Source organism: Dreissena polymorpha, chromosome 8, assembly GCF_020536995.1.
Source record: "Dreissena polymorpha isolate Duluth1 chromosome 8, UMN_Dpol_1.0, whole genome shotgun sequence".
NCBI classification, from domain to species: Eukaryota; Metazoa; Mollusca; class Bivalvia; order Myida; family Dreissenidae; genus Dreissena; species Dreissena polymorpha.
Window position 1 is genome coordinate 42,891,537 of NC_068362.1, and position 71,813 is coordinate 42,963,349.

The 71,813-nt window shown below is 37.7% G+C and overlaps 2 long non-coding RNA genes across 4 annotated transcripts; one reads left to right on the forward strand and one right to left on the reverse strand.

The window, feature by feature from the left end:
* Window positions 1-16,151: 16,151 nt before the first annotated feature.
* LOC127841709 (uncharacterized) lies at window positions 16,152-43,371 on the forward strand. Of its 3 annotated transcripts, none has more exons than XR_008031270.1 (11): window positions 16,152-16,275; window positions 16,886-16,951; window positions 22,503-23,392; window positions 28,358-28,506; window positions 31,409-31,624; window positions 32,033-34,111; window positions 35,547-36,083; window positions 36,669-36,879; window positions 37,906-37,973; window positions 39,263-39,392; window positions 39,949-43,371. It is a non-coding gene; the product is annotated as an uncharacterized LOC127841709 (long non-coding RNA). The 3 variants fall into 3 exon arrangements; XR_008031271.1 differs by having other exon boundaries at window positions 35,547-35,843; XR_008031272.1 differs by lacking the exons at window positions 22,503-23,392; window positions 28,358-28,506.
* On the reverse strand, window positions 24,074-26,953 carry LOC127841718 (uncharacterized). Its single transcript, XR_008031281.1, has 3 exons — window positions 26,327-26,953; window positions 25,251-25,351; window positions 24,074-24,910 (listed from the first exon to the last, which is right to left on the reverse strand). It is a non-coding gene; the product is annotated as an uncharacterized LOC127841718 (long non-coding RNA).
* Window positions 43,372-71,813: the final 28,442 nt, after the last annotated feature.

Below are 71,813 nucleotides of genomic sequence, written 5' to 3' on the forward strand. Positions count from 1 at the left end.
AGCTAGCTAAACAGCAAGGCTGTTGGAAATTGCTTAATTTAAGTACAATATAAGATATATATTTTACAACACTTTATTTCACTCCTATACTAATTTCATCATTGTTGACGGTTAAAGTGTATCTCGAAAGTGAATGAAAATATGACCAAAAAAAATTACCGGTACATGCACATTGGTATATACTCATTCCAAATCACAGGTGGCGTGTGAATTAATGATATTAATTAGTGAAAACATCATTTTGAAAAAACAAAAATCAATTAATAACGAAATGTCAACTTCTCTGAAAATAATATGTCACTATCAAATATATATATTGTTATAATTTTGTTATTTTTCATTCAAACTGTGTTCCAAACCAGATGCTTATTTGTTGAAATCATAATTGTATGTCCCAATTTGTGTTATAATTCATCATGATCTAAGACAAACAATGTTTTAAAGTTCTGGATGGGGTTGTAGAAATTAAAGCTGATTTGTTCATGCTGTAGTAAAACTCTTTGTTGAGGTAAATTCTCATTTTGAAGATTCTTTAGGTCGACAAAGTTTGGCATGATACCGTCTGGGAAGTGGTCTGAGAAAACCTGTCTATAAAACATTGGAATATAATTCTTCTGGCTATTTGCTCTTTCCCAGTCTGTTTTTGTATAATTAGTATATTAGTCCTTTGGTAATTTTTTCAGAAAATGTACTGACTCTGCTTATAAAATTGTGGCATTCAAAGATGCAGCAGTAGTACTTTCCTAGTGTTTATATTGAAACCAGAAGTAGGTATACTGTCCCGCACGAACGACAACTCTGTTAAGACGGAATTATGAAAATCCGGAATTACTCAATTGCAACAAATTCAGCAACTTAATTCATTGAAATTTAGAAACCTTATATTATGATCCTGCTTATAAATTCATGTTGGGTTGGTGGCTGAATTCATGGTAAATTTAAAGAGTATTACTCTTAATACGCAAATGATTTTCTTTCTATAAATTTAGATCGATGTATGCTTTTATAGTGGCACTGTGGATTGCACTTGGTGTTGGTCTGGTCAAAGCTCAAGTAAATTTTACTGATGTAGAAATATTTGTTCCTCTAAATAACTTAAATCATGTGCAATCTGTACAATCCATTTAAGATCAACATTTTGGTAATGGCGTCATAGTGGTAATAATAGCTTTTGAACTAATTGCACGTTTACAGATAGTTAAATAATTTCAATATTACTAATAGATTTTTACTTGCATATAACTGAAGTGGGGGCCAGAGTAATATTGGTGTGAAATAGTGATTTTATTGAATATGCAAGTTCAAATGAAGTGTCATAATTTCAATATTGAGGAACACTTAAGTTATTTAAAAAGTGTTTGGCAAAGAGTTGGTCAAACGTGGTCCATCTTTGATAATAATGAGGTTCTCAAGTACATGTTTAGCTCACCTGAGCACAAGCTCACCTTGTGATTGCCTTGTCTGTTGTGTGTTTGGCGTCGTGCGGCGTAAATATTTGCCTTGTTTACACTCTAGAGGTTACATTTATTGTCCGATCTCCATGAAATTTGGTAAGAAGATTTGTCCTAATGATAACTTGGGCGAATTCGATAATGTGTCTGGTTGGTTGAAAAACATGGCAGCCATTGGGCTGGGCATTTTACCTTAAATGGCTATATTAAAACCTTGGTAACACTCTGGAGGCCATATTTATTGTCCTATCTTTATGAACCTTGGTCAGAAGAATAGTCCCAGTGATATCTTGGACGAGTTCGAAAATGGTTCTGGTTGGTTGAAAAACATGGCCACCAGGGTTGGGGCATTTTTCATAATACATGTATGGCTGTAGTAAAAACTTGTTAACACTCCAAACGTCACATTTATTGTCCAATCTTCATGAAACTTATCAGAATATTTGATATCCTGGATGAGTAAGAAAGATGGTTTTGGTTGGCATTTTTCCTAATGTGGCTATATATTTCTTTCGTAAAACCTTGTTAACAATGTAAAGGCCACATTTATTGTCTGATCTTCATGAAACTTTGTCAGAATTTTTTTCGCAATGATATCTTGGTCAAGTTCCAAAATGGTTCCGGTTTGTTAAAAAAAATGGCTGCCAGTGGGCAGGAAATTTTTCCTTATAATTACGGTTTTGGTAAAAACTTGTTTACACTCTTAAAGTCACATTTATTGTCCAATCTTCATGAAACTTGGTCAGATTTGTTTTAATGATATCTTGGATGAGTTTGAAAATGGTTCTGGTCTGTTGAAAAACATGGCCACAAAGGGGGCTTGCAATTTATCCTTATATGGCTATATTAAAATCTTGTTAGCACTATTAAAGTTACATTAATAGTTCACTCTTCATGAAACTTGGGCTGGACAGAACATGTCAGTTCCTTTGTATCTGAGGTGAGCGAATTTGGGCTTTTCAGACCATCTTGTTTGTTATAATCTGTGGATTTTCAATATGTTTGAGTATTTTAAATAAGAAGTATGTGACCGATAATGATTAATTTTTATAATTATTTTGATAACATGAACTATTAATCCATTATTGGTCTTAAATTGTTATCGTAATTAGTGTAACTAAACTAACTATTGTTTTACTAAGTTGCTTTACAAATTAATTGAATTTTTATCACTTTCAAATGGCTTTGCAACTTTAAATTGAAATTTATTATATCATACAAAAAGCAGCCATTAGTGTTTAAGTGAATGTATAGTTCTTCAATAGGTCTTTCATACAAAGCTATGGGTGCTTCTTTGATCCTGTCATTAAGAAACAAAGAAACGTACTTGGTGAGAGCCGTTACGCCTTGAATATATTAAACATGATATCTCTCCCCAGTGAATTCCGTTCAGATAAATGGCCATGCAAGCTCAATATAAGATACATTATACCTATTAAAAGGTTACTAAATTGAAAATAACTTTCAAATTAAAAATAATTGACCAGTCGCCAAATACGCGATTGCACCGCCCACTGAGTTGTGTTTTCATAAAACGCTTTATCCATTACTCCGACAGTCTTTGTTTGTCGTACAATGTGGCTGCAATAAACGAAATCTGATTGAGTATTGCTTGAGTTTGATTGACAGCTGGTGAATGGTCAATTGTGTGTATATGCCCCCAATAGAGTGGCATATGGCAGTCTCACTGTTCACCGTCAGTTCGTTAGTCTGTCTGTCTGGAATCGGTTTTAAACTATTTCAGACACTGACCTACGTTTTGGTGTAAGAGTGTACCTACATTACCATGGAGTTTTCTAGCCGTTTTTGCAAAAGAAATCTGGTTAAATAGAGTTTTGTTTTTATCGAGAAAAGTGGCAAATTTGGGAATTGTTTGTATCAACAAAAAGGACCATTTCGGGATTTTTTCATCATCAAATATTGACACAACATTTATTTTCCTGGCCATTTTATAGATTTTATTTATATATCATGTAGGATGTTTAAAAAATTAAATTGAGATATAGAGTCTAATAATCATAAGACACTTATTTCTAAGTGTCTAAGGGGGGGAATGGGGAATTGGGATTTTTTTTATAATTTCGGGTTTGGATTGGGTCCGTTTGCTTTGGGATCGGGTCTGTTTTACGGCCTATTTTACATAGCAGGAAAACCCCTAATTGACTTTGAGTTTTGTTCTTGATGAAGTAACATGACTTGGACTTGAAACTTTTCTCTATAATAGATCTAGCTGCTGTGTAGTTTCAAAGTGCAGTAGAAGGCATTGTGTTTCACAAACGTAGTTCGTGTTTTTAAAATTTACTGATTGATAATTTGAACGGGCAAAAAAATTCAGCAAATCCATATTGTAATATATTTGAATACTGTTAACCGGTATTGCGATAGGTATTTGATACACTGAGAGCAATTTGAAACAAGCAAATTTGTTGATTTGATATCCTCCACCATAACTAAAAAGTGTTTGACCGGCTGACAGATGGGCTGACAGCAGACGGACGGACTGATGGATGGACAAACAATGCCAAAATTATATCCTTCTGCCTTTGGCGGGGAATAACAAGTGAATTTGTTGAATTGATATCCACGGCTATAACTAAAAGGTTTGTGACACACGGATGGAGGGACTGACAGACTGACAACGTCAAAACTATATCCCTCTGCCATTGGTGGGGGATAAAATTTGTATAAAAAAATAGAACACTGATGGTAAACATCTTGAACATAATATATCATAATATCAGTTGTTGTCTAACGGTAACGTTTTTTTTAATGTATAATTTGCTGTACAAACTGAATTATTAAATGTATGAAAGTCAATTTGCTTATTTAAAAGTAATTTATACTATTTTTAGTTTGATATGTACTGTAAACTTCACATTTGCATATCGATGGTCCCCATTTCAAATGTCGAACTTACAAAAACACAACTTTCCAGGAGGGCTATTTTTTCATTTTCATAACTATATGCAAAAAGCAGCAGTTAAAAATTATTCGGCTTCGCATTTTACAATAATATTCAGCTTTCCATTTTTGAGTATCAGCTTCAAATGTTTGCATAATTTTATTTCCACAATCACAGTTCAGCATTTTATCATATGGCCAGTTTGGGGTGTTTTGATTGGTTAGGTGGTTCACCATTTTCTGGGCATGTGCGCACTGATTTCCTGCCCTACACAGTGCAAAAATCACGATATGTCAAAAAAATGTAGGTTCAGCATTTTGAATGGGGATCATCGATATACCACCTAAATAACTGTTTATGAAATGGAATACTCTTATCAGATAATAATATCCGTTCACAAGCTATAGCTTCAATGGATTTTGATGTCTATTTAAAATCAAGTTCAAATAATAATGATTTATTAGTATTACTGCTATATAGGATTTCATAACGAGGCTGAATGCAAATTTTGGAGAATACTATAGTTACCCATTATCTTAACATCGATAATTGCTCAAAACAAAGATATATAATAGCCGTATAATACTAATTACATAAGTGTACCTAAGTACAATTATCAAAAGTATCGAATCAATTTGACAAGAATAAGGTGTTGAGAGTGGGATTTAAATCACTTTGGTCAAAACAATAGACACTATGTAGACGGGGACGTTTTTTACTAGCTCACCGCATTCCGGAGGATTTCGGATATAGTCGCTGTATCACGGTTGATATCAGAGGTCTTATTTTGATGTTAAGAGTGATCACCCATCAATAGTAATTTGTATTGGAATTTTGGGGTTTTAATACTGGTTCCCTTTTTTGTAACGTGAAATATATTATAATGACTGTGTATGCAGAAAGGAAGACTGATTCTGAATCAGAGACGCAATAGCAATCGACTTAAGAAGTACTATGGATCCACAAAGATGTTAACAGATAGTTAAATTCAGTAGCAGCATAGCCAAATGCACATAGTAAAACAAAGAACAAAGAACATCTTTAGAAATAGCATTAATACAAATTTCGAAAGTTTAACTTCAGTTGTCAATAACACACACAAAGTAAAGATAGATAAATTATGAAGTGATTATAAACTTATCAATATGTGGCAAAGAAGATTGAATGTTTGCACATCAAATGTAACTAGAAATGGCGCGGCAGAGGCCGACGCGTAACTCCACGCCACATGTTTGACTCAGGGACGCCCCAGGGTTACTGGTAATAGGGCCATGCATAGTTGAGATTGGCCGTATTGTTATAAGAGAAGTTCAGTATCAATTAGAAGTGAATCAGTGTAGAAATGAAGAAATTTTAGTAAAATCAATTATGGGTGGTTGTGGTCTAAGTGGGCGGGGTGCCCCAGGGTGGATAATGAGGCCATGCATAGTTGAGATTGACCGTATTGTCATAAGAGAGGTTCAGTATCAATTAGAAGTGAATCAGTGTAGAAATGAAGAAGTTTAGTAAAAGGCAATTTTGGGTGGGCGTGGCCTATGTGGGAGGGGCGCCCCCGGGTTGGTTATGGGGCCATGCATAGTTGAGATTGACTGTATTGTCATAAGAGAGGTTCAGTATCAATTAGAAGTGAATCAGTGTAGAAATGAAGAAGTTTTAGTAAAAGGCAATTTTGGGTGAGTGTGGCATAATGTGGGAGGGGCGCGCCAGGGTTGGTAATGGGCCATGCATAGTTGAGATTGACCGTATTGTCATAAGAGAACTTCAGTATCAATTTGAAGTGAATCGGTGTAGAAATGAAGAAGTTATAGTAAAAGGCAATTTTGGGTGGGTGTAGTCTATGTGGGCGGTGAGCCCCATGGTTGGTAATGGGGCCGTGTATAGTTGAGATTGACCGTATTGTCATAAGAGAGGTTCAGTATCAATTTGAAGTGAATCAGTGTAGAGATGAAGAAATTTTAATAAAAGGCAATTTTGGGTGGGTGTGGTCTAAGTGGGCGGGGTGCCCCAGGGTGGATAATGGGGCAATGCATAGTTGAGATTGACTGTATTGTCATTAGAGTGGTTCAGTATCAATTTGAAGAAAATCCGTGTAGAAAAGAAGAAGTTATAGTAAAAGGCAATTTTGGGTGGGTGTGGTCTATGTTGGCGGAGCGCCGCACAGTTGGTAATGGGCCATGCATAGTTGAGATTGACCGTATTGTCATAAGAGAGGTTCAGTATCAATTTGAAGTGAATCGGTGTAGAAATGAAGAAGTTATAGTAAAAGGCAATTTTGGGTGAGTCCGGTCTATGTGGGTGGGGCGCTCCAGGGTTGGTAATGGGGGCCATGCATAGTTGAGATTGACCCTATTGTCATAAGAGAGGTTCAGTATCAATTTGAAGTGAATCGGTGTAGAAATGAAGAAGTTAATGTGCAATAACCTAAAAACAAATGAATGAAAATCTCTGACCCAGCCCCACCCCAACCCCCATAACTTTTGACCCAGGGGTCAGATTAAAATTCCAAATAGTGCAGGGTCGCACATATGCTCATAGCTACCATGTGTGTAAGTTTCAAGGTTCTAAAGCTTATAGTGTAGGAGGAGATAGTGGCCAGGACGGACTGACGGACAGACAGACGGCGGAGATTTTCAAAAAGCGTGTGGATAACTAGGAAAAATGCAACTGCCATGTATCAGAAAGCATATGCCAGTAGTTAAAATAAGAATATCAACTAACAGCATGCATGTACTGGCCGATATTCCCTTCCATATATGTACATCATTATATTAACTGTCAGTTTTAAATACTGTTTGAGGAAAATGATCAGATATATAATACTAAAATTGGTTTATGTAAGAACCTACTTTATTGTCATTATAATTCTATGTTCATAACATGGCATTTATTAGAGCAATTAAAAATGTGGTGTGTTAAACACTTTGGGATAAAGTTTTTATCTACACAGCTTCTTTGTGCAGTTTAAAGTAATCAAGACACTCATTACCCAATAGTCAGGTGACAGTATACATAGTTACACTGTTTGCTCCTATCATACAAGCGCCATTTGACAGCAAACTTGGTTGCTGTTCAGTTCAGTTCAAAATTTCATATTACTTGCCTGTGTTAAATAATAATTGTGTGTGTATTCTGAGATATTTATTGTAAACAAATACTTGGACATAAATATTTCAATTGATTTTAGATTGTATAATCTTGTTTGTTGAAAGTGAATCATCAAAATGGCGACATCTGCATTTTCTAGAAATTTTGATTTGGTTAAATATTATTGTTGTACAATCTGCGAGAAAAAACGGTCTGTAGAAATAGATGCAGAATTTTACTGTAAAAAATGTCGCAAGTATTACTGCAAACCATGTATTCACTCTCATAGAAAGCATGGTTGGTGGTTTAATAAAAAATCTCCTTATGGAAAGGATAAAATTATGAAGTGGCCACGTTCTAAGAAAATGGAGAATTATCTCATAACATGCAACATACACAATAATGAAACAATAACAGCATTGTGCAATGGCCATAGTGAGCTGTGCTGCTCCAGATGTGTTGAGCTTAATCACAGGTACCTGATAATGAATAATTATGTTGTTTATCAGTATTATAAATACTGGAATTGTATGATGAAATTACCAGCGTCCATAGTTAGTCATTGAGATTATTGTTAGCAGTTTCTTTATTTTTATTTCCTAATGATTACATGCGTGTTATTTGTTGGTCAACTTTTAATTTACTTACTGTTTGAAAAAGATGTTTATTATAATTATAATGCCATTTTTAAATCAATTTAATAATAACTATACAGATGTAATTCAAATCTTCAATAACTTAATTCAAGAAAACTTAAATCATTGTCCCATTCTAATGTTATCCTTAACTATAAATGAACAAAATCAGTCAACTAATATCGACTTTGATTTATGACATTTTTGCAGATAGAACAAATTTACATACAGTTACTTAATGACCAGTCCGCAGACTTGGCTTTCAGGCCACTTCTTATATTAAACAATAAACCTTTTTAGTTTAAACCTATTTATTTTAGCTCGATTGCATCGAAAGCCTAAGGCTTATATAAACGCTCTCGAGTCCGTTTCCTGGGCCTAGAACCAGTACTTGGTGTCTTTGGGGGAGATCTAAAGAACGCTCCCACGGTGGGGATCGAACCCGTGACCTCCCAGTCGCTAGGCGGACACCATATCCATTACACCACGGCAACCTTTTTATCAATGTATATATTTTATGTTCTCCAACCGGGTGGGAGCTTAATGTATCACTTTATTGATAATCAATATAAAGTTTGATTTCGTGTTTCGATGGAATTGATTTAACTTGTGTGTAAATCAAGATTCTCTGCTAATTATATCTGTCATACTCCATGCTTGTCTGCCCATCCTTTTGTCTGTTTGACTAGTGACTAGTTTCTAGGTTAGACCTCAGAAAATAATGATCAGAATTGACAAAACAGTTGAAACCGTTTTTAAGGGTTGACATGTTAACCTATTATCAAACAGTTACAATATACCATAAAGGGACATGCACACAGATAAAAAAAATAAATCTGCTTTGATTAAATTTCATTGAGCTTTTTGCCATTTGGTTAACAATAAGTGAGACAATATTATATGAAATTGTTCGTGTTTGCACACAATTTCATGAACAACTGAACCTATGTTAATTAAATGGTCTAATGATTCTTCTGGACGTTATTAATACTTTGTGAAAAGTAGATATCTGAAACATGTAAGCCAATATCATGTACTTTTTTTGTCAGGTATGCAAGAGTTGTGAGCATTTTGTGAGGTTGTTCTGATCAGTTGATCTGTCAGTGAGTATATACATGTTGACCAAATCGTCTAAGAAACCACAGGGTCCTAGATTGTTAGTTATTTTGCATGTAATACTTAAAGTGGTTCTCTGCTCAGTTTGTTTCAAATCATGTTGATGGGGTCAAAACTTGCCACCCCAAGTGATCAGATGTATAAACACCTTTATTGTTTATCTCAACAAAAAAACTTCTCTAAAACTGATATTTTGTGTGTAACAAAGTATGGTAGTCCTCTTCAAAGTTTGCTCAAATCATGTGTCTGGGGTCAAAACTAACCAAGCCTATGTGTCAAATGATTTAATTAGACTGATTCTTGGGCCAGTTGGTCGATCCTAAATGCTTATAAAATAGCCCGACAGGTCGATTAAATATTTGAGCGTTATATCAATAACCTGATTTATACCCGTTTTTAAGAGGCACGATTAAATTCGCTATTTAAATGCCTAAAATGACGTTATACTTTTAAAGAATTGCATGAACACATGCGGCCGCCATTTTTTTTTAACTGTTGTTTAAACATCCGGCTATGTTGCTATTTAAAGTAATGATGATGCCCAATCGAGATGAGATTATTCAAACTGACCATGCGTAGATCACGTTCCGGGATGTTAACGCATCGGTCACTTCGTAATGTTTTAAAATAATGATTAATCTAGAAGCGTATTTAATTTTAGAAGTGTTTTTTGAAAATGTATTTATAATTCATGAAAAATGAACGAAGTAATTTTTCAATAAAAATAAAAGAGTCTGTAAGGGATATTGTACGCATTGGTTTACAAACAAATTGATCCTTAATACAGATAGATTTCCATATGTTTTACTCAATTATTCTTGCGTATTAGGAGACGTTTTTTTCAACTAATTATTAATAATTGTAGAACTTTCGTTTATTCTGTAATCTCTTTCTGCTACGTGACCTACTTTGCTACTTATAATCTGCTTACGAATATACAATACTTTTCACGGTTGACACATGCTTATCAAAATATCGGGAGTAAATTGAAGAAGAAGACATTGTCATTTGGTAGATTGGGTAATGAACACAAACGGTGGCCTTTTTGTTCTGAAGCCACATGCCGACAATTCGGAAATTTACCGGCGATTGTCCTAGTAATAATACAATAATAATCAATTTGCTTTAAATAAAACCAAACACCGGTCAAACTGATTAATGGAATCATTGAATGAGAACATGTGTAATAATAAAGTTAAAATAAACAGCATAATCATCTGGTGCATTTTGTATAAAATGCATTTCAACAGGAAACAGAATATCCTTTATTACTGTAATCACATGCATCTGTTTTTACTAATGGAAGTAGTTTTTCTGATTGTTAAGAACTATTTTGGTGTTCCTGGCCAAAAAAGTCATAAAATTTATATTGACCTCTTCGGGCTATCAAACATGTCTTCGGGCTATTCAAAATTCCATCTGATTAGCCCGAAGGTCTATTTTGCCAAAAAAATTAGCGTGAAGACTGACGCTGGGGTCAAAATTCCCCTTACTCTAGGTGTTATTTGTTTTTGTCCCTTACCGGTATTACCGGTGGGGACTTATGGTTTGCGCTCTGTGTGTCCGTGAGTCTAGCTGTGAGTCCGTCAGTCTGTCACACTTTTCTGTCTGTCTGTCTGTCTGTCTGTCTGTCTGTCTGTCTGTCTGTCTGTCTGTCTGTCTGTCTGTCTGTCTGTCTGTCTTCATTCATTCATTCATTCATTCATTCATTCATTCATTCATTCATTCATTCATCATTCATTCATTCATTCATTGTATGTGTGTGTCCCAAAACTTTAATCTTGGTTAAAGTTTGATTTCTTGCCCATTATTGAAGATAGCAACTTCATATTTGGCATGCATGTGTATCTCACAAAGCTGCACATTTTGAGTGGTGAAAAGTCAAGGTCATCTTTCAAGGTCAAAGGTCAAATTTCATTTATTTTTCTTACCTTAAACTTTAACCTTCGTTAAAGTTTGGTCATAACTTTTTTAATATTGAAGATAGCAAGTTGATTTTTGGCATGCATGTGTATCTCATGGAGCTACACGTTTTGAGTGGTAAAAGGTCAAGGTCATCCTCGAAGGTCAAATGTCAAATTTATGGCTTCAACACGATGCAATAGGGGGCATTGTGTTTCTGAAAAACACATCTCTTGTTTCATGTTTCATCACCCCAACCTATAAACAAGAGCAGACAACTGTATCAAGCATTTTGTAAGAATTATGGCCCTTTTTTTACTTAGAATATGCATATTTTTGATAAATCTATGTTAAAGTTTACGTACCGCCTCAAATATTTTCAATGTCCCTTGACATATTGCTTTCACATTTTGCAAACTTCTTTACCAACATGACCCCAACCTATAAACAAGAGCAGACAACTGTATCAAGCATTTTGTAAGAATTATGGCCCTTTTTGTCTTAGTAACTGAATATTTTGTTAAATTTTGTGTTTAGATCCACTTGACTTATAAAGTATCAAAGCTATTGCTTTCAAACTTCAAATATTTTCTTACCATCATGAGGGTACTGTACCTGCCAAGTTCAATTTGACCTTGACCTTTGAATGACCATGACTCTCAAGGTCAAGAGTAAATTTTAGTTAAATTGCCATAACTTCTTTATTTATGATAAACTTGTATTAATACTTTGACAAAACAACACTTACCTGAATACCACAATGGATTCCACCCAAATAATACCCCACGCCCCAACCCAGAATCCCTGCCCCCCACCCCCAACCCCCCCCCCCAAAAAAAAAAATTCTTTATTTTCGAAAGATCATCTAATAAATTACCACACCCCACATTATACCCCCTCTAAAATACAAATATTTATTGTCCCCTACTGGTTTCACCGGAGGGGACTTATGGTTTGCGCTCTGTGTGTCTGGCTGTGAGTCTGTCTGTGCGTCTGTCTGTGAGTCTGTCACGCTTTTCTGAATCCTGCAAAAACTTTAAAAGTTCTTAATATTTTTTCATGAAACTTGCAACATGGATAGATGGAAATATGGACATTATGCACGTCATTTCATTTTGTTCCTAAGTCAAAAATTGTGGTTGCTATGGCAACCAAATGAAATAACATTCTGAAAATGGTGGAATTTCTGACAATGGTTGAGCCAGTAGGGGACTAGATTGCTTGACAATTGCCTTGTTTACTTTATTTTTGAAGGACCGTACAAACTTTCCACCCAAGCTATTACTATCAAATTTGAAATAAAATCTTATTACTTTTTTAATGTCTTTACAAATGTTCAATATATTGCGGAATATATTACTTTGATCTTTTTGAATTATTTTAACAATTACCCCATGATGGCTTACGTTATACTGTCAAGCACTCGAATAGTCGAGCGCGCTGTCCTCTGACAGCACTTGTTTAGGTTATTTTACATTAACTTTTTCATTTCTACACCGATTCACTTCTAATTGATACTGAACTTCTTTTATGGCAATACGTGCCGCGTTGGGATACCCGTCGGCCTCTGCCGTGCCATTTTTAGTTGTATTTGTAAAGTGTCTGGAATACTTGTTGAGTAACGTGTGACATAAAAGTTGCACTGTTGGAAGGACAGACAGGCATGTGCAATTATAAGCTCTCCCTCCATATTAAGCCTCAAAATATCATGCTTTCATTTAGTTTCCATTTCCATAGTTCTTGTTATTATGCCCCCCTTCGAAGAAGAGGGGGTATATTGCTTTGCTCATGTCGGTCGGTTGGTCGGTAGGTCGGTCGGTCCGTCCACCAGGTGGTTGTCGTATGATAACTCGAGAACGCATACGCCTAGGATCATGAAACTTCATAGGAAGATTGATCATGACTCGCAGATGACCCCTATTGATTTTGAGGTCACTAGGTCAAAGGTCAAGGTCACGGTGACCCGAAATAGTAAAATGGTTTTCGGATGATAACTCAAGAACGCATGCGCTTAGGATCATGAAACTTCATGGGTAGATTGATCATGACTCGCAGATGACCCCTATTGATTTTGAGGTCACTAGGTCAAAGGTCAAGGTCACAGTGACCCGAAATAGTAAAATGGTTTCCGGATGATAACTCAAGAATGCATGCGCCTAGGATCATAAAACTTCATGGGTAGATTGATCATGACTCGCAGATGACCGCTATCAATTTTGAGGTCACTAGGTCAAAGGTTAAGGTCACGGTGACCCAAAATAGTAAAATGGTTTCCGGATGATAACTCAAGAACGCATACGCCTAGGATCATGAAACTTCATTGGTAGATTGATCATGACTCGCAGATGACCCCTATAAATTTTGAGGTCACTAGGTCAAAGGTCAAGGTCACAATGACCCGAAATAGTAAAATGGTTTCCGGATGATAACTCAAGAACGCATACGCCTAGGATCATGAAACTTCATAGGTAGATTGATCATGACTTGCAGATGACCCCTATTGTTTTTGAGGTCACTAGGTCAAAGGTCAAGGTCACGGTGACCTGAAATAGTAAAATGGTTTTCGGATGATAACTCAAGAACGCTTTTGCCTAGTATCATGAAACTTCATAGGTAGATTGATCAGGACTCGCAGATGACCCCTATTGATTTTGAGGTCACAAGGTCAAAGGTCAAGGTCACGGTGACCCGAAATAGTAAAATGATTTTCGGATGATAACTCAAGAACACTTTTGCATAGGATCATGACACTTCATAGGTACATTGATCGTGACTCGCAGATGACCCCTATTGATTTTCAGGTCACTAGGTCAAAGGTTAAGGTCACAGTGACAAAAATTGTGCTCACACAATGGCTGCCACTACAATGGACAGCCCATATGGGGGGCATGCATGTTTTACAAACAGCCCTTGTTTAAATGTGTAGATTTGTTTAAAGCATTACATAATATCACTGACTATTCCTTGGTATGTACATGTATTGATTGTTTATTTCAGCCAGTGCAGTAAAGTGACTCCAATTAATGAGCTGACTGACATGCAGCCCACACACCTACAGGGACTGTCAGTGGAGCTGGAAACTGTTCTGGGAGAAATCAAAAGCCTTCAGATCAGTCAGGAGCTCAGTGTTCAGGCATTGCTAAGAACATATAAGGAACATGGGGCAGTCATGATAGAACAAATGCGTGGCAATTTAAATTTTAATATAGATGATATAGATGAGTGTGGTAATAGTTATGTGAGTACATCGGGCGGACATGAGCAATATTTAAAAGAAGAGATGTGTAGGAGTGTTCTTTTTATCTTGAATGAATATGATAATATTACTGTGAAGGAACTAAACGAGATGAGAGATGAAGTTATAAGCATAAAAGGGTCAATTACAAGTTCTATTCATAAATGCACCAGTCTTCACAATGACTTGTCACATTTCCATGAATTTGTTCAGAAAATTGGAGATAATAAGGAGCTCTGCCTTATAGCCAGCATAAAATGTAAGCATATAATACAGCAGGCATTAACTCTGCTAGGAAAGTCAGGCAAGGTGTTTAATGTCCAGAGTATTACTAAGCATAATGTGAGAATACCAAGTGATAAAGATTTATGTTATATCAATGGCATATGTGTTCTTCCCGATGGGCAGGTACTGGTTGTAGACTGGGATAAAAAGAATGTCAATCTGCTGAACCAGCAATACCAGGTGGTGAGTCACTGGGATGTGAATGCTCGGCCATTGCACATTTGTTTGATCACACCCAGTGAGGTTGCAGTGGCTGTGAATACTAGTAACATACATGAGATCCAGTTTATCACTGTCAACCAGGGAAAGCTTGTTTCTGGCAGGAAGTTTCAGTTACAACATGAATGTACATGTATTACCCATCACCAAGGAGACCTTTTTGTCACCTCTGGTCAAGAACTGTACAAATACTCATTGAATGGCAAACTGATCTGCAGACTCTACCAAGATAGATCAGCTGATTGGACAGGTAAGAATCATGGTGAATCCATCCTGATAACATGTGTATTATGTACAGGGATTTGTCTAGCCATTGTGGACAAAGGAGTCTAGTCAAATTGTGTTATTTTAAATCCATACAATGACAAATTTGGGAATTTTTATTGACTAAATGAACCGAGTTGGGATTTATTTTTTTAATCAACAAATATTGACCCATTAGGCCTTTATCTTGTTATTTTGAAAAAATAATAATATAAATTATAGTTACATACTTTGTGAGATGATAATAAAATAAAATTCAGATGTAATAGCAGAAAACCTGCTGATGTATTATAAACAAATTGTTCTATAATTCATATGTGCCCTTTGAATGCTACAGTACATTGTAGCCAAAACAAGATTCAGAAATATTGATTTATAAACATGAGTAATGAAGTATTTTGACTGTCACTACATGGCATGTCTATAAATAGAAACTGAGTTCCTGGGAAAGAGACACTTTCTGACCCTGTCTTAATTTTGTGGTTGTTAAATGATTGTACATGTACAATATGTTTACCTGTTGATAGAACTGTGCAATTGTTTCAGTTTGTGTAATTGTTTCCATCTGTGTAATTGTTTTGCTTCAATTCATATCTTACTCACCAGTTGCATTTCAACATGTCAAACGTTAACACAATAGCTCTGCTACTGAAGTTTATTGTCATGTTTTACTATTTAATCATTGAACTGTATGCATATATTTTAGATGTGTAAAGGCCTCTTTATAGCAACATATGCGTAATACAATATCACTGAAGTATGTTTAATAAGATTATTTAACATTGACAGTAATTCAATATCTTGATGTTACTCTGTTTTGCAGTATACAAGTGTGCTGTGAGTCCCACAGGTGACAGGCTGTACATCACCAACTACTGGAACAAGCTTCACACCCTGGCCAGGGATGGCACACTCCTGGCTACATACACAGACCCAGCACTAGAGTACCCATGGGGTCTACATGTGACCCCTGCAGGCCAGGTGCTGGTCTGTGGATACTCTCTCGCCACTGTACAACAGGTGGGCTGGGAGGGAGAGAGTAAGCTGGCAACGCTGGCTACTCAGGAAGATGGAGTGAGGAGCCCATGGTTAGTCTGCTACAGCAGCACCACATCATCCATCATTGTGGGACAGAAGTGGGTCGACAACATCCTGGTGTTCAGAGTGGAATAGTGTGTACATGTATGTATTAGTTGTTGTAATTAGTGATTAGTATTTTAATTACAATGTGTTGTTTAGCATACGAACATAGTAGTGTGTGATGTTACAATACAACATTAAGTGTGTAGTTAAAGATACAAATGATTTATGTTAACATATTGTTATTTAATTACACAATGTGAGGGGTTTTGTTGGAACATTAGATCTAATGCATATTATGTTATGTTGTCATAACATTTGTGTCATTTTGGTCCTAACATTTAGTTCTTGTAAACTGTGCATGAAAAAACAAAGCATTTTAACTGAAAATTTCATATTTGTACATAGATGCACATGTACATAGCAACTGAGGCTATTTTTAGACTTTCATTTCTATAAACACCATGCCATGTAAGAAATGTATATGGATGAATATTTTTTAAATAAAATATTGTTTAAGTAATCTTTGGAGGAGCATATATTGATATTTTACGCAATGTTTACAGAAAGGTAACACTTGATGTGAGATTTATTAATTTGCCATATTTTATGCTGTTCAACATCTGTTATTGATTTTCATTACATTTATATAAATTTGTGTGAGTCCTAAATAAACATACAAGAAATACATCAAGCTATTTTGCTGCTCCAGTCGCTGCTGAGTCAGGACAAGGATGCTGAGGATGTGGTGGACAAGGATGACCTGAATACACAGAAGGTAACAAAGACGTTTTAATTATCAGGCCTTTTCATGGCCAATTTGGGAAAAAATGCAATTTTGGGATTCTTATTTTTTCGTGCGAAAAGTCCATTGATTTCAGAAAAACTAATTTAATATAACTATTTCTAATACTTAAAATTAAAAGAATAAAATCATATTATGCTAGTAATATACTTTTTTTTAGATCTTATTGAAATATAATTGAGACGTTTTAATCATAAGGCACTTATTATGCCCCCCTTTTGAAGAAGAGGGGGTATATTGTTTTGCACATGTCGGCCTGTCAGTCTGTCGGTCCTTCTGTCCGTCCACCAGATAGTGTCCTGATGATTACTAAAGAACGGTAAGGTCTAGGATCATGAAACTTCATAGGTATATTGATCATGACTGGCAGATGACCCTCTATTGATTTTCAGGTCACTAGGTCAAAGGTCAAGGTCACAGTGACTCAAAATGGTAAAATGATTTCCGGATGATAACTCAAGAATGCTTACGCCTAAGATCATGAAACTTCATAGGAACAATGAACATGACTGGCAGATGACACCTATTGATTTTCAGGTCACTAGGTCAAAGGTCAAGGTCACAGTGACTCGAAATAGTAAAATGGTTTCCGGATGATCACTCAAGCATGCTTACGCATAAGATTATGAAACTTCATAGGTACATTGATCATGACTGGCAGATGACTCCTTTAAATTTTCAGGTCACTAGGTGAAAGGTCAAGGTCACAGTGACTCGAAAACAGTAAAATTGTTTCCTGATGTTAGCTTAATTATAATTAGGCCTAGGATCATGAAACTTCATAGGTATATTGATCATGACTGGCAGATGACCCCTATAGATTTTCAGGTCACTAGGTCAAAGGTCAAGGTCACAGTGACTCGAAATAGTCAAATGATTTCCGGATGATCACTCAAGCATGCTTAAGCATAAGATTATGAAACTTCATAGGTACATTGATCATGACTGGCAGATGACTCCTTTAAAATTTCAGGTCACTAGGTCAAAGGTCAAGGTCACGGTGACTTGAAACAGTAAAATGGTTTCCTGATGTTATCTCAAGAATAATTAGGCCTAGGATCATGAAACTTTACAGGGTTCGACACTAAGGCATGTCCGACAGACATTGTCTAGTAAGATCGGTGGTCGGGCTAGTAAAACTGTGGGCTAGCTTGTCCGACTGGTCGTACATACAAAATCTATACTGATTCATATCACTATAACTAACCGTAAACCTTTTTCTCTTAATGTGTAAAATAACTAGTATCCATTATTTACATCAGAACAAAACTAGCGTATATAAATAAACGCGGAGCAGTCACATGATTCATCGCTATTTTTAGACGCGAAGGAGAGCTTCCCACAGAAATAGCTTGTTTCCATTGGTAAAGTTGTCATGAATATTAACCTTTTGCATGCTGGGAAATATGTAGTCAGCTAAAATGTTGTGTGCTGTATTTCTAAAATTAGCATTTTCTTCAATTTTTTACAAAGAATACTATCAGAATAGCAAACAGTTTGGATCCAGATGAGACGCCACGTTCTGTGGCGTCTCATCTGGATCCAAACTGTTTGCAAAGATCTTCAAAATTCGGTTCCAGCATTGAAAGAGTTAATGATTTTCTGCAGTGTCGTAGAACTTTACATCATGTTTTTACGACTTCTATCGAAAATCGGTATCGTCAATGTAAACATTTTGGCGTAGCAGACGAGAGAATGTAATTTAAAGAATGGCTTTGTTCAAGATTGGATTTTCGTCCGACAAATAAGTTAATAAAGAAGAATCCTACAGTAAAACTGACACAGATTATGATGGAAAAGGGCCTTGGAGCTGTGGTAGCATGGAGCACAGCGGTCAAGGAGGCCAGAATTTGATAACGTTAAATAAATGTCACCTGCTGTACGGACATCATTTGTTTAACTGGTGATAAACAGTGAAATTACAACAAACAATTTATGTTGTTAAATAGTTATGCCCCCTTCAATGAAGAGGGGGTATATTGCTTTGCTCATGTCGGTCGGTCCGTCCACCAGGTGGTTGTCAGACGATAACTCAAGAACGCTTAGGCCTAGGATCATGAAACTTCATAGGTACATTGATCATGACTCACAGATGACCCCTATTGATTTTGAGGTCACTAGGTCAAAGGTCAAGGTCACTGTGACCCGAAATAGTAAAATGGTTTCCAGATAATAATTCAAGAACGCTTATGCCTAGGATCATGAAACTTCATAGGTAGATTGATCATCACTAGCAGATGACCCCTATTGATTTTCAGGTCACTAGGTCAAAGGTCAAGGTCACGGTGACCCGAAATGGTAAAATGGTTTCCGGATGATAATTCAAGAACCCTTATGCCTAGGATCATGAAACTTCATAGGTAGATTGATCATGACTAGCAGATGACCCCTATTGATTTTGAGGTCACTAGGTCAAAGGTCAAGGTCACGGTGACCCGAAATAGTAAAATGGTTTCCGGATGATAACTCAAGAACGCTTATGCCTAGGATCATGAAACTTGATAGGTACATTGATCATGACTGGCAGATGACCCCTTTTGATTTTCAGGTCACTAGGTCAAAGGTCAAGGTCACAGTGACCGGAAATAGTAAAATGGTTTCCTGATGATAACTCAGGAAAGATTATGGCTAGGATCATGAAACTTCATAGGTACATTGATCATGACTCGCAGATGACCCCTATTGATTTTCAGGTCACTAGGTCAAAGGTCAAGGACACAGTGACAAAAAACATTTTTACAAAATGGCTGTCACTACAACTTAGAGCCCATATGGGGGGCATGCATGTTTTACAAACAGCCCTTGTTTTATTTAATTTTTTACTTTGTGCATCAAAATAACTTTCTTGTGTTCACTAATTATTTTCTGATAAAACCTGATTAAACAGTTACACGACACAATTCTGTTTACGGTATTTGCTATGTCATTTATGGTCTAGTAGACATCAGATTCGGGCTAGTACATTTTAAGAGGAGCTGGTCTGATGGTCTGGCTGTAAAAAAAGTTAATGTTGAACCCTGCTTTAGAGGTATATTGCTCATGACTGGCAGATGACCACTACAGATTTTCAGGTCACTAGGTCAACGGTCAAGGTCACAGTGACAAAAAACATATTCACACAATGGCTGCCACTACAACTGACAGCCCATATGGGGGTCATGCATGTTTTACAAACAGCCCTTGTCTTAATAACTGTATCTACACATGTGCAGACATGTGGTGTCACCAATGAACGCTTTTAATCCACACTTGGAGATCGAATGCCTAATTCTCTTTTTATGCCCCCCTTCTAAGAAGAGGGGGTATATTGTTTTGCTCATGTCGGTCCGTCCGTCCGTATGTCTGTATGTCCGGTCTGTCCACCAGATGGTTTCCGGATGATAACTCAAGAATGCTTAGGTTAGGATCATGAGACTTCATAGGTACATTGATCATGACTCGCAGATGACCCCTAATGATTTTGAGGTCACTAGGTCAAAGGTTAAGGTCACGGTGACCCGAAATAGAAAAATGGTTTCCGGATGATAACTCAAGAACGCTTACGCCAAGGATCATGAAACTTCATAGGTTCAGTGATCATGACTCGCAGATGACCCCTATTGATTTTGAGGTCACTAGGTCAAAGGTCAAGGTCACAGTGACCCGAAATAGTAAAATGGTTTCCGGATGATTACTCAAGAACGCTTAGACCTAGGGTCATGAAACTGTATAGGTACATTGTTCATGACTCTCAGATGATCCCTATTGAATTTCAGGTCACTAGGTCAAAGGTCAAGGTCACAGTGACCCTAAACAGTAAAATGGTTTCTGGATGATAACTCAAGATCACTTACGCATAGGATCAGGAAACTTCATAGGTACATAGATCGTGACTTGCAGATGACCCCTACTTATTTTTAGGTCACAAGGTCAAAGGTCAAGGTCACGGTGACCCGAAACAGTAAAATGGTTTCCGGATGATAACTCAAGAACGCTTATGCCTAGGATCATGAAACTTCATAGGTACATTGATCATGACTCACAGATGACATCTATTGACTTTCAGGTCACTAGGTTAAAGGTCAAGGTCACGGTGACTTGGACACAGTAAAATGGTTTCCGGATGATAACTCAAGACTGCTTACTCCTAGGATCATGAAACTTCATAGGTACATTGATCATGACTCGCAGATGACCCCTTCTGATTTTCAGGTCACTAGATCAAAGGTCAAGGTCACAGTGACAAAAAACGTATTAACACCATGGCTGCCACTACAACTGACAGCCCATATTTGGGGCGTGCATGTTTTACAAACAGCCCTTGTTAAAGAAAGAAAAACGCTTTGCGTATGGGTCCGTTTCAGATACCCATAAATACGCCAGAAAAAGACCTGCTTATGTATTCCCTATGTATTAAGACTGCAAAAAAGATGAGGTGGGAAAGAAAAGTATTAATTTACTTAAGATAAAATATCCTCTTTACTTGTTTGTATAGTGTAAACTCATATAATATATTCATCCGAAATTTCGTGGTCAAAAAGACTTTTACGGACATATAAGTTAACTTTGTGGATTTCTCAGTGCAGAAACATAAATGATGAATTTGTGTCAGTTACTTTTCTGTGTGTGATAAATTTGTGGATCAGTGAACCCTTAAAATCAACAAAAATAATGTCCCTCAAATAATAATGGTTTACAGTGTAACCTGTGTATTAAGAATGTTGAAGATGAAACTGACAAGAATGATATTATTTAACAAAACATAAAATGGCGTCTTTTATTGTGTATATCATGTTTATAGCAGGACTTGTTTTACTTGAGGATCAAAAACTCAAACTCTTCTTCAGCTCGATGCTTTCCAACTTATCATACAGGAACCTCAGTTACACAACACTCTGAGAATTTCTGTCATCCTCATAAGGCCTTGAGTTTTTATAAAGTTGTGAGATATTTAAAAAAGCTTATAAATATGATTACATTGGAATACATTTGTTCTCAATAAGAAGGACCCCGGCCTCATTCCCAGCACAGTGTAATAAAAGCTTTAGAGTTAGTTTTCATGCATGCAATGGCAACAATGTAAGGTTGCATGGGAAAACAGGACTTAATGCATGTGTGTAAAGTGTTGTCCCAGATTAGCCTGTGCAGTATGCATACTCCATATTGGTTCGCTCAACGTTACAGCTACTCGCTCAGCAAAGAAGACAACTGTCTGGTGAAAGGCTGGCCATTTACAGTCCAGTGATGTGGGGGGGAACGCGGCCTTTCCATGTCTGGGGATTGCATTAAAGTTAAAAATATTAATTATGAATTGACAGATTAATAAAGTATTGACAAACACTTTAAATGATGTTTGAGTACGATATGGTTTGATTGAATCAATTGTCATGTTATTTTGGATAAGGAACCAGTGAAATGCCAAGTTCAAAATTCATGAGAATGAAGTTTTGCCTTTGAAAAACTTCAACTCTTATTAAGAGACATGGTTATGTTATAGATTGTAATATAAACCTTTTGTACCAGTTCATATTTGCCATGTTTTCAGGAGAGCCCCGGTTTTGATATTGAGTTGGTACGGCAACAGCACCAGTCGGGCCTGCACAAGCCTCAAGTCAAGCACGACCCCTCCCCTGACCCCTAGCTTCTCCCATTTGACTTCCAGCTTCAAAGGGTCAGCATCGTTGAACAAATTCCTCCTATAAAAAATTTTGAGCACAAAGAGTTTTCACACATGGTTCTCATCAACCACAATTTTCGTGTCGAGTGATCCGCACTTGAGTCTGTTTGGTTTGTTAGACCCGAGTGCCAGAGATGGGACAACCATTACAGACACAAGGACTTATTGCAGCAGTTATGGCAACATGTACAGTCAGTTCTCAATGTTGGACTTCACAACTAATATCACGATAAATACAAAGTTGGATAACTCGTTCCATTCTTTTTGGGACAAACAATACAACGGAAAGTAACAAGAGAAAATCAAGGAATATTTGTAGAGTTTTAGTCGGAAGCGTTTGCTTACCACTGGCATACTCCTGGACAGTCGTAACTTTACGGACAGTCCCGGTTTGTCCTCACAGGTGTCCAAACTGTCCAAAGAGAACGCACTTTTGACGCAGTTGCTAACTTAGAAAGGCAGCACCTACTTTGTTGTGAACACTCAGAGCATCCATGGCCATGCCTCAGGCGGGAAGTTCGACCAACAGCTGAAACAAGATGCTAAAGGTGAACCCATCAGGGTTTGTAACTTCCCACTCCAATCCTTAACAGCCTGGCATTGAGTCGGCGCTTGAGAAGGCGTTGAAAAATGACAGCAGTTTTGTTTTGTGGTCCAGTATGCCCTTTGGCTTTCAACCTGATGTTAGGTAGAACTCAAACTGGGCCCTTAGCAATATCAGCGAGGCTAGAATGTCATCTCTGCATCTTGAGCTTCAGGTGAGACCTTACAGTGTTATTTATTTGGTCAAATAAATTGAGGAATCTAATCTCAAAAAGTCTATTCCATATTTTTTTATAATTACTGGCTTAATTCCCAATTAAATGATTGCCAAAACAAATACTCCCGTCTGTAGATCTGCCGCGGAATCATATGGAATTCTATGGAAATCGTTAGATGGAATTCCGTGGAGTATTGGCACTAACTTTCCATCCGATTCCATGCAATCAATGGAAAAGTGAAAAAAAAACAGAAGAGGGACTTGATATGGGATGGAATTCCATAAAATGCCGTGGAATTCCATAGAATTCCGTGGCATTCCATAGAATGCCGTGGAATTCCGTAGAATGCAGTGGAATTCCATAGAATGCCGTGGAATTCCATAGAATGCCATGGAATTCCATAGAACGCCGTGGAATTCCATAGAACGCCGTGGAATTCCATAGAATGCCGTGGAATTCCATAGAATGCCGTGGAATTCCGTGAAAAGCTATGGAATTTAATAAAAAGCTGGAATAAAATAGAAAAAAACAGATTATAGATTAAAGGCATTTCGTTGATTTTGAAAAACAAATGTGAATGTAACTAAAGGTTTCATCATAGAAGTTAAACAAGAACAAGATATAGCATCAATCATTAACCACACACATGCAGTCACAGTACATATTCAAAAATGAGTGGTTTTACATTTTCATAAAGTACCTACTCTCTTAACCACAGGCATGCACACACACATTCAAAAACACATCCATAAACATGCACGCATATACAGGTGAGAAAAGAAAAACTTATAAAAGGCACAATATAAAACATAGAAGTAGAATTTTACATTTATCTTATGACAAGTATACATCATTTCTCACATATGTTCATAAACACACACAATTACATGCACACACACACATCACGCAGAATTGTTCTTGAGTTTTTTCTCATAAATTTTAACGTTCAACAACTGTTCCTTATTAATTCTAGAACACTTTCAGTATGATAACAGAAGTTCAGTTTTAGTTGATGTGTTCCAGTACAATTCTAGAAAAGTTCCGAAGGTTAACTTCAAATATTTAAGTCTGAAACCAACTTTCTAGAAAACAAATTCCCATGCAGACAGCCAGTATTCAAGTACTGAGCATAGTTAATAATAATACATAACAAATTAACAACTGTTGTAAATTTGTTATTTATTATACTATGCTCAGTACTGTTGAACACGGACTTTATTCAATTATCCAAGTTTCAAATTCCTAAATTAAAAAAAATATAATAAATTAAGACAAAAAACAAACACAAAATATAATTCACAAAATAAATAACTGGTCTTTTTTATACAAGAAGTAACCCAAATAAAACATGTCACCAGCCACAGACTGCCAGGCTTAACACAGAGGCTAGTTTTTAAAAATGTTTGTCCAAGTCTTCCACTGCCATTTTCCTTTTCTTCTGAGAATATTGAACACCAGTCACTGTCTCCGGGTTCTTTTTGGTATGAGGTACATTGTATACTGCTCACATGTGCTCTACAGAATAAAAAATCATAAAAATGTCTAAAGCAAAGAGTTATTTACATTCAAACTATAACAAGAGATTGCAAAGCAATATGGTCCCCTACCTGTTAAACTTCACTATTTTAAGTTTGTTAAATATATTTGTTGCCATAGCAACCAGAATTCTTGTATTATAAACAACATGAAATGACGTGCAAAATGTCCTTATTGTCATCTGTTCATGTTTCAAGTTTCATGAAAAAATACTTAGAACTTTTAAAGTTATCACAGGATCCAGAAAAGTGTAAGACAAAATACTTTCAGGTGGTTAACATTAAATAACTTATCTAGCCCAGGGCATGACAATATTTACCATGAATGTGTGGCCCTGTAAGTCCTCTAGGTGAATGCGCTTAAAGAGCGGCTTTGCTGTTGGATTATTTCCCTGCCAAACTCTGCAGTATCTTCCATCAACTGGTCAATGGTAATTAAAGCACGTAATGAAAATGTATATGGAACGTAATTCATGAATTGTTTTAAATATTAAGTTGTTAAATGGTCTATAGAAAGAGATCTAAAAACGAAGTGAATACATCGCAAAGCACTAAGCATAACTTAATTTGTTGGTATGATTAGTACAAATTTATTATTGCTATAATTAGAATGATGTGTAATTCTATTGGTATGAAAATGCACACTCAGATACCTAAAAACCAATTCCATTGGTTTAATTTTTTATTTACAAGCAAATTCGTTGAATTGATATCCCCCGCCAATATGCTTCTGGACACATAAGTATTATATTTCACACTCAAACAAGCATTTTTTAAAGATACAAAGGGCCATAACCCCGTTTTTAACAGATGGTGTACAATGCCATTTGGCGTGCATCATCCTCTTATCCATATATATACTCGAACCAGGTTTCAATGAAATCCGCCAAAGCACTTCCAGGATATGGCCTTGGACACACAAAAAAGCATTTTTTCAAGATACAAAGGGCCATAACTCTGTTATTAACTAATGGTGTACAATGTCATTTGGCATGCATCATCCTCTTATCCATATACATACTCACACCAAGTTTCAGTGAAATCTGCCAAAGCACTTCCAAGATATGGCTATGGACGGGGGATAATAATAAACATTAACACCATTAATGAGCATAGAGTGCTCAACATGCACAGTACAAAACTTCCTTAGCCTCAGTTCTATGACCTTGCATGATAAAATTCCGATACTACATTCAACGTTATTAATTTCTCCACATAGGTCTTATTACTTCCTTTTTCAACCTGCAAACTCCACTAAATGAAAATTTGGGTGACAGCTGCTTTTAAACTAATATTTGCCATACTAAAACCTCAAATATCACATAAAAAGGTCTACAATAATGTCATAAGAAGATTAAATTTAAAGGAATATTTATAAATAATAAAAATCACAAACCTTCAGTTGTTGTTCTATTCCTAGACAGACTGCTCAAACACTGTATGCATCACTCTTTAACAATATTTCATGTCACTTTCCAAATGATATAAATACATAAGTATTTTAAAAAAGTGTTTTTAATGGAAAAACTAATGAACTCTTCTGTTTGTTAAATTTCTTTAACTTTATTTTAACAAGTTAAACCAGTACATTTTCCACCATGTTTCATGTTTCAATCTAACAGGTAAACTTTCTGTATTTGAATTCAGCCAATTAGAAAAGGCTGTTATATCTTATAACCAATAGATTTGCAGCAAACATACCCAACATCTGACTCACTGCACAAGTTGGGCTTATCAGATAGATTGTTATTTGACAACCTGGACTGGCTGAGTTTGATATTGAGAAAAAACAGTGTGTATACCACATGGACAGGGTTAAGGAATTTAAACTTGTAGAAATTGCTTTGAAAGTAACAACTACTCCTACTTCTGCAGAACTACTACTTTAATTACTACAGCATCAACAACAACACCACCAACAACAACAGCAACAATAACAGCAGCAACAACAACAGCAGAAACAACAACAACAGCAGCAACAACAACAGCAGCAACAGCAGCAGCAACAACTGCTACTACTGCAACAACTGCTACTACTATTGCTACAGAAACTGTTAATGCTACTACTTCTACTACTACTACTTACTGCTACTATATCAATTACTACAACAACAACACCTACTACAACAACAACAACTACTACTACTAATATAGCTACTACATCTACAACTACTACTACTACTGCTGCTGCTGCTATCGCTACTATGAAGTCTATTTGGCTATTTGTAAGTGTAAGGTGTTCTATATGTGTTCTTATTCCCCATTAGAACTTTTGTAGAACTTACTGGTTCTTAAAGCATTCTAGATGTGTTCTAGAACTAAATTTTAAAACATTTTTAGAAATTTCTTGACCATATTTTTTCCTTGAAATGTTCTAAAAAGGTTCTTGAAATTATTGGTACAGTTTAAGTCCTAAGCCATTTTCCGCAAATGTTCTGGATTTATTCTAAAAAACTGTTTTGGAACAATTCCAGAACATACGTTTTAGAACACAAATATGGAACAGTTCCAGAACTGTTCCAATTTCTAGAACAAATTTATAATTATCTTTATTGCATTTTCTTTTAAATACAAAATACATGATGCAAATAAATTCATACATGTATTAAACTACAAATACATTTCAGACAACCAGCGAAAAATTTTCTAAGTTATTTTCCATTGATTTCCATCCAAAAAAATGTATAAGTTATTTTCCATAACGATTTCCGTTGATTAAAATGGCTAAGTCCAACTTTCCATGGTGTTTTCCATACATTCCGTGGAAATGCATGGAATTTTAGTCGAGATTCCGTGGAATTCCATAACAGCTTCAGATGGAAAATTGGCAAGTGGATGGAATTCCATCAAATTCCATGGATTTCCATCGATTTCCGAAGAATTCCATAATATTTTCTATAGAATTCCGTAGAAAAGTGCTAATGACTATGGCAGATCTACAGACGGGCTGTTTTGAATGGGTTGTGACATTGAGTTCATTTCCTTATTCAGCTCTATAAGTTGAACATTTATATTTATAGCACTGATTCTAAATTTTTAAGTATTCGTTAGCAAAATGTTGTATTGCGTCATATTTAAAGTGGTATAGTGTCACGTCTAAAAGTGCTGAAGTTATTCCTGTTTTTTTAATGTACAGATAAATATGGCAACTTGCTACATAATGTACTTTACCATGTTTTCCTCGCTGTTTAAAACCCCAAAATTTTGATTTAACATGTTGCTGCGCGTTATTCAATATTACAATGCTATTGTGAGTGCTAACTGGCGAAATATAAATCATTATGCAATCCTAAATATAAAATATAGACTCAATGTGTTGCATTAAAAAGCAGGTGTGTTAAGTAAGGTGTTTCAACATACATTGTCAAGGCATATTCATTTGTCACTAAAGACACTATTTTTAGTTTACTTTCCATTTCCTTTGCAGAAAACATTAAAAGCAAACAAGACAAACATCATGAATGTTTAGGCAATCCCAATCCACTTATACTACAACTCGCTCAGGAAATTCAGCACGCCACCTTTTAACATTTTCTCACAAGGCGCTAAATCAACACTTCCAACAGCTGAGCCTTGGTGAGTAAAACTTTCATCATGACGAGTCACTCAAGATGAAACAATCAGTTCCACAGATAGAGCAGACGCTGAGTGACTCGTCTGTTAACGTGACTGACCTCCATATGTTGCTCTCTAATAATGTGAACCTGGCGCCTGAGGAGCAGTATAGTCCTACATTCCCAGTTCTGGGTGGTGACTTTGGCGTCAAGACTCACACAATCTCTGGCCCTGTCGCAGCAGAAACAAAAACAGGAAGTATTTCAGCTGCACTCTGGGAAAACAGGGCTTAATGCATGTGCCTCAAGTGTTTTACCCACAAAAGCGTGTAAAGTCTGCCCAAGCTAATTTGTGACCACACTTTCCGAATAAACCTTAAAACAAAGAATTCCATAAAAGCTTAAAGTGTCGTGGCTGATAATTTTGTGCAGACTGTACAGGCAAATCTGGAACAACTTTTTACGCTTATGCATTTAGCCCAGTTTTTAAACAGTTTAGAGTTGCACATTTAGTTCACGTTACATCAGCTTTTTTCTGACCTTTCTGTAGAAAAGTTCCTATTACTGATCAGAAATTTTGTGTTTTTTAAATTGGTCAAACTGACTAAATAAATACATATAAGAGTTGATTTGACATCAGTTTTAATCATAAAGGGTCAGGGCATATTTTCATACATTTTTGTGCAAAAATTAAGCCTCTAAACCAAAAGGTTTTTGTTTTGTTTTCCACATGTATATTTACAAAATTCCCCTTGCATAAATTAAAGAAAATGCTGGTTATTTTAAATTAAACAATTATTGAAATGCAGTCAACATTCTATGAAATAATTATCTGCATTTATTTTTAAATAAGGATATCTATAAATTAAAATTAACCACCTGTCCATGTTTTAAGTATACAAATACGCGCTGGAGTAAGAATATGCCAGGTTTTTTTTGGGGTTGTGGGGGAAGGGGCCTTTAGCCCTTATGTAGGGGAAATTCTACGCGGGATTTTCCACTTTGGGGAAAAAATGTGCGCGTGGGAATTTTCGCGGCATTTCCCTTTTTGGGGGGATTTGTTTACTTTCTCATTATTACAATACATGTGTACATGTTTGAACTATATTCATTGTTTTTTTCATAATTTATTACGTTTGGCAAGATTAAATTAAAATAGAATTGAGATAATATAATCATGAGACACATCTTTCTATTAAAAAAATTTGGAGGGGGGGGGAATTTTTGGTCCTGAAAGGGGAAAAAACCAGCCTAGTTTGGTGGGGGAAGACGCCGATATTCGGCGTCTGTTATATATGGTAAAAAAAACTCTGTATGCCCTGAAGATATTTATTCATTATACCCCCGTGATGATTGGGGTATATAGGGTATATAGGAATCACCTTGGATGGATGTCTGTCGGTCTTTGTAAATGTCTGTGGCCTGTGGGTGTTCACTTACAAATTTAACGTTCAGCATTCAAACTTTCAGGTATTTTCATTCTCATATGAGGTTGTGCATCTACATTTTGTATCATATTTCACTGAAAATTACAACACTTAGACAATCTATAACATCATGCGACATATTATGACTTGCAGAATTGGATGATAGTTTACGTTACAATAGTTACAACTTTTTGTTTGACTAGAAAGCAATGATACCTTTTTAGTTTATAGTATTTTTATACAGATTAGAAGATGTAGTTTCTTCTAACAATTAAAAAAACAACATATTTTGCTTTGCGATATGGTCAGCCACATAACTTGTTAATTGAATGGTCATGAAATAATTGTTATTAATGATTATAGTATGGCATCAGTCAGTGCCTTTTTTAAAGTTGTAAGTTTTCTGGAAGGGGCATGATTCTGGGCTATTTTTCCTTTTTATGGAATCACAGTTTTTTTTTTCAAATTTGAGAGTTTTTTGGGTCACAATTTAAAGAAGTTTGTGACTAGAATTTTCGCAAGTTAAGAAGTTTGCTACTAATTTCTTCACTATAATTTAAATTCGAGAATCATTTTTCTTTCACAAAATGAATGGGTCAAAGGATGATACAAAACATGACACAAAACACGTCCTGTGATCGGATTTGTGTTTGTGGGCAATTGGGTAATATGCTTACAGAAACTTGTGTTTTCCCTCAACATATCAAACAAAGTTTATGATAGCAATTTACTTGGAATAAAATAATTTCTTGGTATTGGTTACTGCTAAAATGTAGATGTTTAGGCGTCACCAAAGAACTAAGCAAACTAGTGTTGTCAGCGTGTAGTCTTTAAGGGCAAGTGGCCTATAACATAATTAAAATCCAATGTATATGAGCAGTAAAATATATGGAAAAGTAAAGTGATACATATAATGAGTACAATTTAGAAACAATGTTAAGAAGATGATTTTCTATTATTTTTTGTTTTTATACAGGAAAAAAACTTCTTGAAAATGGGGCATAATGCATGTGCTTAAATTGTTGTCGTTGTCCTAGATTAGCTTGTGCAATCCACACAGGCATATTTGGGACAACAATTTCATATGTGAAGTATTTTTGTTTAAAAGAAATATCCTCTTTATGAAAATCCAGTCTAGTCAAAAAGTGTCCATCCTGATTACCGGTAGCTTGTGTGGACTTCACATGTTAATCTGTGACAACTATTTGTAATATTTAGGAGCCGCATATTGGCTAATGAAATTACATCATTATGAATATACAGGTTGGTATACAGTGTTTTATTAGCCAACAATGTTTTAATACGAAACGGTTTGATTATATTAATTTTCGTGCTATTGAGGACAATAAACCAATGAAATGCCAGATTAGAAATTCATTAGAAGGAAATGTTGCCTATTAAACACCTTCATAACCAATCAAGAGGCATAGTTTCGTATAGATTGTAATATAAACATTTTTTACAAGTTCACATCACCCACTGTGCTGTTGTTTTCAGGACAGCACCACCTTTGATATCGAGTTGGCCCAGCAACAGCACCAGTCCGGCCTGCAGGAGCCCCAGTCCAGGACGACCCATCCACTCCCCTGACCCATAACTCATCATACTTGATATTCGAAAAAATGGGGCCTTATGCATGTGCTTAAATTGTTATCACAGATAAGCCTATGCAGTTTGCACAGGCTAATAATGGACAACATTTTTCTCTTTAAGGTATTTTTTGTTGAACAAATAATCCTCTTTATGAAAATCCAGACTAGTCAGAAAGTACCCTCCCTTATTAGCTTATGTGAATTTCACATGCTTATCTGGGACGACACTTTCTAACATTAGTGATCCCTATATTGGCTTATGAAAATACATTTCTAGAAATGGAGTAAAGATTATAGATATAAATTTACAGATAAGTATAGCATTAGCCAACACTTTTCTTGTTTTAATACAAAATGACTTAATTGTATTTATGTTTATGCTATTAAGGACAAGGAACCAATAAAATGCCAGAATAGAAATTCATGTTTTTGAAAACCTTCACAGCCAGTCAAGAGGCATAGTTTGTTATAGCTTGTAATATACTTTGTTACAAGTTCCTATCACCCACTGTGTTGTTGTTGTTTTCAGCAGAGCACCAGCATTGATATCGAGTTGGCCCAGCAAGTGCACCAGTCCCGCCTGCAGAAGCCCCAGTCCAGAACGACCCTTCCCCTCCCTTGACTTCTAACTCCTCCCCCTTGACCGCCTGCCTAAAAAAGTCAGCATCATTGAACAACTCCGTTGTGCAGGAAATTCTGAGCATGATTCTGTTCTGAACAAACGCAATGCCAACGTCAAGTTGTCCACACATAAGCCTGGGTAGTTTTGTTAAGCTAGAGTTCCCCGTGGGCCTGAGAGGGACGAGTGTTACAGACACGAAAAGTTATAGCAGTAGTTATGGTAACGCTAACAGTCAGTTGTTGCTGTTGGACATCACAACAAATATCATGAAGAATAAAAATTTCAATAAGTTGTTCCAATCTTTATGGGACAAACAGAAATTGAACGGAAGAAAATCAAGGAACAATAAAAGCGTACGCTTTCCTAGTGGGATCCATCTGCTGTTGATAGTTTGAACAATAGTAGGGTTACGGACTGCCCCAGATTGTCCTCTCAGCGGCCTGAATATCATAATAGAACGGACTTTTGGCAATATTTCTGACAAAGAAAGGCAACTTGGTTGTGAATACCCAGAGCACGATACATCCGTGCTGACAAAGAAAGGCGGTTATGACTTGGTTGTGAACACCCAGAGCGCAATACATCAATGCTGACACAGTAAGGCAGTAATGACTTGGTTGTGAACACCCAGAGCACAATACATCCATGCTGACACAGAAAGGCAGTCATGACTTGGTTGTGAACACCCAGAGCACAATACATACATGCTGACACAGAAAGGAAGGAATGACTTGGCTGTGAACACAGAACACGATACACCCATGCTGACACAGAAAGGCAGTAATGACTTGACTGTGAAAACAGAGCACAATACATCCATGCTGAAACAGAATGGCAGTCATGACTATGCTGTGAACACCCAGAGCACGATATATCCATGCTGACACAGAAAGGCAGGAATGACTATGCTGTGAACACCCAGAGCAAGATATATCCATGCTGACACAGAAAGGCAGTAATGACTATGCTGTGAAAACCCACAGAAAGATATATCCATGCTGACACAGAAAGGCAGTAATGACTTGGTTTTGAACAACCAGAGCAAGTTATATCTATGCTGACACAGAAAGGCAGTTATGACTTGGCTGTGAACACAGAACACAATACACCCATGCTGTGAACACAGAGCACAATACATCCATGCTGACACAGAAAGGCAGTAATGACTTGACTGTGAGCACAGAACACCATACATCCATGCTGATACAGAAAGGCAGTAATGACTTGGCTGTGAACACAGAGCACAATACATCCATGCTGACACAGAAACGCAGTTATGACTTAGTTGTGAACACAGAGCACAATACATCCTTGTTGACACAGAAAGGCAGTAATGACTTGGCTGTGAACACAGAGCACAATACATCCATGCTGACACAGAAAGGCAGTTATTACTTGGTTGTGAACACAGAGCACAATACATCCTTGTTGACACGGAAAGGCAGTTATGACTTTGCCGTGAACTGAGAGCACGATACATCCATGCTGACACAGAAAGGCAGTAATGACTTGGATGTAAACACCCAGAGCACAATACATCCATGCTGGCACAGAAAGGCAGTAATGACTATGCTGTGAACACCCAGAGCACAATACATCCATGCTGAAACAGAAAGGCAGTAATAACTTGGTTGTGAACACAGAGCACAATACATCCTTGTTGACACAGAAAGGCAGTAAAGACTTTGTTATAAACACTAAGATATCCATACATCCATGGGGTGTGCCACAGACGCAAATTACGCCCACCATTTTGAACAAGGTGCTTAAAGTGAACACGTCTGGTTTTGCTATGAGCACTTAGCACTCCGAGTTCAAAAGGCCTCACATTGAATTGATGCAAGAGAAGGCTTTGAAAAATAACAGCAGTTTTGTTGTGTGGTCCAGTACGCCCCCCGACTCGCAACCTGAAGAAAGCAGAACTCAAACTCGTCTCTTAGCAATATCAGCAAGGCCAGCATGTCCTCTCAGCTTCTAGAGCTTCAGGTGAGACCTTACAGTGTAAATTATTTTGTTGAAATTGGGGCCGAAATTTAGCCCCATTCTTATCTCAAAAAGTCTATATTTATGATAACTGGCTTAAGTTCTCAATTCATGGTTTCCCGGAAGAAAAAGAATGTTTTGATAGGTTGCAACATTGAGTTAATCAGAACTCAAATTAAGCCTTTAGCAATATCAGCGAGGCCAGCATATCAGCTCAGCTTCTTGAGCTTCAGGTGAGATCATACAGTGTTATTCATTTTGTCGAAATTGGGGCCAAAATTGAGTCCCATTCCTAATCTTAAACAGATCATTTTTTCCATTATTACTGGCTAAAGTTCTCAATTCAAGGTTTGACCCCAAACAATGTTTTAATAGGTTACAAATTGAGTTTGAGTTTGAGTAGTGCAAAAACTACAAACATTTTCTCAATTAAATTCAAAACACTATAATTTTTTTACGAATTGTCCCAATCCAAAAACGTAAAAAATAACCTCTGCACAGAGCTAGTCCCTAGTTATAGCACATTTAAAGTTTTTTATCAGAATAACTGGCTTAATTATACCCCCACAAACAAAGTTTAGGGGGGTATATATGAGTGAATTTGTCTGTCGGTCTGTCTGTCGGTCCGTATTAAGTTTCCGCTCTCTAATTCAAGTAGTTTACATCCAATCTTCACCAAACTTGGTCAGAAGTTTTATGGAGATGATCTTAAGCCCAAGTTAGAACATGTGCCTCTCTTGGTCAAAAACTAGGTCAAGGGGTCAAGCATGGTGTCCGCTGTTTTTGTGAAGACGGCATGCAAAATATTATGTGTCAATGCGGCATGTGGGGGTATTCGTCAGGTCTTTGACAAAGCTCTAGTTTGTTTATTTCACTAAGTTTAATTACTATTTTGAACTCACATCTATTGTTTCTTATTAAATACCATACAGTTGTATTGTCTCACATTAAAAGTTGTTAAGTCTGAGGTATAAGTCATAAACTGTCACATTTAAAGATGTGCAGACTCACACTTAAGTATGTAGATTGTAACATTTATAGTTGTGTTGTCTCACATTTTAAGTTGCTGAGTATCACATTTAAAATTATGTAGCCTCACATTTAAAGTTCTATAGTCACACAATTAAAGGTGTACAATCTCACATTCTAAATTGCTCAAGTTATGCCTGTTTTTGATTTACAAAAAATAAATACACAACACATTTATAACACCTTGCTACAAAACCAAAAATTCCAATTTCAAGTTGGTGCGCGTAAAAATTGATACTACGTTACTCTGAGTTCTAATTTGTGAAAAATTAATTGCAATATTCTAAATATCAATTATAGGCACGATGTTTGGCATTTAAAAAACAGGTCTGTAAAGTAAGGTGTTGCAAGGCTTATTCATGTGTCCCTAAACAATCCGGTTTTAGTTTACTTTCCATTTCCTTTTCAGTGAACTTTACGAGCAAACATGACTAACGTCATTAAAGTGAAAGTCGATGACAACCCCCTTCTTGCACAAATACTACAACTCGCTTAAGAAATTCAGCACAACGACGTCTTGCGTCAGACTACCAAGCCTCCTATCAATATCTCCTCCCATGTTGGCTTCAGCAACACTTCCAACAGCAGAGCCTTGGTGAGTTGGACTTCCGTCTCAGCATCGATGTCGCTTAGCAACAATTGGATGATGGGCGTCGACAAATTAGACCGGACAAGTCGCTCAAACTGAAATGATCTGATCTAACAGGTAGAGCAGGCATTGCGTGACACGTCCGTTAATGTGACTGACCTCAATATGTTGTTCTCGAATAATGTGAACCTTAGGCCTGGAGAGCAGTATGCGATTGACACCATTCAACAACAGTTGTTGTTGGCATTTCTCAGGTTTGGGGTGGCGACTTCGGCGTCAAGACTCGCTCCATCTCTGTCCATGGCCCAGTTGCAGCAGCAACAGCAGCAGCAACAGCAGCAGCAACAAGAAAAATAAGTAGTATCTTAGGGGTGTTCTGGGATATGGGGCTTCATGTATGTGCTTAAATTGTCATCCCAGATTAGCCTGTGCAGACTGCACATACATTAAGCCCTATTAAAGTGTCATCCCTGATTAGCCTGTGCAGACTGCACATACATTAAGTCCTATTAAAGCGTCATCCCAGATTAGCCTGTGCAGACTGCATATACATTACGACCTATTTTCATAGAATGAGGCTCATATAGTTGACTTTACATCAGTCCTATTTCTGCATGATTGAGGAGAAGCTCCTAACATTAAATGTGAATTATTTGTTTTTAAATTGATCAAACTTGGTAAATAAATAATAAATAAAAGTTGATCTGATATCAGTTTTAGTCATAGAAGGACGGTCAGGGCATAGTTTTGTCTATTTTTTGGCCGAAATTCAAACCCTGAACCTAAAGTTTCTCCTTGCATAATTAAAATATCTGCTCTAATTGAATTGTTGAATTCTCTTAAATTTTAGTAATAAAATATTTAAATGCCTTCAGCACATTTAAAAATTATTTTCTTAATTTATTTTAAATATTTAATTAAATTCCTGCATTTTGTTTTAAGAGCCTGTTTCTACAGGAACCTATGCAATCATAGATCGGTACCTAGCTGAACAACATGCTCTCTGGTCAGCTGGGCCCAGACGCCCAGGGACACCTCCTGGCCCAGGACCTTGGGACAAATGTTCAAATAGTACTACCCACAGGATGAAGCCACTCTGAATCCGGGGCTCCATACTTTCTTGGCCAGGGGACAAGACTACCTCGTCAATAAGGTACGTTGGTAATGTAATTTTCCATGTATAATGTGTAGTGTTTTACTCCAAATGTCAATGAAAATAGTTTGTGTTTGTTTAATATTGATAAAACTCTATCCTGGCTGCTAACTTAAATAAATCATTTATGTAATTGTAAACTATTTATAATAGCTGCCATTTGTATTGCCTTGAAAGGGCTCGGTGGGGGTGAGAGCATACAAATTTGTCCTTGTCTGTAATTCTCCCTGTCCTTCCTTTCATCCTTCCTTAAGTCCCAAAGGGACATAAAATGTTTGTATCAAGTGTTTAGTGTATATCTCATTTGTATCAAGATCCATTTAACATACTTTATTTCTTAAATATTGTTTTCACTCAAACAACATTGATTGACTTCTTATATAACTGAAGCCATTTCAGAATGCAATTAATTTTTTTTGTTTACAGGGACACATTTCTGGGATGCGCTTTGATCTTTTTTATGTCCCCGACTATAGTAGTGGGGGACATATTGTTTTTGCCCTGTCTGTTGGTCTGTCTGTTTGTGCCAACTTTAACATTTTGCAATAACTTTTGCAATATTGAAGATAGCAACTTCATATTTGGCATGCATGTGTATCTCGTGAAGCTGCACATTTTGAGTGGTGAAAGGTCAAGGTCATCCTTCAAGGTCAGAGGTCAAAAATATGTGGCCCAAATGCTCATTTTATTTATAATTTTGCAATATTGAAGATAGCAACTTGATATTTGGCATGCATGTGTATCTCATGGAGCTGCACATTTTCAGTGGTGAAAGGTCAAGGTCATGGTCATCCTTCAAGGTCAGAGGTCAAATATATGTGGCCCAAATCGCTTATTTTATGAATTATTTTGCAATATTGAAGATAGCAACTTGATATTTGGCATGCATGTGTATTTTATAGAGCTGCATATTTTGAGTGGTGAAAGGTCAAGGTCATCCTTCACAAGTTCAAGGTCATCCTACAAGGTCAAATGTCATATAGGGGGACATTGTGTTTCACAAACACATCTTGTTTCTGTTCACAGAGGCCTTATACTCACAAGTTCAAGCCCAGTGAGCGATGTTCACCAAATCCTACTCTACATCTCAATAGGTAAGTCACCTTGCCATTGCAAAAGAGTTCACTGTGACAAAGCATTCAGGAGACCCAGACATTAAAGCCTTAAACTTTTTGATGCAATAAAGCTTTCACAAATGCCCAATAGGTATAACCCACTACAAACTGGGTTTCTGCTCTTCAATTAATTGACCAGTTTATCTAATCTAAGTTTAAGGGTTCAGCCACACACTACTTTATCTTATAAAGAAATGTGAAGAAAATGCAAAAGTTTCAAGCTAAACCCTCAAATTTGCATTTTAAATTTAACATCCAGAGTTATATTAAAACTCAAAACCACAACAGCAATAACATGAAACAATTTATCAGCAGGTACCAACATATTTGACTTTAAATCTTGACAAAATCAGGTTCCATATTAACTGTTAGTATGGTTTTTAAACTAACATTGAATTACGAGGGATCAGTGATGTTCGTAGCTTTTAGTTTATGGGGGTATATAGGAGTGAACTTGTCTGTCAGTCTGTCTGTCGGTCAGTCCGTATTATATGTTTAAATATGGGTCATGCCGGGTCAAAACATAGGTCACGGTGTCACTTAGTGCGTTTTAAACATTCAGCATGTTGTCAGCTCTTTAATTCAAGTAATTTTCATCCAATCTTCACCAAACTTAGAAGTTTTATCTAGATGATCTCTTGGCCAAGTTTGAACATGGGCCATGCCAGGCCAAAACCTAGGTCACGGGGTCACTTAGTGCGTTTAATGCATTGAGCATGATGTCCGCTCTCGCTCTCTTATTGACGAAGTTAACTTCTGATCTTCACCAAACTTGGTCAGAAGTTTAATATAGATGATTGTAGGCCATGATTGAACACTGGCCCTTCCAGGGAGATCAAACTAGGTCACGGGGTCACTTATTGCGTTTTACACATTCAGTATGGTGTCCGCCCCATTTTTAAGTACTTATCAACCCCTCTTCAACAAACTTGGTCGGAAACTTAATCTAGATGACCTTTAGGCCATGTTCGAATATGGGCTATTCCGGGCTAAAAACTAGGTCAAGGGGTCACGGGTGCGTTTTACATTTTCAGCATGGTTTTCCCTATTTCAGGTCCCTTTCATCCCCTCTTCATGTGGGGGTATTCGTCACGTCTGTGACAAATCTCTAGTTTGTTTGTTTTTAAGTTAATGAATGGCTTTATGAGAGAGTATCAAGTGTGTTGCCAGGGTTAAACCCGCATTTTGATACTTGACAATTTTAATGAAATGCATATTAAGTCTTAAAAATTGTTGTCTTAATTTATACATGACATACTAAATTGCAGAAACCCGGATAGCAAGGCGTTGAGTTTGTTCTTGAAGCATTTGCACCAGAAGAAGTCAGCATCTTGATATTCTGGAATCTCCATGGTGAAGGACCCTCAGTCTGTGAACAAAATGCAGAGCGAACCTCAGGTGAGTGTTCAAGTCATGTGCATGTTTTTTTTACGCCCCCAAGTTCAGAGATGTGTGGGTGAATTTAGATTTACCTTTGTCTGTCCATACGTGCATCTTGCTGTTGGATTTTTATGCATAGTCTAAACTCGAAAAGTAGTGTTTCTAGTGTTATTAAACTAAACATATTTTCCATACCATACTGTGAATTTGCCTACTTGTGTATTTTGAATTCGTTTTCCTTGAGATATGTGGAATTTTGAGACAAAAGCAAAATGTGGGTGAATGGTGGCAAACCCTTTCACTACTTCAAAACAAAACATTTTATTCCGATGGCAAAATGTATATTCATCAAATCACAATCCAAATGGCTTGGTAATAAAAAGAATACACTTTTTAATCATTTATTATTAATTATTATTTTATGAATAGTCTCAGGACTATCATTTTCTCGATGGATTCAAATCAGATTAGTTGTATCATTCTGAAATACCAAGTGCTCTGCGTGTTCTTTTTTCCATCGGTATCAAAGATAAAATGAAAAACTGACATTTACAGTAACAAGTCTTTTTTTCAGATGCCTTTTGACGAAATCAAACCATCCAATCAGAAACACAGACTGCATGTCACAGCAGTTGTTACCATATTGACCCTAGTCAAACGTAAGAAGCTCAGAGATAAATACTGATTTAGTTCTGCTAGTCTCTACATACCTCCTGGTTTGGTCAGCACTTACTCTGACTCTTTGAATATTATGACAGATGGAAATGAATGACCTTGTTCAGATCGAAATGGCAGAATGACACATCACAAGAATTCAAGCGAAAAGCCAGAAATCATATCAACAGCCACATTTTGTATGTCACCCGTCAAGTTGTATTCAAAGACGAACAATAGTTTCTGCTCTATTGTGTATGTGACCAGTCAAGTTGTATTCAAAGAAAAACAATAGTTTACGTTTTATTTTTTATGTGACCAACCAAGTTGTTTGTATAGGTCCCTGGTTTAACAAAGCATTTAAAGTATTTTTAAATTGATGAAACTTTCACAACAGATGTTGATCCTGATTATGGTAAATAAATGGGAAATACAATGTTATCAAAGATTTGTTAAGATTGCCAAAGCTGTTTAAATGATGCTGGTAACTTGAACAAAATTGAAAAAAATATTGGAGTGTTTTCAAGCTATAAGACATGTTTCAGTTGTCTGTTTTAACCCGTAGATATAGATAAGCTAGTGAAAAATATTTGTTCAGAAAGAGGTAAAATGTTTACGCTTCAGATTTTTATCTATCAACCTTATGAAAACAATACTAGTCAATTGGCTCATTCGGGTCGGTTTTCGACCATGAATCTTGTTTAGTAGCATACTATGTATTTCATGGGAATATAAATAAATTCTGGGTGAAATAATTTAATCTACCTTAAATAATCGATTCTGTATTTACTACTAGTACTTTGTTGATTTAAATGGATATTGTATGTTAAATGATTAGAGTATGACTCTTGTTGAAAAGCTTTAAATGAAACTGTGAATTAAAAAATAAATATTATTTTGTTTTAGAGTTTTATGAAAAATGGCAAAAAGATTGTTAAGTTGTGTTGTTTGAGTGTTAAAATTTGTTTTTGGACATAATAGTTTATTATGCTTTATGGTTGTATATGTACATGAAGACGACCAGATTGTATCCTCTTTAATCAGTGAGTAATTTAATCAAGATTTTTTGATCACTGTATCAAGTGTATATGTTGCCATTTATACATAGAGCAACTGTAAAACAATTGTATTTTAAATGTAATGTATCCATGTATTGTTGCCATTTTTATAAGATAAACTCACTGTTAACATTTATTTGTACAAACCATTGTTTAAAAAACATTTCTTGTGTCAATGCTAAAATATGTATTAAACTGTTAAAATAATGCACAGTAACAACTTCTGAAGAGAAAAATATACTTAAGGCAATAGAAACACATTGTTATATGAAATGCTTTTTATTATTAACACCTACTTAAAATTTGTTTAATTTTGTTTTACATTATCTGAAGAAAAAATAGTGCCTTGTAATTTGAAATCAGTCAATGAAAAATTAAGGGAGTGTTGCCATATGCTAACACTAGTCAAGAAATGCAATTGTCTCTTTAAGTAATACAACAGAGCAAAACAATTTGCTTAAACAAGAGCACCGCATAAAGGGTGCCATGCTCGGCTACGGGTGCAGTTTTGAATAAATGAAAGCTTGTCAGAATTTATTTGAGAGGTCACAGTGACTTGACCATTGACCTAGTGACCCCAAAATGGGTGTGGTGTGTAGAACTCATCAATGTGCATCTACATATGAAGTTTGAAAGTTGTAGTTGGAAGCACTTTGATTTAGAGCCAATGTTAAGGTTTTAGCACGACGCGGACGACACGACGAACTGACTATGACAATACCTCGGGTTTTCTCCGAAAATACCGAGCTAAAAATAAAAACTAAGATGTCTGCTTTGCATTTTTTTAAATAGACACTTATGAATGTGCTTATATTAAACATGAACAGTATTGACATATTGCTTATGATAAAGTTTGACATTTTATTAGTTTTGTAACGGCGTGTTTCACCTTTCACATTGACCATCCCACAATCCCACATTTGCTTTCAGTGGGGCCAGTTTCTGTAAATCTTCCACTACAAGTTCAGCAATTGTTTTATGACCAGATTTTCTCATATTTGGGAATGTTCATATTTACTTTTTATTGAATGCATGAAACATATTTGTTCTGTTTTTTAATAACTGAAAATAGCTTGATGTTTGTAAATTGTGTGACATGTTTATCAAATTGATACATAGAAAAAAAAACATTTTGCATTTATTTGTATTTGTAGCTAAACAACACATGTTACCAAATACAAATTTAAGTATTTGGTATAAATATATAATGATTGTGCTATATTCGTATTACCGTATGAAATGCAATTTTAATTATAATGTGTTTATATGTTCGTCTACTCCAAATAATCCAAATAATCATTTTAAAGAAGTAAATATAGGGTAATAATGTCTATGGAAAGTACCCGTAGGCACGTTTCAATTGCTTGTGTACCTCATACGGATCAGCGTCTTTCTAAATTATTGCATGATTGTTAATGCCTTTGTCTGATTGTGTAAATATCTTCAAAGATATTTGTTAAGAGGCTTTAAATATTTAAAGATAAACTAGCATCTAAACTTTAACGGGGCATCTTTTGCATTTATTTTAACGTGTTTATATTGGTTTGCTTACCGAGTTTAATATTGTCTATATTCGTGCGTAATTTTATTGTGGTTGTTTTGTTAAGACAAAGCCCATATCACTAATGCTGTTGTTTTTGTTTTATGTTATATGTAAATAATTAAACATCTTTATTTTGGTGATATGTATTTCCCAATCTAAGTGTAATGTTGCATTCTCAATGAAGTACATTGTTATACACGTGGAATAGTATTGCTAAGTGACAATTTGTTGTCTTTACAAATAAAAACCGCAAGGATTGTCGTATCAATTATATAGCTTTCCCCTATTGAACTGGTGTAAAAACGTGACCGTGAGCTCATTTTGTTTTATGTTAACTGCCAATATATATATATATAGAAAGAAATTGTTCAAACAATGTAAAAAATGTGTATCTTATACCCTAGCGCTTTCGACTACACGTCTTCTTCAGGGGTGTATACAGATATGAGTTAATGATTCCCCAGTGCGAATGCACAATTGAGGTTAACTTATTGGCTTTCAGTAATGTTTTTTTTAGTTATGTGTCGTTTTATTTTTGTATTTATTTATGCATATTAAAATTGTGTTATAGACTGACGCCCGTACTATAAATTATATCGATGTTATAATGAAAAATATTATAATTTGCAGTGAACGTTTTGCATTCAGTATTGTGTCATATTTATTTTTCGTTTTATGATTATGTACATACACCTATTAAAATTGTGTGTTATAAAATGGCGCTTACAATGTTTATTATATCGATTAACATTTAAATGATTAAAATGGAAGTTAGAATTTAGCGTAAAGTTGTTTTATTTTTTATATGTGTCGTTTTTATTTATTCCATGGGGCTGAAGAGTATTGAGTCGCCTTATATATATATATACATATATACACATACACAAACATATATATGAATATTTAATATAATATAATGGTCGTCGGACCATTGTGTTTTTGCTTCTATACAAAAGAAAATGATATTGTCAAACTAGTAGCCAGATTCGCTGAAGTGTGCTTGTTCAATGCCAGTTTTGTTTAGCAACATATTGTTTCTTACATATACTGCACGTCATCAGGTAAAGGGCATTTGCAGTTTTACAGTTGTGGTTACCTTTAATGGACGAAATGGCACCAGATGTGGTTTTGAATGTATTTGATGGGCGCATCATATTGCATATTTGGCAACGCATGGTTTTGATTCTCCTAGAAAAGCTTCTTCGGACGTTGTTGTACTTTTGGCACGTAACAGTATGGGTCTTCTATATGCCAAAATGGGCTTTTCAGGAAATATACGTTTAAGCTTGCTTGATTTTTCGATTGTGGTCTAGTGGCGGTCAATGATGTCTTATATTTAAGGTAGCCCTGGATGGTAAGTGACCTCAAACGGTATACGAGTGTTTGGCGTTTTGCTTTTGTATTTGAGTAGGTCTTTATATATATATAAAAACAGCCGCGCTCTAGGGAAAAGTGGTTTATGCACGTGCGCAAAGCGTCGTCCAAGATTAGCCAGTGCAGTCCGCATAGGCTAATCAGGATCGACACTTTCCGCCTAAACAGGATTTTTGCTAAGAAGATACTTTATTTTAAAGAAAAAGATCATAGAAGCGGAAAGTGTCATCCATGATTAGCCTGTGCGGACTACACAGGCTATCTGGAACGACATTTTATTGACATGCATTAAACCCCTTTTCATAGAGCAAGGCCCATATATATTTATGATATGGGTAACAAACAAACAAGTACTTCTTCGACTGTAACAGGAAAACGAACACCGTTGACGTTATGTTGTTCATTGATTAAAGAGGTATTTTTTATGTCAAACAATTGTCCTCTTATTGTATAAACTTTACAGAGTACGCGATTGTTCTGCTCAATAATAAATCAAAACACAATGCGCATTCGATCCCGATCTGTCGGCTGCTAACATTCTCTCAGGTGCGCACGTGCAGAAAATGTACGACAATTAGTCTCACACACTTTTTTTACTTCAAATACTTCTGGTCCGCGTTAAACATCTCGAGGGACGCGTGGTTTGTGTGTTTTCAAACAGGCGCTTAATTGGCGTGAATCAAGCGCCTCTTATGCAGTGACCAGAGCGACGCGCTAAATTTGAAATCCAGATTTGCAAGGCTTAATCGATTCCAAAATAAACAAACATGCGGACAGACAAAACATGGAACGCCATTGATAGTCTGTTTACGCGTGCCTCGTACATATGGCTTCCAAATGGAGGAATTTAAATATGAAAATAATTCAGCAGCGATCTTTGAAAACGGGGCTTAATGCATGTGTGTAAAGTGTCGTCCCAGACAAGCTTGTGCAGTCCACCCAGGATAACAAGGACGATACTTTCCGCATTTATTGCATTTTACATTTCAAGGAAGACTACTTCACATAATCTAATCAATGCGTAAAGTGTCGTCCCTGACAAGCCTGTGCAGTCAGCACATGCAACGACACTCTCCTCATTAACGAAAGTTTTCGTTTACATGAAGTATTTTTTCAGCATAAATCCAGTTCTGGCTAAAAGTGGCGTAACGTAATAACTTAACGGACCTATAGGCTAATCGGGACGACACTTTACACACATGCATAAGGCCCCGTTTTCCAAGTGCGCGGCTCAAGTGTTTTGTACCTCTTGCCGACGTCATATTTTGCAGCGGTTATTCCTGAAGTATGCTTTAAAGTATACAAGTTATTTCTGTGTTGTAATGACTTTGATTTAGAAGATGAATACCATTTTAATATGTATATACCACTGAGTTAAGAAAACTTATATAAGCTGTTCATTTTGTGTAAACCCATCTGTATATAAATTCCACAAGTTACTAGTTTCATGTGACAAATCAATAATGTATAATGTTTGTAGATTTATTAAAGAAGCTTTTGTTAAAAGAAATACAATACTTAATAATACTGTTCATAAAACTTCAGTACCGCCTTGATAGAACCTAGGTGTTCTTAACATCGATTGTATTTATTGGTGTTTTTATTCTTGAATGTTATCTTGTTATGCCTTGTTTCGAGACAGAGAATAGTATGTGTATTTAAGCATGAAGACAATGTACAATTGTATAAATGTGAATAAACTATCTTTCTATCTATCTGTCTGTCTGCTTTCTTCAAGCCTCAATTCCTATTGGAATGTAAGGGTTTAGATGGAAATATGTTGTTTGCAACACTCTTTGAGTGCACAAACGTGTGTTAACGTTGTTGTTGTTGTCTTTTACAGCAAACAAACTCACCTTCAAGGCATCAGAGAAACGTAAAGTGCACTGGTAATCTTAAATTCTACTGCTGTAGTGAGAATTCGGCATTCGCTTTGTCATGATCATGAGAAGTACCAAATCAAGGTGTTACCATTATTAAGTCTCGTGGTATAAAGATATATCATTGTGTAAATTATATAACTTTACAGCTATAGACCTTTTTGCACAATAAGCAAAAACTGATTTTAGAGCGCGAAGTAACGTTACTCGCAGAATTCCAGAACGAGACTGATCGTGTATCCATTCATAATAGGGAACTAAATAAGTTTGATAAATTTCGTTTTCTGCAACTGTTTTATACCTCTATAGCATATTCTAAGATTTTATATTAACTTTGTTTGATGTCCCTATCTTGTCGTTCGTATTGTTTAAGTGTAAAACACAAAATTGTTGAAAGCTGGCAATTTTCGTTTTATGTTAAAATACGTCCTTTAAAGTTAGGAACGTTTTTCGTGGTAAACAATATTATCATGCTTCATATATTTTCATGACGCCATAGTGAATAAAGTGAATAAAAATATTTCACACCATATGATGAGGGGATGAACATATCCCCCACGGAGGACTGTCGCCGTTTATTAAGTGAATTCGCGCAACAGACTGACCAGAGAGTACGCCAAGCCGCCAGAGGGCATTGGACCCGCAGATAAAATATGAACGTATCAAATATGTGTGAAAATCCCATTAGGTCATAATACACTAAATAGTTTCACTATATAATTCAATGTAAAAGCGACAACTTTGAGCGAAAATAAATGCAACATTTTGCACATAGAGACCCCCATAACCATACCTTTTCTTAAAGGCCATTCTAAGCGGAATCGATTTATGCAATAAAAAAGATATGTCATGTACAATGCAAGAAAGAACTTGACACAAATCAAAATCGACTGTTTTTGCAACTTTTTTTTTTTCGGTCGTTTCTTAGTGGAATGTAACCTTTTCTAGTGCAATGGTTTACTATAGTCTTCACGTGTATCATATTTTAGGGATTCAGTAGTGAACACCTATTCATGCCCTACCATTATCTCAGCAAGATAACACCCGAATAATGGTAAAAAGTGTAAAACATGCCTTCCTGTCAACTATGATATTTTTTTAGAGAGTACAGCCCTTCATGAAGCGATCATTTAGTGTATTGTAACCATTAGCCCGTCACCGCGGTCCCCATATGAGATATGTCCTCGACGCCATGCCAATATTTACCGCTGTGATAAACATCTATAGACGTAAATGCGTCGATATTTTGTTGATAAAACCCGCCGTTTATGTAAACCTACATTAACATGACATGTTAAATAAATTCTGCGACACATGCATATATAGCTTTGGCAATGGTGACCTTAACAAAACCGCATATCGCATACATTACTTCGTCTTTAGATAAGTTACTTTTGCAATAAACATATGCAATGTTTTATTTAACAAAATCTCACAAATAACAATACACGACCGCATGTTGGTAAATAATGTAAACGATATGTGTTTCTGTCATGTTCACACACATACTATTGCTGACTGGAATATTGGGTTCAGGAGTAGGTGGTTTTAACTAGTTCATTGCAGTCTTTATTTCAAATTGCAGTTATATTGTAGCGTTTGATGACTTAATAATTTGTTCTGTACGAGTTTGAAGTTAACCGTTAACTATACAATTATATAGAACGCTTTCAAAGAAGATAGTCGTAACCGTTTTTAACTATTAAAATTACAAACTTTGTCTGAAATAAAAATCGAGGCTTTTGCTTCGGCATAGTTAATATGAGGAGCGACATGCGAAAATGGGTCTTAACTGTATGCGACCAGTTTAGCTCAAGACCAGCCTGCGCATCCGAGCGGTCTGGTAAGGAGCTACCTTATCCGCTAACTAGGCCACGAAACCTCTCGTGGATTTAAAGGGACCTTTTCACGTTTTGGTTAATTGAAAAGAATTGAAATTGTTTGAGATTCGAAATTTGTTGTTGTAGTGATGATATTTGTGAGGAAAAAGTAATTATGAACATTTAACATGCTCTAAATTATCCATTATATGCATTCTTTGACAATTTTAAAACCTGAATATTATAAATCGTTGCACCGCGAAACGATTGAATAATTTGAAAAGTTCATGTTGTTGTCGTTATATTTTGTGACACTACGAGGATTGTTTATATAAAGTATTAAATCAACACTCATGGTATGAGCACGGATGGCCGAATGGTCTAAGTGTAACGTGTCTACCGTTCCTTCGGGATATATATATAATGGCTTTTCCTCGGGCTTTCCTTAGCCGTGTGATTTGATAAACAAATAATATAGTTTGCCTCTATACAAGCCGGTTCCGTATGCCCTGTGCGACTTGGATTGCTTTGATCACTTGGGTTGACTTGGGTCGACTTGGGTCGACGTGGGTCGACTCGGGTTTACTTGGGTTGACTTGGGTTGACTTGGGTCGACTTGGGTTGACTTGGGTCGACTTGGGTTGACTTGGGTTGACTTGGGTCGACTTGGGTCGACTTGGGTTGACTTGGGTCGACTTGGGGTGTCTTGGTTGACTTGGGTCACCTCGGGTGTCTTGGGTGACTTGGGTCACCTCGGGTGTCTTACACCTATAGTAACGAGCGTTACGCAAGGAAGACAATCAATGTCCCCCCTCTGCGCTATGCAAGGAAGACAATCGGTCAGTGTTGTACAAGCGACAATCAGTAGCTTGACAGACTCAGGCTGACCTACGAGACCTGACACGTGCACTAACTGGAATGGAAACCTTTGACACGGACTTATATACGAGTCTCTAGGCTACCCAGCAAGCTATGGTATGTTGTGCGCAAAGTTGCCAGGGTCACCTCCACTCGAAAGTATCCAAAGTCACAGAGATGTCCCTTGCTCAGGCTGACCTAAGAGACCAGAAACGTGCACTGTCTTATATTACCAAAGAAAACCTGTGACCCGGACAAAGGTATGAGTCTCTATTGAAGCTACCCAGCAAGCTATGGTGTAGTGCGCAAAGTTGCTTGGGTCACTTCTACTCAAAAGGCATCCAAACTCCCAGATAATTTCAATGGTATAAGGTCTCTAATTAATGCAACGTATTTAACGTTGTGAACTGTTCGACGATCGAACGCAGACTGCTCGCTCCCGTTGTTGTTGTAGTAGGTTATTTACAGGTCGTTCTCGCGTCTTCGTGACTACATTTGGTATCGACCTGCCCCTGTGATGTTTCAGGGGAGACAATCTCAAGACAAATTCTTGTCTGGACGCAGCTCCGCCGAGGGAGTGCAGCAAGCAGCTCTGCCTTTATGGCCACTCTCGTCACCGGCCGTCGTCTTCAACCCCGAGACGGTTTCCCCAGTGCGTTGAGCGCACTGAGTACCGCCGCCCCGGGTCCACTCTCTAGGGCCACACCCTCGATGGTCTGATGCCAACACCAGGTCCACCCCGTACGTCCTCCATATTGGTAAGCTCCCTGTCCCGCTCTCTCCAGTTCCTCTCTTGGAAAGTATAGTGTGAAAGCCACACTACCTCCTAGGCCCTTGCATACAGAGTGGCTCGGGCCCCCGGTCTTTAAGATCCTGGAGATAGCGAACCCCCGTCGATGTACCAGTCCCTCTCTTGGAAAGTATTTAACATGCCGTTATTGCGCTAATTACGTTTGCGCTTATGTTACATTTTCCACTGTCAAAACATTGTCTAGATCGATCCATATCGGATTTTGTTAAAAGATGTTTTGGTAAATAAGGCTAATTATAGATTTCCATTTCATTATAGGGTACACTTCTCGTATATTTTGTCTTTTTCATTTAAAATATTTATGAAGAGTTACTATATAAATATAATATTATTATACTTAGTTGTGGCGTGACACTCTAGTGCATTCAGTTACAGCGAACGTTCGCGAACGTTCTGCTATTGAACGCTCGTTTCGCCGCGAACCGAAGCGAACCCTCTTGGGAGGTAGTTCGCTAGCGAAACCAAAGTCTAGTGCGTTCAGTTACGCTCGAGTGGTCATTGTCGGATCGGGTACTACTTACATGTACCCCGGGTACTCTTAAGTATACTTACATGTACCTCGGGTACGGTAAATATACTTAATCGTACCCGGTCGATATTAGACTTACCCGATTTGTATTCCAGTCCAAAATCCGATGTCGTTAAAACACTACCGATAATCTTAAACAAACTTCTGTTTATAAAAACTGCATCAACATGCTTTTTGGGTACGAGTTTCAATAACCTAAAGGCCATTTTACAGAAAATTAACATAAATGTAAATATAATTAATTAAAAAAATAGCCGACAACGACCGATTAAGCGTTAAATTTCCCGGGTACGTTTAAGTACATATATTAACCGTACCCGGGGTACATGTAAGTATAATTAAGAGTACCCGGGGTACATGTAAGTAGTACCCGAGCCGACAATGACCAATCCAGCTTCAGTTACAGCGAATGTTCGCTTTATTTCGCGAACCGAAGCATACCCTTTCGGGAGGTAGATCGATAGCGAAACCAATCGTTCAATAAGACCGAATCGGAAACGAACGATGATTGGCAAACGTTCGTTGTAACTGAACGCACTAGAGTTGTGACGGTAAACCTCATAGATTTGTCAATTCTCCAAACCCCTGACCGATAACATTCATTTCATAATTCAGTAGCATACTATTATCTATATTTTATGTTAAAACGGACTTCGTCTCCATTTACACGCTAGAGTGAAAAAGAAGACAGTTCATAGCTATTAGCGTAAACGAGAATGATCAGAAATATAAACAATTAATAAAGAAATAGACAAAAGCAACCCTTCATCTGTTTGATGAATTATATAGATCTTAACATATGTTAAGTAACTAATTATTTAAATGTTATACCAGTAACATATTGTTTCTTTCCTTTTGCTGATATCTACCGGCAGACAAGAACCAGACTACGGCTGCAATGTGTGAACACATTCCAACCACTCGCGATCCAGTCTTGCATTGGCAATACCATGATTCGACCATATCCTCACTGTGACGTATCCCAGTGCTTTTTTCGGCGTAAGCTGAATTAAGCCAGCTTTTCACCTCTCCTGACCTTTGTAAGTGTCCAATAAAATTCAAATAAAATTTCCCGCGGCTAGGTACGAATGAATACACTTCATTTATTCCATTGGCTGATTTGAGTATTCCACCAGAACATTGGAAACATATCCGCGTCTTTGTAACACTGTTTTACTGCATGAAACAATTTTATTTCTAATGAAAAGGCTTAATAGATAGAACAGTTTTACACTCAATTCTCGACATAAATACAGTTTGTGCGTACACCTTTTATTTTCAGAGAATTACCAGCGCAACGCGTTTATATTTAAAGGCTATGTTCTCATATTTAGTACTTACTTCCATATTCTTGTCAACATGTTAACATGTAAAAGTATAAAGAGCAGTGGAAGCGAGGCCTCACTTTAATACATTGCATTTCAACCCGGGTCAATTCGCGGCCAGTGTATGAATGTCAGAGTTTATATACAGGTCATCTCCGGAGTTCGCGGCCAGTAAAATAATAGTTATATAATTAATACGCTATCCGTGAACTAGGTGACCTGGAGTTTTCTTTAGACCAGAAATATGTAGATTCTTAATGTGTTTTCAACAAAACAATGATAAATATTATTTTTGATTCATTTAACAATAATTATTCCACCATATTGACCAATGTATTAAGCATGAGCGCGATGATTATCGATACTGTTAATAATCGAATCAAACCACTAAAACAGGTTTGTTCGAAGAACGCGCCTATAAATACGGATACTTCTCGTGTGGCCGGTTGACTCGTATGTTTTAATTTCACTTCCATTCTTCTTTTGGTTTTCTGTTTTGTATCTATAGGTTTATGACCAGCAATATGTAAAAATGTAAAATAAGCCGCGAAAACTCCGCGTAACATCCCGTACTGCATGTGATGCAGCTAAGAACTGCACAGAAAAAAGACATTCGCTATCCTTGATCTCATTCATTGAACTATCAACGCCGTATATCTTTTTTAAAGATATTTCTTGTTTCACTTATAGGGGAATTGCGGTGGGGCCCGTCCAAAGGGGAAAAAATGCGTCGTTTTTTAGGAAAAGGGGAAAATTAAAAAATCACTTTTTTATACATATTGATATTTATTATATGAATACACATGTTTGTATGAATATAATATTTACAGCAGAATGTCTCTGTCCTTTTTCTGAAATATATATCAATAATTTTTACAAAATGGGGGAAAAATATATACTCTTTTTTTAGGGGAATGGGGCCGAATATCGGCCCCGAAATTGCCATAAAAAACACTGTATCCACAGCATGTACCTTCTGCTAGATGTATGGCGACTTTGCAATTTTGCAGAAATCAAACTTTGCTCGTGAACATGCACTTTAATGTCACAATTTCCAGTTGTATGCTCTTGCATGTAGCTCGAACTCAAACACAATTGGTAAACACCAAGTGTTAGTTCACTTAGCTGTTCATCACTTAAACGCGGAAATCCCTGTACTTCACAATCTTCAATAGGCCGCCAAATCGTCTTTTTCCTAGCAAGACCTTTCTTTTCTACTAACATTTTCAGCTCGTTTTCTTTTTCATTTTGTTGCAGCATCTTTTCGGCGATCAATTCATCTTGTTCGACTTGGTCTGGGGAACTTAGAGGGGGGAAGTATTTGTTTGAGATGGCGCAAACAATTCTAACAAAGTCACCAATAAATGGCAGCTGGCTATTTGGCATCACATGATCCAGATATTTGAATCTCTTGATTCTAGCGTTTGCCGATTCGACCACCCATCTGATCTGTTAAATGATAATGAAAGATTATTATAAAAATGGCAATCTATGCGTTTTGCAAGTTTGGGTTTGTGATTTGTCAGGACTGTAAGGTTTATCAAAAGAAAATCATAAATGAAGAAAACGACTTGTCATTATACACATTAAAACTTGAACTATCACAAAATGTGATTAATACTCATTTATGGTGTCTTGTAGGGCAATCCATTTAAAAATGCATCCAACAAACAAAATGTCAGGCGGATGCACGATATTGAATTGTATATAAGTATGACATTTTATTGGATTCTGTTGACGCCTCACTTAGATATACAAACACAAAAGTGTGTCTACAGATGACGGATATGCAGACAGACAGACATACAGACGAACATATATAAATCCAAATAAGCCCCATGTCCTCCGCATTTGAGCATATTTTGTATAGAAATCTTTGCGACCAATTGCTAATTTTGTACATTTTCAGCTTCAATAACACACAATTTATCTCGCAAAGAAATTGCAATTATGAATAGTTTAATAACATATTTATCGTCATGTTTACAACATCTTCCAAAATGAACAGATTTGAATGTTAAAATCAGCACTTTTTCACTTAAAATCGCCGAGACTGTACCGAAACCCTATCCGTGTGCTTGTGATTTTCGTTTGTCTACTACAATAGGCAGATTATTTTACTTTACAATATTTTTTTAACCACAAACTGATGTTGCTGACACTCAAACACTATTTAAATTATTGCTTTCGTACATTTAAAATCGGCACTTTTTGTTGTATACAGATATCTGAATTGCTTGCAAAATGTACCTAGTAAACATTTCAAAGAAATAGCAGAAAATCTCAGTTAACATTAAATACTCACTGTTTGGATTTTCTCCCTTGAAAAAGGATATTATCGTTTGATCAAAAATCTTTAAATATAGATCTACGTGTTTATTAATAGATCTTTGTTTGCACCGATATTGGAAAACACATTAAACTTTATTTACACACGCATAAGACGACATATTCCACTATCAAATAAATGTATTTACGTTATCTTAACGTGTTCAGGAATGTTTCATATTAACTTTAATTTGTTTCCAATAACTCAATTTTTCGGCGCAAGTTGTATTAAGCCAGCTTTTCACCCTGACTTGACCTTTGTAAGTGTCCAATAATATTCAAATAAAATTTCCCGCGGCTAGGTACGAATGAATACACTTCATTAATTCCATTGGCTGATTTGAGTTTAACACCAGAACATTGGAAACATATCCGCGTCTTTGTAACACTGTTTTACTGCATGAAACAATTTTATCTCTAATGAAAAGGCTCAATAGATAGAGCAGTTTTACAATCAATTTTCGACATAAATACAGTTTGTGCGTTCACCTTTTATTTTCAGAAAATTACCAGCGCAAAAGCGTTTATACTAAAGGCTATATTCTCATATTTAGTACTTACTTGCATTGCATTTCAACCCGCGAGGTTTCGGGTCAATTCGCGGCCAGTGTGTGAAAGTCAGAGTTTATATACAGTTCATCACCGGAGTTCGCAGAAGGGGTTGCGATCTTTTCATTGAAGGAAAAAATTGGAATCTATGCTATTTTTGTCTGATGGAGTAAATAGTTCGTTTAGTCGCTTTGTCGATATATCAATATTTTAGGCACAGCTGTTGCCTTGGTCGTGTACAGTTGGCGTAAACAAGCCGTCGTTTCAGCAGCAGAATTGTTACCTAACTTTATGCTTTGCATTCCAATCCGCAAGGTATCAAGGTCAGTTTGCGGTCAGTTGCAGAAATCTTTATATAAACGCCGTCTCGTAAACTTTGTGCACTTGAAGTCTGTTTTGATCAGAAAGATACTAAATAAAGATATTCGGCGATATTATTGTGGTATGTCAATCATCGATTTTTAATATGTTTTCAACATTTGCATGTTAAGGATTAATTTTGATAAAATCAATTAGAAATATTTATCCATTTAGACCAGTTTATTAAGCATGAGCACAATAATTCACTACTATAATTATGCAATTAAATTAAGATTCGAGTATTGCCGGCTGACCTATATGCACTCGTTTATTTTCATGTTTCTTGTGTTTTTCTATTCTGTAAATATAGATATCTGAGTAATAATATCACATAAAGCAAAATAAGCCACGAAATCTGGCGCAACACCCCGTAATTGATTTGCTTGTGATGTAGCTAAGAACTGCGCAGAAAAAAGGCATCCGCTACTTTTTATCTCATAGAGATAACTTTTGATCGTTCATAAACATCGACCACAATCAACGCCGTATATCTTTTTTAAAGATATTTCTTGTTATAAATGTCCGGTAAATACATGTACTTCTGTACAGTGGAAAATTACCTCCCTTTAATGACCCCAAATTCGGCCCTCGTACAAATGCATGCGCATATCAAACAATGTTTTGTTTGCACTTGCTTGTAAATGACGAACCCAGAATGTATCAGTAACTTAAAAAAAAATATTTTGTATTATTAAGAAAGTTATTAAACAAAGCCCTTTATTACATCCGAGCACTACTCGCTAACCAGTATAGATCTATATCTACTTTAACAGTGACATCGTTCGTAATCGCGCGAATGGATTACGATTTAGTAAGCCATAATTATGGACCATGGGTAAACCATCATTTTTTTAATAGAAAAAATAATTGTTTATCTAAATGCCAACTTACCTTTAAGATATCTGGTAAATCCAACTTTGGAAAACGCGTCGTCTGCACTTGGTTTACATTGGATACCGACGCTATTCGTACCCAGTTATTTTCGAATGGCGCGTACACAAAATCGTTTCTTATGGCTTCTTTTTTTAACACCAACATTGATAAGATCATTATTTTGCCATTTCAGACTTAAAACCTCTAATAAATTTCGGTAATAAGTGGTATTTTAAGCAGTGTTTTTTTAATAAAGGGTTAAAAAGATAGGTTCAATAAAGCATGGTGGGTTCTCGGAGATCAGCACTGGGTTACACATTTTTTTAAAGTAAGATATGAGCGCGCAATATCACCGTCACAAAAATATAGTATTTTGTCTTTTGTTGTTTTTGTTATTGTTTAAGACAAAGTTTGTCATGGTGTTCTCGTGCGCTGACAGTTTATTTGTTGATGAAACAAAGAAATTTAGTGTAAATTCGCCATTTTCTTGTGTGTGATGTACTTTTATCATGATTATTTTTACAATTGAAAACAAGGCACACTTATAAAATTTGATTTATTGTGCAATTTAAATGTTATAGAAGATGAATACAAAATAAAAAAATGACATTTTTGAAAATTTGATTACATTGATTTTTGGGGCGTTTTTGGGTGGTTAGTGAACCATGTCCTTTACTCCGGCTTCCCGGGTATTCGCCAAATACTTTAATTTTTATAAACATTCGTTACACGTTGGCCAATGAGACCTTAATGTGCTATCTACCTAAAGGTGGTGATGAGGTGCGGACCCCGCCGAGTGTCCCGCACATTACTAAGACGCTCAACGCGACCCACATCCCAACACCACCCGGTACGTAGGACCCGGAACACAAACACGTATCGCTCTCACACCCCCACTCATTACGGGTGGCGCGTATGAGAGCGCCACGCCCGTGTGTTCCGGGTTCCTTGGTGGTGATCTGTGTATGGTTGTGTATAGTGTGTGGTATGTGATTGTTGTGCATTTGTCTGGAGCGGAAGAGGAGGTGTCTGTCGGTAATTTACGGCCGTCGGTCAGTCCTGAAGGGTTGTATATTGTTGCAGTTCCCAGATCGCAGAACCCGCCGCCCCCGCACAAGCGCATCCACGCCGAGCGAGCCCGAGCCCCCCCCCCCCCGCCGCGCCCGCATACGGCCCCGGCCCGAGCACCCAACCGCTGGAGACCCCCGAGACAAGCACCCTCATCCACCCACTCGCTGCGCGCGACAACAAATCAGTCAAGAACCAACCATGGAGCCATCCAAAGCCCTACCCAGAGTCACCATCGTTCTTTCCCACCCGCCCGCCAAACATCCAGACCATGTATCAAGCTGGGATGTATTAATTTTGCTGTTATGTTGTATTTGCTATTATAATTGGATAGGTAAAGTAAATAAATGATCTAAAAACTCCGTTGATATATCATATGATTTATTTATGTTTGATGTTAAGTTTTAAAACTCATAGTATTATAGATTATGTCCTGTATTCTAGCTTTCATTTACCCAAGTGTGGTTGTTGTGCTCTCCGCCCCATGAGAGGTGTTAGTGGGGGTTCGAGCAGGATACAGGAAACGCCCCGATTCCAGAGGCGCCCCTGGTTCTTTTAAGTGCCCGGTGTATAGCACCGATACACTGCACCCCCGTTTAACGTCCCTCGCGGAGGACATATTAGTACATAGTGTTAGTATAGGTGTTTATATACATGTGTAGTTCTGCTGTTTTGTGTCATAACTTGCGGTAACGTGGGCTCTCTCTGTTGTAATTTGGTATATAGTTTGGATGTTATTGCGTAGGGCAGGCTAGTTTTTGAAAGATCATGTATTTGATGATAGAAGAAGGAGACTATGTTTGTTTGATTGGGCCGAGATGACTAGTTCGTTGGGGGGCAGACAATCTCTTTGTAAATTCTTTCTTATTGATGTGTTAAGTGTCTTGTGAGACTGTGGTGTTGTAAGGGCCAGACTAGTTTTGATAGGTCACTTATTTTATGAAAGTAGAGAGGGGCTGAGTTTGAGTAAATTTGGTATTAGGGAGAGCGCACACGTTAGTGTTTCTGGTTTATAAAAGCAAAGACAGCATTCCTATGTGTTTGTGTAGTATGCCAGGCTAGTATCGTGGTCTGGTCTAGGGCATATCGAGCTAAGGGTTCGATCCGGCTACATAGGAACATATAAAGGTTAGTGTACCAATGAACTGCAAACAGTCATTCTTTTCAGTATCTTTCAAGAGGGACGGCATGTAGCGTCTCTCGCTGAGGACATATTAGTATATAGTGTTAGTATTGGTACATATACAGATCTGCTGCCTTGTGTCATATTTTATAGTAGCTTGGGCACTCTCTGTTGCTATTTTGGGTAATGGTTGTATGTTGCTGTGAGGGTCAGACTAGATTTTTGACAGATCATGTACTAGATGATAGAAGAGAGGCACCGAGTGTGTGTAAATGGACCAAGATGACTATTTTGTTTTGTGGGCTTTGACAATTTCGAGATTTTCTTTCTTCTTTCTGAGGTGATTGCCTGTGGCACTGTGGTGTTGTGAGGGCCAGACTTTGTTTTTGATAGATCATTTATTTGATGATAGAAGAGATGGGCTGTGGTTATGGTAGTTTGGTATTAGGAGAGTGAGCGCTTTACTGGTTCGGGTTATGTATGATATCAGAGGCAGCAGTTCTATGTGTTATTGTGGTTATTTCAATGGTTAGTAAATAAATGGACTGCAATGAGTTATTCTATCTATACACTGAGAAACAAATATACTAATTATCATCACTTTTTTTTTTTTTTTTTTTTTGGTAATCTTGGGTGGGTCGTGTCGACAGAGCCACAGTGCGAGGGGGGGCGCCTCACCACCCCAGCCGACACGCTCCATCCAACATTTTTTTTTTTAAATATTATGCATATATAAAATGGTTGTGATATCTACATCTAAAGGGGTTGTACTGAAGGTTTCTCTATTGAGTTACCTGAGTGCGCACTTGATGCGGCTTCCGTCTCTGTGCGGAAGTGTAGTGTCTGCGTGCTTACCCCACTACCGTCGTCGTCGGCTGCTGCGTGCTGGGTGCAGCGGCAAAAATTTAAAATAACGAGGACCAGCACAGGGGGGGGGGGGTCTCGCGGAACCCGGATACTGTTAGCCCGATTTTTTGGTTTACACAGGGGGGGGGGATTTTAGGTTTGTCCATATCGTTACATAGTGGTTACAGATGTTCGTTTTTATTTTTATCAAGCGTACCTATCCGTCATTGATTATGATAGCGTGCCCTTAGGGTTAAATTGCGTTTATGTTGTACGGTCGCGGTTGTTAACGAGACAGGCGGCCGATACATTTCATGATTTGGTTGACAGTTATATTCGGTACCGTAATCCCTTCCGTCGTTTTATTAAGAGAGTGTTGTTGATGTTTTACCGGGTTATAATGTGTAGCTTGTCAGCCCTTGCCCGTCCGTGGCGTCGTCACAGGGCACAGACCAGGGGGCCCCACTGACACACAGGTGTGACCCGTTGGCTATGCCCTGCGACGAATAACTATAGGTCGGCTGTCATATCCGCGTTATGCTCAGGCCGTGATAATACCGTAGGTTCACTCTGTGAGGGCCCGGGCGAGCGGCCCCAGTGACATACGGAAGTGACCCGTCATCCGTGCCCGCACAGAGGGTTCCTTTATGGCTATAGTCCACGGACGGGGTCCGGCAGACAGGGTAGATGTTATGTAGTTACCTAAATGTGTTTTTAGTCCGGCACCGGAACGCGCTTTATTCGCACTTTTGTAAGTTACGCGATTTGTTTATACGCATATTTTTGCTATTTCGGATAAGCCTAAGGAAGATAGTTTATGCAAGAAGACTCTGGATAGTTAGTATGCCCTACTGTATCGCTTTATTTTATGGATTAAGTGCAGGTATAAATCTAGTTTTACCCTTAATTTTAATTTTAATGCGATTTTTCTTATATCTTGCTTTTGCAAGGGAGATAATTGAATTACGCACAAATCGTAAAAATAGTCCTTTCCGTACATGTTTATGTTTGGTTTGCAATATATATGGGAATTAAACTTTAAGTTACTATTAGTATGAGGTCAAAGAGATATTGTTACGGATATATGATGTCTGTATAAAATCTTGGGATAAATCGATATATATATATATATACTACTATAATATTTCCTCTCCTGCGGCGTCTCCCGCATCATCGCGGCGTCCCACTCGGGACACCTGCTTTCAGCGTTAGGGAAACAATTTTTCTAGTATATTTATATTGTAATATTTATAATATTAAGATTGCTAAGGAAACAATGTATCTTGTGTATTTAACTTGTAATATTTTATTTTAATAAGGCATACGCAGTGGAAGCTCGCTTGGCGGAGTATTTTAACCGTTTGTCTAATATGCGATGTAATTAGTGTATTTATATTTTATTGAGATATCCCGTATCCCGCAAAAAATTAAAAACATGTTGTCTTATAACGGATCCGATCTTGTTCGGGGGCATTAACAGTAGACTTCGATCAATTTTAACAGAAATATTGTTATATGCTGCTATTATACCTGCACTTAGTTCTAGTCTTTGGGCCGCGTGTTGAGGGCATATGAAGAATAAATGTTCGAAGGTGTCTGGGACACTGCATTTGGGGCACAGAACAGTTTCGTAGCTATCACCGTGTAACCTAGTCACCCCTAAGCGCATACGCGTATATGCCCTATCTTCTTGCTTAATGGGGCTATAGATATAGATCTTATGGCTGGGGTTAGTGATAAGTGGTAAATCATGCTCAGTGCAGTATTTTGACCATTTGTAGTCCTGTTCATTGTACGCTTTTTGGTTTATAATGGCTATAATTTCGCGTGCGCTGGGTTATAGCTCAGAGAGTAGGCCGTCTTGGGATCCTAACTTGGCAAGTTTATCTGCGTATTCATTGCCCGGGATGCCTACATGACTAGGTATCCATATAAGTTTAAGAGATATGTTTTTATTAGTCAGTTTTGTGATACCTTTTAGAGCTGCGTATATCAGGTCTGGTCGCGTTTTCGAGGATCCTGCGTGTAGTGCTTGCAATGCGCTAAGAGAGTCGGTTAGAATCGCGTAGTTAGTCTGTTCGTGCGTGTAAAGCGTGTTAAGCCACCTTACCGCGTCATTAATTATTGCTAGCTCGCAGGCAAATATGGAAAGTTCTTTTTTAAGTTTTAATCTGTTGTGGTGGATAATGGCATTTTGAGGGTTGTATACTACGTACGCAGCGCCGGCTAATTTTAAATCTTCGTTTTTACTACCGTCTGTGAAAATCTGTGTATACCCGCCGTATGTATTATTTATGTAATTTAAGGCTATTGTTGCGCTATTGGAGTCGATTTCGGATTTTTTTTATCAGTGTTGATAGATGAAAGTCGATGTCAGGTTTTACTATTTCACTAAGGCTGTAGTAGGTAGGTGGTTGGAGTTCAATTTCGTTAATTTTATAGTATAGATTAAGCGCTCGGACATTTTGCGCGTACGGGACTCCAATGCGACTTTTAGGTTTACGGTAGGCCGGGTCTTCGGTGACCTTTGAGTTGATCGGTAGGTTGTTTTCAATAGGATTAGTGCGCGCGTAATACTTCATTTGATTTATTTGCCTTTGATGGTCCAGGTCAAGCATTCCACACTCGAGATGGATAAGAACGGTGCTTGTGGTTTTACGTGTGCCCGTGATTATTTTGAGTGCCGTGTTTTGGATAACTTGTAGCTTTTTAAGTAGTGTATCGCTGGCTGAGTTATATGCTATGCTTCCGTAATTTATCTTTGCCCAGATAGTGGCTTTGTAAATACTCATCAGTGCTTTCTTGTCTGTGCCCCAGTTATTTTTTTGGATGCATTTGAGAAAATTAAGATCTTTCTGGCAGCGCACTGTTAATTTGAGGATGTGTTCTTCCCATGTTAGGTATTTATCAAATGTCATTCCTAGGAAAGTAATTTTGTCGAGGTGCGGGAGCGTAGCGCCACATAGTGTTAATAGCGGGAGTTCTGTGATTTTTTTAGAAGTTGTTTTGGATGCACGGTTAGAAAAAACGATTGCTTGAGTTTTAGAGGGATTAATTTGAAAGCCTTATGATGCACTCCAAGTTTCTATGGCAGTCAGGGCGTTTTGAATTTAATCAATTGCTAGTTTAGGCGACCATGAGGTAGTCCATATGGCACTGTCATCTACAAAGAGGGAAAGATCAATTAGGCCTGTTTTATTTTGTGCATTATGCTTATGAATCGTGCGTTCTAGCGAGTTCATTGTAACGGAAAATAATATGGGGGAGAGAACACTTCCCTGGGGGCAGCCGTTTGTTGTGTCGACCGTTTCGGAAGTCACGTCATGTAGTCTTACTTTTATTTTCCGCGTTGTGGGGAAGGCTGCGAGCCATTTGAGCATGGTGCCCTCTATACCTAGTGTATGTAGCATAAGAATCGCATGTTCATTCCATAATTTATCGAACGCGGCAGTGAGATCTAAGAAAACGGCTGCTACCGATTGGCCTTGATTTTGCGCTCTTCTGATGTCGGCTTCGAGGCGCACTATATGATCTTCGCACGAGTGGTGAGCTCTACACCCTGATTGATTTTTCGAAATTAGGTTGTGTTTTTCAAGATATCGGGGTTTAATCATTGTTTGCATTAGTTTTGTAAATGTTGATGTTAACGAGATCGGCCGGTATGAGGCTGGAGATTCTTTGGGTTTATTAGGTTTGAAGATCGGTATAATTGTTGCCTCATGCCATTCATCAGGGAGGGTGCCATCGGCCCACGATTTATTGTATAAGGCAAGGAGCTCTTGTTTTGCAGAGAGAGGGAGTTGTTTCAGTATTTTGTAATGTATATTATCATCACCTGGCGCGCCGTTTTTACAAGTCAGTAAGGCTGTTTCTAGTTCGAATAAGCTAAAAGGCGAATTGTATTTGTGAGTTTTGGTCTGTGTATGAGATTCGAGCAATTCTGGAAATTCATTTTTAGTTTTACGTTTTCGCGCAATGAAGGCTCGAGAGTAGCCTTCGTCGCTGCTTACCGTTTGGTAGTGGTGTACTAAGGCCGTAGCTTTATCGGCGTTTGTTACAAGTATTTCATTATTGATGCGGAATATCGGAGTTATAGGAGGCGGTCTGCCTTGCATACGGTGTACTTGAGACCAAAGTTCTTTGCTAGTGGTTTTATACGAGAGATTGTAACAGAAATCGTTTCAGCTATCTAGTTTTGCTTTTTTAATTACTTGTTTTACCTTAGCGCGGGCTTCTTTAAGTTTTTCATATTTGGGGCCCGTTCTGATTCTGATGCATTTTTTCCTGCATTTTTCTCGGTATTTAATAGCGGTTTCACATTCCTCGTTCCACCAAGGTACTGAGCGTTTAATTTTTTTAGGTTTTTTGTTGGCTATAGGAATAGAATTGTCTAGCGCTGTCGTGAGTTTATTTAGATAGGAATGGACGTGAGTGTTAGAGTCAGTGTTATCTTCGTTGGGCAGAAATTCGTTATTGCATTGAACTTTAAAGTTATTCCATTGATCAGGTGTAGCCTTGTGGATTTTCCACTTATGTTGTATTGACGGAAGGGTGTGTTCAATTTTCAGTTTTAAATTCACCACGATAGGGAGATGGTCGCTACCAAATGAATTGTCGAGTACATTAAAGTCGCTTATCGCTTGTAATTTAGCTGATATAAGGGCGAGATCGATCGCGCTGTCAGAATGGCCGGCGCGGTCGGCCAGTCTCGTGACCTGCCCGTCGTTTAAGAAATTGAGGCTTGTGTTATTTAGTAATTTTAATAGATTTTCCGCATGATCATCACATCGTGGATCGCCCTCGGGGTTCCAGCAAGGGTGTTTGAGGTTAAAATCGCCAATGATAATATTGTTTTGTCTATGGTCTAAAGAGTGAAAAAATTTTGAGTAGTTTTTGAGAGTATTTTCTACAGTTTGAGCGTAGACACATTGGATACGAAAGGACAGGTTTTTATCGAGGTAGAGTGTGATAGCACACGACTCAATCGGGCAATCTTGGTTAATCTTGATTTCAGTAAATGGGATTCCCAATTTTACATATATAGCTACCCCCGTGGCTGTTGCCTTTTTTCCTTCTATTGATCTCACGGGTTCTTGGTATCCTTTTAATTGAACTTGTTTATTTTTGCTTCTAAAGTTTGTTTCTTGGATGCATACAACATGTATCTCATTATTATTTACATAATTTTGGAGCTCATACAATTTGTTATTGGTTTCATGACAGCCAACCCCTCGGGCGTTCCACGACATTACGGTAAGATTTGAAGTAATATTTGGTGCTGTCGCAGCCATTGAGGGGCTTGTATTGGGAGATTGCACAAGCTTAAGGGGTTGTTCTATTAATATACACCGTACGCGTGGCGGAAGTGTATCGGGAACGGCGGCGCGAGCGCTTGCCTCTTGTGCTGGCTATGTCGCATGATGATAGGATTCGGGCGGTACCGGTTCAGATTAAGTTTTTTCCTATGGATGTGTAGAGGCGAGCTCTCATGGTTTTTAGGTTGTCTGTAATGACGTTGGTGTTGTGTGCGTCGTGGTGTTTGTTGTTGTTGTTGTTTGGGGGTGACCGGGTTGTTTGCGTTAATGGTTGGGTTGTGGGTTTTTGTTTGCTGTGATTGTTGTTGTTGTGTGGGAGGAGGGTTCATGACCTGTTTTGGTTTTGTGGGTTGAACGGGCGTTGGTGATGGTTGCACGGGCGGTGTTGGTTTGATGTTGAGTTGCTCAGCCTCTCTTTCAGGGAATTTATTTTTGAGAATAGTTAGTATTTCTACTTCAGATTTACCTACCAGTTGTTTAGCAATTTGTTCTAGATTAGGGCGCTGATTTGTTGTAGTCATGTTATTAAGGTAGTTGTTAGTAAGTCGAAGGTTTTTGTTGTTGATTGTGGTTTGGTACTTGAGGTACACTGGGCACCCCTTATACGCCGCGCTGTGGCCTCCACCACAGTTTGCGCACTTCCTAGTGTTCCTTGATGTGCACGACGCGTGCGAGTGATTACCCGCGCAGTGTGGGCATTTCGCATTGTTTTTGCATACATGCGATGCATGGCCGAACATCTGACACTTAAAGCACCGAAGGCTGGCGAATAGTGCGGGCTTAACGCTGTGGCCTAGGATATTGGTTGGCGCGTTTTCGGATTTAAACGTAACTGTTATAAATTTGTTTCTTGCTCCACTATGGACGGCCTCTACATTTGGTTTAGATTTTAGGTCATTCTTTAGCTTCTCGATGTTCGCATTTTGGGGGACATGAATTATGCCTTTGCCTAGTTTTGGTTGTTCGGTCAGTTTAAAGTCGTAGTTACCATAGGAAAAATGATGTGCTTTATTGATCGCGTCTTTTCTTATTTTAAATAGCAGTCCGTATTTTACTTCCTTAAGCGGTTTGGTTTGTTCTGATCCAACGAACTTCACAAAAGCTTCACCAATTGCCTTGGCCTTGTTGCGCGGGAATATCGCCGCTACAGTGCCAAGGCAGAGGGTGAGCCATATTGCCTGTCCAGGGTCATAGTTGTTAGATTGCCTAGCGGACTGAGGCCTGGGAGGTTCATTAGGTACATTCACCGGCTTGTCATTGAGGGTTTGATTGACCTTTGAGGGGGTAGAGTTTGTCTGAGGCGTCGCGTCATTTGTTATCAGAGTGGCCGTGAATTGGGGGGGAGTTAGGGATAGAATCAGGGATGGTATCCGGGCTTGGATCCGAGTTACGCGGGACGTGTTCATTGGGGGTTAGGGGTTCCTTAGGGGTCAACGTGACTGTGTACCGGCGCGGAAAGAAGATTTTTGAATCTTTGGAGTCATCATTAACGTAGCGGTTACATTGGCATACGTTTTCATTGTTAACGTTTTTGTGACACGTTGCATTTTTCCCCTTGTGGGTTGGTCTTATTAGTACACGATCTACGCTGTATTATCGGCGGTTTGAGTCTGTACTTCTAAAGTAGGTCACCTATATTGGAACTAAGAGCGCGCGGACGTGATTGAGATACCGGCAGTTGCGCGGTTGTATTAAACCGGAATGTTACTGGCTTGCTAATGAGGTAAACTAAGAAAAGTTATAACCCAAGTTAATTTCTGAAATCTGGAGGTACAGTCAATGTACTTCTACCTAAAACTAGTTTAACTGTTTAACTGTTGAGAAAAAGGATTAGTTCAATGGGTTAAAAGTGGTAAACAATGTTAGATTTGGCACTTGGCAAGACTTACTACTTCCGCGACCCTTCTTTGTTCTCAAAATCCACCCACTTTATCACACTTCAGTGAGATTAAACCACTAATTAAATCACTGATTAAATCACTAATGATATTGATCCGACTTGGGTTATCCTAGTAATTTCTGACAGATTTGTTCCTAAAGACACTGTAAAAAAGTAAAAAAAGAAAGAAAACTATGATCCTATTGATTTGAATAATTCTTATCTTCCCTTAATTTCCTAACACTGATTCACTTGGAGCTTATTGCTGTTAGAGCACTTTCCCCGAAGTAGGACTTCAGAGGATAGACCCTGACTTAAGATTGAGCTTGTTACGAGATTTTCTAAGACTCTATGTTGAAGAACGCGGTTGTAAGATAAAAATTAGTTAAGCTAATCCAATAATCCGATTAACGTAAGAAACACGTCCGTTTGCCACGAGATTAACGATCCGAATGACCTGTGTGTGTGTATTTCAGAGTTTATTTACAGGTCCTACTGGCCTCTTCACGAGGTTATAGTAGCCCGACCTGCCCCTATGACCTTTCAGGGAAGAAAGATTAATTTAGAGCCAAAGTAGGTCAAATTTACCCCGGCTTCCCGGGTATTCGCCAAAGAAAAAATTTAGATCCAAATAGACCAGTGCACGGTGGCCAATGAGATCGTAATGTGCACTGGTAGTTAGACAATCTCAAAAGACAAATTCATGTCTGAACGCAGCACCGCTGCAGCACACAGCTCCGCCTTTATAGCACACTTGTTGTCATCAGCCGTCGTCTTCATCCCCGAGACGGTTTCCCCAGCGCGTTGAGCGCACTAGGTACCGCCGCCCCGGGGTCCCTCTTTAAAGCCACCCCCTCGATGTTCTTGGGTTCCCCCCGGCGCAGAAGCGCAAGACCAAGGTCCGTCCCGTATGTCCCCCACACTGGTGGTCTTGCTGTCCCGCCGTCCCCGGCCCTCTTCAGACGGGACCTCTGGCAGGTCCGGGCCGGCGAACTCTCGACGATAAACAGCGGGTGACAAGTCCGCTGCATCTTGGAGAAGACAGCAATCCCAGCAGTGTGGAAGACGTCCGGCTCGAGGGTGACGGACTCTGCTGGATTAGCAGAGCCACCCGCAGAAGTTCCCCTCTATAAGGAAATATGTACAGGTGAGAAAATCTTCTGCAGGCGACTCTCGCCTCGGTCGCGACGCGCACGCTCCAGCAGCTGACCGAGTCGAATGACCTGTGTGTGTTTCAGAGTTTATTTGCAGGTCCTACTGGCCTCTTCACGAGGTTACGGTAGCCCGACCTGCCCCAGTGACCTCTCAGGGGAAAAAGATTAATTTTAGAGTCAAAGTAGGTCAAATTTACCCCGGTTTCCCGGGTATTCGCCAAATACTTTAATTTTTAAGAGAGTTCATTGCACGTTGGCCAATGAGACCTTAATGTGCTACCTAAAGGTGGTGATGAGGAGCGGATCCCGCCGAGTGTAACGCACATTACTAATGTACAAGACACTCAACGCGACCCACATCCCAACACCACCCGGTACGTAGGACCCGGAACACACACACGTATCGCTCTCACACCCCCACTCATTACTGGTGGCGCGTATGAGAGCGCCACGCCCGTGTGTTCCGGGTTCCTTGATGGTGATCTGTGTATGGTTGTGTATAGTGTGTGGTATGTGATTGTTGTGCATTTGTCTGGAGCGGAAGAGGAGGTTTCTGTCGGTAATTTACGGTCGTCGGCCAGTCGTGAAGGGTTGTATATTGTTGCAGTTCCCAGATCGCAGAACCCGCCGCCCCCGCACAAGCGCACCCACGCCGAGCGAGCCCGAGCCCCCCCCCCCCCCCGCGCCCGCATACGGCCCCGGCCCGAGCACCTAACCGCTGAAGACCCCCGAGACAAGCAACCTCATCCACCCACTTGCTGCGCGCGACAACAAATCAGTCGAGAACCAACCATGGAGCCATCCAAAGCCCTACCCAGAGTCACCATCGTTCCTTCCCACCCGCCTGCCAAACATCCAGACCATGTATCAAGCTGGGATGTATTAATTTTGCTGTTATGTTGTATTTGCTATTATAGTTGGATAGGTTAAGTAAATAAGTGATCTAAAAACTCCGTTGATATATCATATGATTTATTTATGTTTGATGTTAATTTGTAAAACTCATAGTATTATAGATTATGTCCTGTCTTTTGGCTTTCATTTACCCAAGTGTGGTTGTTGTGCTCTCCGCCCCATAAGAGGTGTTAGTGGGGGTTCGAGCAGGATACAGGAAACGCCCCGATTCCAGAGGCGCCCCTGGTTCGTTTAAGTGCCCGGTGTATAGCACCGATACACTGCACCCCCGTTTAACGTCCCTCGCGGAGGACATATAAGTACATAGTGTTAGTATTGGTGTTTATATACATGTGTAGTTCTGCTGTTTTGTGTCATAACTTGCAGTAACGTGGGCTCTCTCTGTTGTTATTTGGTATATAGTTTGGATGTTATTGCGTAGGGCAGGCTAGTTTTTTTGAAAGATCATGTATACGATGATAGAAGAAGGGGACTATGTTTGTTTGATTGGGCCGAGATGACTAGTTCGTTGGGGGGCAGACAATCTCTTTGTAAATTCTTTCATATTGATGTGTTAAGTGTCTTGTGAGACTGTGGTGTTGTAAGGGCAAGACTAGTTTTGATAGGTCATTTATTTGATGAAAGAAGAGAGGGGCTGAGTTTGAGTAGATTTGGTATTAGGGAGAGCGCACACGTTAGTGTTTCTGGTTATAAAAGCAAAGACAGCATTCCTATGTGTTTGTGTGGTCGAATGACCTGAAAGAGCAGCGCTTTATATACTGATATATATACCACGTGACCCGCTTGCTAAAGACATCACCCTACTATTTCATGTAAACACAATCCTACCGTTTCAAACAGTAATTGTATAATACTGTGGCTATATTATGAAATACATATTGTGCATCATAATAACCGACTTGTATTATTAAATCATCAAATTATGTACATAAAAATACAATGATCAATCCAAAATACACACGCTATTTGCGTGGAACGTACCGAATAGTCGAATGCTTGTTCGCGGGAAATGTACTTTCGTTTTGGTGTAAATAATAGGAAAGAACTCAAAGAATAATGAACCTAAAGGATAAAATACCGGCCAAAATCGTCACATAAGCGTTAGACTTTTACTCCAGGGATCAGTGGTTCGAGCCCAGTTATGGGTTACTTGTTTTTCTTTCTGTAATTTTATTCTTGTTTTTTTTTACAAGAGCTTTTTTAGATCCAATTTTTACATTTATCAATATAAAGCATATAATGACAGACTTCAATACACGCCAACATATGTGAACATATCCCTTTAAGGCACTTGATTAAACGGCGCGAATGCTCAGGCTTGTCTTGGGCTACGCTTGGCGCATATCACACAATGCACAGTTTCGCATGACTCGGCTCCAATCGTGAATGATGCACATAATTTGGCCATTTAGTACGTTATTGCAAGCAAAACACAAATTGTATAACTTCATTGTCGGATTTCGAAGTTTTCTACGATGCTATCGTTTGCAACCAGGTAGCATCACTGTTTTTTCGTGCACTTTTTTTTAGTGAAACTATATCTACCGCGATGCAGGAGGTGTCTTTATACAAACTTTATCTTAGTATTCACTATTGAGCACCCATAGCATACTAACGCATCAAATAACATCGTAATATCTTTTTAAACATCTGAATTTAGGCATTTTCATAGCTAAAAAAGGGATAGCGACGTGTCATACATATCAAGCGACGAATCTTGTGTATCTAATAAGCATTAAGGTGTCATATACATAAACAAAATCATGAAAGAAGCGAGGGTCTCATTAGGAAAATAATTATCATAATTCTTGCGGCCACTTGAATGCATCAGAACTCAAGAGGAAGTCAGCAACACAACGCCTCTGGCTTCGGCTACGCGATCGCTCGACTGATGCGATCGTATTTGTAAATTATTAACCATACCCTATGTCTGTTTTATTCTACTGTTTTCCTTCTATAGCATTTTGCCAATTCGAACTTGTCATGGCAGGAACTGAGCGAACATTATCTGATCCTTGACATAAGCATTAACTTTTTATGAAAGCAAGTCAAATTACACTGAAAAAAACCTGAAAAATTAAACTTGCCTGTTATTAAAATAAAATGTGAAGCAAAAAGCTATGGGACATCAATCCAGCGACCTTTCGTGAATGATAGATATGCGTGATTACAAGCGCTCGAGTTAAGATTCAGTTTTCACGCGCATAGGTAGTTTATTAAAAGTTGCAAATGTGATTCTAAAGTTCAAAACTTGTTACAGAAGTGAACATATTTAGCTTAAAAGCAAATGTGTCACTAATCGTGTTTACATAATTTAAAGTGGAAATGTGTGACACACAGAACACTTAAGTATAAAGCCTATAAAGGTATTCGGAACAACGGCAGCCGGACAATCGGCTCAATGCGTTTTTTTGCATTACCCAACGATCGGCACCTCACAAATTTGCCGACCATACAAATGTGCAATATAATCGGGTGCCAATGTCCTGTCCGACCCATTTGCGGGGTGCCGAATGTCCGGGAATGCCAAAAAAAAACGGGTCACCCACTGGTCATGTTTATTATGCCATTAGTTCAATTAAGCCTGTCTCTGATAAAACGGGCTTTAATGCATGTGCGTAAAGTGCCGTCACAGATTAACCAGTGCAGTCCGCGCTGGCTAATCAGGGACGACACTCTCCGCTCTGATGTTATTTTTTAGTTTAAATGAAGTCTCTTAGTAGCGAAAATCTAGTTTACGTGGTAAGTGTCGTATCTGATACGTCTGTGCGGACTGCATGGCTAAACGGGAACGACACTTAACGCACACTTATTGAGCCTCGTTTTCACTGACCGCGGCTCAATTGTATTTATGAATGCAGCTTGTCATATCTGCATATGGAATGTTAATGCAACAATTCGGAAGCGATACAATCAATCGTCAAGCTCGCAATTTAAACACTGGAAGTCAAGTAGTGAGTAAACAACATCACGCTTAAATGCCAAGGTCAAAATATGTTTATGGCGGGAAATTATATCAGACAGATGCTTTAATCTACTTTAGTAAATACCACGCAATTGATAAATTAAGAGTTATCATTATCAAACCCGTTTACTCCGCTCGTCCTCTCTTCATCGCATTAACGTATGTACTTTAGTCTGTCGGAAACGGATAGCTCAAGTATCAATGACATATAAATGTATATGATATTCGTCTGATTTGTCGTTGAAATAAAAGTTGCTTTGTTTTCGTTGTCGTGTGCACACGCTTGCTCGTCATTCTTATAATGTGAAATCTATGCGACATCTCTTGGTTAATGTTGACAATTAAAACTAAGACTTCGACACTTAGTCTGTTATCAAGTATTATGCAAAATAGATGGAAATCGGTTGTTTTAAAAAAACATGTTGTGTGTCTTAGTATTTTTGCGTTTTTGTTATTGCGGAATTCAGTAATAGATCAATAACCACATGTAAAGCTTTAATGAGCTACAGCCGAACACGTGTCTCGATACGTAAACTATGATTAGATCGTCATCAACTCTTTCGAAACTTGTAAATACATCATAATAACAGACATTAAATCTTTCCCATTTTTTAAGCGTGCAATTAAATAAGTTCTTATTGTCAAGTAAATAGTGAAACATATTAAACTGTCGCATGCATCAAAGACCATTAAGGCGCAGTTACGCTTCTATTTTCTGAACAAGCGAATCATGGCAATAAATAGTTTTTGAAAGTTGTAAGAAATCAAGGTTATTTCATTGCCAACATTTCCGTGAAAAGTGACATGTTTTATTATTTTTATTGTTGAAATCAAAAGCAGTGGATGCTTAATCTAGAACGTCAACGTGATACATCGATTTCAAAGATATGTGAGAATTGTTCTGAGAAAATTGGGTTTAATGCATGTGCGTTAAGTGACATCCCAGATTAGACTGGGCAGTCCGCACAGGCTAATCAGGGACGACACTTTCCGCCTAAACTTGATTTTCGGTAAGGAGAAACTTTATTGAAACTAAAAATACCATAAACGCGGAACGTGTCGTCCCTGATTAGCCTGTGCGGACTGCACAGGCTAATCTAGGACGACACTTTACGCACATGCATTATGCCCAAGTTTCTCAGAACGCGACACATATAATTATTAATGTGATCACAGCTCTGGGGAAACAGACTGAATGAATGTGCGTAAAGT